The following is a 57,748-nucleotide window of genomic DNA, read 5'->3' as shown; positions in this document are numbered from 1 at the left end:
AGTCTAAAATTGCGTAGTACTACATATGTCACAATCTTACACAAATAATAACTCTCATTTGATTTGCCATATCAAAAGAAAATTCTACTTTTATGTTATCCTATATTAATATACACTTGGACACATACCAAAATCAAGATCCAAATTTATCAATTGGAACCATACGAAAAAACAATTGGAAGGAAGTGAAAGTTTGGATAAAATAACATCATGTGGAAAGGAAAGAGAAAGGATAAAAAATTCTACTTTAAGATAGTTAACACTACACGATAAGTTATTATAATAGAGTCACCCCATTAGATAAAATAAAATTATATGAAGAGGAATGAGAAAATGGATGGAATAACCGAGAAATTGTTAAATACTCACTACTTAAAAAAAAAAAAATTCTCGACTGTTTAATAGTCGGACGAATGGTATTATCGTTCGTTTTTATGACCGATGCCTATTCGATCATCGCAAAACTGGGTAGAATAAATGTTGGTGAAAAATAATTAAATATGTCTATTCCCGACTATTTAAAACCGTCGACAATAACTGATACTATAACCAACAGTTTAGAGCAGTTGGCAAAGGAAATGCCAAAAATTTTAAATCGTCAGCTATAGTGAGCTACTAATTAAGAATTTGCTCCCTGAACTTTGACATATATTAAATTATGCTCCTTGAATTTTTAAGGCTGTTACAAATTTTCTCTGAACTATTAAAATTATTGGATTCAATGATTTTTATCCAATTTTACTTACGAAAGCTTGACATAGATAAAAGTTCAAGAAGCATGATTTAGTACATGTCAAAGTTCAGGGGACGTGATTTGATAGATATCAAAGTCTGAGGAGCACGTTTTAATACATAGACAATCACACATTAGTAAAATTGACATAATTAAGCAAAAGTTCTTGAATCCAATAATTTATCTCAATAATTCAGGAGAATTTTTTAATAGCTTGAAAATATATAATTTAGTACAAGTCAAAATTCAGGAACAAAAAATTATAGTTAACATATATGTATAAAATTTATAACCACGTGAAGAATTATCTTTTGTAGTGTTTGACACTTTAAAATATATAATAATCAACTAGAGCTCTCATAACAAGTGAGGTATTAAAGTTAAAAGTTAAAAGCTAAAATAAAATAGCTAAGAGTTTAAAATTAAGCTTCATCAAATACTTTAAATTCTTAGTTATTATACCTTATCTTAAATTTTAAGAAATTTTTCTTTAGATATAGTTCAATGAATAATGGAGTTATGAAAAAATATATTTTATACTTTTTCTTTCTCACTTTATTCATTTCTTTAATTAATTTTTTATTTTTCTCTGTATTTTTCTTTGTTTTTATCAATAAATATGTATGTAAAGATATAATATTTAGATTATATAAAAAAAATTGATATATTGTGTAATATAAATATGTGAAGTAAAATAAATAGGTAGTAAGAGAACTTATTGGGAGTGCCCTAACATCTAACATAGGAATGGTTTGAGATAATGAGTTAGGTAGCAATAGCATGTAAGTAGTGGGCCAATGGCAAAGGCAAAGGCAATGCCACCAATGAACCACTCACTCCCATGAAAGCGATAATTTCCCATGTTTCTGCCTCGAAACATGCTTCCTTCTTAGGATACCACTCCTTTGACTCCCTTCAATGTCAAACAAAGCAACTCACCCACGTACCCCACTCTCATATATAATAACTTTTCAAACTCCAAAACTAGTAAACTAAATTATTCTAACAAAGAATATATAGCAAAACCGGATAATGTAAAGTTTGTATGGCCCTATGGATGACATCTCTAAATTAATTATTTTCTAATCCACATTGTAGTTCTTCGAGGAAAAATTGACATAATCAAGTTTTTGAATTTATAGAATATTTTAGTAAATAATTCGCTATTATATATTTTAATATAAAATATATATTTTTCTGAGTTGGTTGTGGATCATATCACTTACATGAAGTGCAAGTAATTTGTAGTTTTGTACACAACCGTTTTATTTTATGTACACATATGCTTGACCCCATCAATAAGTAAACATTATTTTAAACAAATATGTTTATAAAATGGTTACCCGTTAGATTTAATAACAAAATTATCCTTCAACTTATTGTTAATAATAATATTATTGACTATAAAATAAAATCAATTAATTTTTTTAAGTATTATAACATAGGGTTTTTTATGAAAATTTAAATTTATATAAATATATTTGATGTATATTAAATTTTTTGAACATAAAATTATTAAATTAAAAAAAATAAACACACTTTATATTAATATTATTGACTATAAAATAATATCAATTAATTTTTTTTTAAGTAATATAACATAGAATTTTTTATGACAATTTAAATTTATATAAACATATTTAGTGTATATTAATTTTTTTGAACACAAGTTTACTAAAATTAAAAAAAAAAAATGGACACAATTTCTATTAGTACACAGAGTACATTTCTTCTTTCTCTTCTCTTCTAATTTTACCATCCATACTTCTCATTCCTATTTATAGAGATTGCGGTTTGATGGTGACCCAATACTACACATTTTTTTATATGTTTTTGTACATAAAAAATGGTAGTATCAGGCTACCATTGGACATATTCTACATTTATAGATGTTAAACTCTATTCATTAAGCTCATTAAGAAAGTATCAAACCATTATAGGATTACCACCGGATTATCATCAGACCACATCCTACATTTATAAGTAGCATTCGCCCACCATTGGACATTCGTCTTCAACTTTTACTTATTTTAACAACATGAAGGCATCGAACCACCATCAAATCACCATCATGCCTGACAAAAAAAAAACTAATTTTTTGCCAAAAACTCAGATCTAGCTATTTTCGACTCTTAATATCTAATATCAACTCACTAGTAACAAACATTAATTATACAATTTATTCCTAAACTAATAAACTTATAAATAAAATCATTTAAATCACACAGAACACAATTAAAATAAAATGAAAAACTCACATTCATGGTGTAGTGATCATATAGTTTAGAGATTCTAGGACTTGAGTTGGTGGTCTTCGGTTGGAGGCACAGTGATTGGCAGCCGTTAGTTACTAGGGTCTTCGCGTGCATGAGAAAAAGAGAGCGAGAGAGATAGAGAATGAGAATAGAGAAAGAGGAGAGGTGAGTTATGAAAGTAGTATTTTTGAGTTTAATAAAAAAGTGACATATGTAATTACTAATTTTGATATAATTAAATTTAGTGTATCAATTTTATCAAATTACATGTATACATGAATGTTAATTCAAATTTTCTTTTTCCAACAATTATAACATATTTGTTTTATTATTTTTCTTTTGAGCCTTCCGTAAAAATTAATCATAAGAACAACCTTTTGAAATCGCGAAAAATATAAGATAAATCGTGTCAATTGCCCCTTTAAGTTTAAACAGTCAGTCCTATCTAATGGTTTTCTTAAAAATCACTAATACTCTCCACAAAGAGTACAAAATTATATTCTTATAAATTAATAATTAAACTCGAAAATTATCATGTATATTTAATTTCATAATTGAGCGGCAAATACACGCGACGCAGAGACAAAATACTGTTCGCTAGACGTGGAAGCCAACTTATCTACTTAACCCATATAACAGTCTAATTGTACGTGACACGTGGCGTAATTATAGTGCGTGGTTAGGCACCGCCTCGGGATCCTTATACGTCCACCTGTACACCCGACAGGTCGAGTGGATGAAGTGGGTGGCTCACGTGACCGTAACGCCACGTGTCGGTACATGAGCCTAATCACATGTTCGAGAACACTTCCCTACGTGATTCGTTGGCCAAAATTTTTTTTGCCTAGTTGGAGGCCACTACGTCCGTCTACCCAATAAAATAGGGACACGTAGATAAAATTAGCGGTGTGATTGGCGGAAATTCAAGGCGGTGAACGCGCGGGGGCCGAGTCCAAGATAAGAATATCTCTATATCTCCCTTTTGTGGCTAAGTCCTCTGAACGAGGGTATAATTGTAAAAAAAAACACTAAACAGAATTAGAAGGCTTACAACGGAAACATACTAGTAGTACTCCTAATTTGAACGCGACCAACGGAAAAGAATAACGAAAATTCAACCCTCGTTTTCATATTTATTTTTTTTAATTTAGTGGATAGACTATGAAAATTCACAGATATGGATGAAATGGCTGCTTAATATATAATTATTAAAAAGAAAAACTTGCGGCTACGCTTTATTAAATATTTAAATTATTATTTTTTAGTATTATAATTCTATTTTTTTTATTTATATAAAATGATGGTGCAAGAACTTCAGGGTATTTATTCTTATTCATTGAATATTGTGGGTCTTGTTTTCAAATCTTACAGTCAGTCAGTCAGTCAGAAGTGATATAGTTCATGCATTATTATACAGCTATTTTCTTGTTGTTTTATTTTATTTTGTTTTAAATTGATTTAAATATCTTTTACTTTATTTGATTGATGAGGAAAAATACAATACTTCGAGTTTCGAAAGGATTAAGGCCAAGGGAATTTAGTTATGATATAGTCATATGTAGTCATATGATTTTTATTTTGAACTCTATGATTCAATCTATATTAATATGAATAGATTTGAGGTTTATTGCCATAGTGAAGCCTTATTTTAAATTTTTAATTACTCGACTAAGACAAATTTCAATCACTATTCATTCATTCATGCTTTCTACTCCTTATATTAGCTCCTCAACTACCCTATGGGTGCTTGTCACGTTGATCAGATATATAGCTATACACATACACATGTACATACAAATAAATACCATATATATATATTTTGAAAGGGGCCATAATTTTATTACAAGCATTAATACAACCACATTGACACATAAATTAAAAAAAAAAAAAAAATTGTTTAAAGTTAAAAATTCAAACATACATGCACGCAACAATGAATTTTTGCAAAAATATATATATATATGTATATACTAGTAAAAACTTACGTGCGAGGCACGTATACTAAATTTTATGCTAAGTATTTTTTATTATATTAAAAGGTAATACACTTAAATTTTTTTATCTCATCTTGGTTCAACCCAATTTTATGTTGTTCCCATAGGATTGTGTGTTAGATATGAGCTTAGAAGAATAGTATTCGTTAGAATGGGTGCCAGCAATGGCGGTGCTGATGTGAGTTTTATCTTCTGGGAAAAATCTAGCTACTCCGACATTACAATTACACCTAGCCTTTCAAAATGAGCATCATCAAAAATTCAAGGATTATAAATTGAAAAGGATATCTTGTTACTTTTGGTGTGCCCAACAAACTCTCTAACGGATGACATTATATTTCGCATATCCCAAAACTGTTTAAAAGTAAAGCAATATAGCAAGGGAATAGAAGACTTACTCAAATAAATAATTACTTGAGCAACAAAGGATAACTCGCTAATAGAACACTGAATATTACACCCAAATAAACAAAAAGTGAGGAATCGCAGCAGAGAGGCCATGAATCACGACATAGAAGATGAGGCAATAATTCATAGCAATATAGGGTTTGAGGGTTTGAGATTTAGAAAAAGAAATTATAAATGATTATCCTAAATAATCACGATTAGGATAATCACGATTGGTTGCTCATCCTTTTGGGGTTAGTTATTTTATTAAGAATTTTTAGAGATTGTGTTTCCGGTTAGGTTTATACGATTAAAATTTAAAAGTAATATTAATGTATTTAAAAATTAATATTAAAATACATCTTCATAAAAAAAATTATTATTTTTGAATAGAAAATTATTTTAAAAAAAAGTTACCCATAAATTTCTCATAAACCCGATTAAAATTTAAAAGTAATATTAATTTATTTAAAAATTAATATTAAAATACATCTTAATAAAAAAAAATATATTATTTTTGAATAGAAAATTATTTAAAAAAAAAGTTATCCATGAATTTCTCATAAACGTAAGAATTCAGTTATATAGGCACACTTTATATAGAATAGATATAAATTTACACTACACATATATGAGGTACGTAAATATTGTTTGGCTGAATGATGGAGATGAATAATAATTATAGGATTTATAAGATATTCATCCTTTAAAATGAAATTAATGCTCCTTTAATTAATTATTTTTTGTATATAAATTCATCAAGTTCAATATTTGTTTTCCTATCACGTCATTTACTTCTATCTTATCTCTTGTTGTCACTATTCCTTTTCTTTTTGAATGGACTACTTCTAATTATTCTTAGTCTAAGAAGTAAGTTAAGGCATAGTTAATTTGTAGATATATTTAGGTGGCGTTTGGTAATACTTTTTTAATCAGTTTTTTGTTTTTAAAAGTAGAAAAGTGAAAATATTTTTAAAAAACATGTTCTATAAAACTGTTTTTACTTTTCAATTTTATAATTAGAAATCAAAATTTTAAAAACAAAAAGAATCACTTTCCATATTTTTTTAAACAGTTTTTTTTCTTAATCAATCTTTTAGATTAGGACCAGACTCGGACCCAAATCCCCTCCCTACGGCCCTGGCGCTAAACCCGACTTTTGACTTGAACCCGAATCCGACCCCGTACCTAGACCCGACTTAAATAAAATCAAAAAATAAAAATAAAAATAAACTTTATAGAACACACTTTTGTTTTCTGTTTTTAAAATTGAAAAACAAAAGTGATTACAGAACGCATTTTTGTTTTTCAAAAACAAATTTTTTAAAAACAAAAAGTTACTTTCATTTTGTGATTAAAAAATTAGAAAACAAAAGTGTTACCAAACGGCACCTTAATTATTCAAAGGAGATATATAAACATTACAATAGGTTCATTTCATGGCTCTAATTTCTATGTTATTAATTTCAAAGGAAAAAAGAAAGAAAACCCCACAAAATAGAGACGGTCACTACTTTTCACCTTGATGGTCACTAATATTAGATAAAGAGAATATTCTTAACCATAGCTAGCTGTTTAATTAGCTCAACAGTATGTAGCCTAACAAATTTTGAAAGTGAAACATAATCAAAACTTGATTAACTTTTGTGTCTCTAGAAATGTTGGCAGGGTAATACAATCTCTTTAATACCGTTTTAAAACTCTCACTCAATACTATTTGAGAAGATAATTTCTTTTTGTTTCTTTCTTGTTGCTATATGTATATATAATATATTTTGAAACTTTCTTGTTGCTATATTTAAGCATTAAACATTTTATAAATATTATTTATTGCCACGTCCAGGTTATTCCCAGTTGGCATTATATATATACATATATATTTTCCTTTTTAATGGTTAATAAATGCACATTCAAATGAAATGTGACTTAAAAATGTGAATCTAAGGGGCTAGCAGCTGGTAACCAATTTTCAGATTAGCTATAGCTTACGATTGTTTCTGGTAACACTTAGAAATACTATTTATAGCTTCCACGTGTTTCGAAAGGGTGAGATGATATTACCTAGTACTAGTCGTTTCCTGAAGAAGAAGATGCAATGCCAAACTCTCGAGTTATTTTTTTTATACGAATAAATAAATAAAACAATTAAGTCCTCTTAAACCTTGCTAGTTATACCGACAATGGCATTTGTGATTGTATGCGGAAAACGTTGTCACTTTCTTCAAATTTGACCAATCAAATTGACAAAGTGAAGAACATATGAAGCATCTAGGAAACCCTCAAGCAGAATTTTGGCCCATGTTTTATTATTATTATTAAAAAATATTAAAGTGATACAGGGTTTATTCAAAAACAATATCTATTAGTATCTAAGGCACTTTTGCAATGAAATTAATGGCTACTTTTTCTTCATTTATTATTGTTAATATTTCCACACATTAGAGAAAAAAAATGGAATTTTACTCATTGCTATCTTAATTCTGATTAAGACATCTCAATATCCTAGCTTTTTGATATCTCCAACAAGAAAATCTTACCCGTGTAACACAATCTAATTTCCTCACTAATTACTACTAAATAAAATGGGTACATTATCTTTTTTTTAAATGACATAATCATTGTTATCATATAACTATGTATTTAGTTTGAGGGAGATCGATTCTGTCAATCAGAATACAACATTTTTTTTAATTTTCCTTTTTAGGGGAATTAGAATACAAGATTCATCAAACGGTAAAGTAAATTTTAGGTATACATACCTGTTGTTTTATTTATTTATTGTTTGAAAGAGAATTTTGGTTGAGGTCGTTAAAGGTTAATTTATCATAGCAATTAAGTTATGTGCAGCAAAGGCTTACACATATATCTAAAATATTTTTCCCTAATAAATAACTTTGGATTTAGATCAAAGAAAATAAATAAATAACTTTGGTTGTTGGTAGTCATTTTCATAAATGCACAGAGAAAACCCAAATTTATAACTATGTGGATAAATCTGATTGGTACGGCGTTGTTTGTTGTGCATCTTTTTGCAATTATGGGTTACCCTCCACCAATATATAATTTTTCTTTTCATTTTTAGAAAAATTACACGTACATTCCTTTCAACAAAAAAAAAATAAATAAATAAATAAATAAGAGAAAAATTTGTATTACTAGAACATGACATGTGGCATCATGTGGTTAGTCTCCAAACCGTAACGTGGAAACTAGGCGAATCATTGGATCATCTCCATGGACTTATTAATTATTCAAGAAGAAACAGTGACCAAAGTCCAACTTCCAACAAAGGCAATTTCCTTGTTGGAAGGGTTCTGGCATGAGGACCCCTTCCACGTTTTTGGTGAAATGGATAAGCTTCATCTTCATGTGCTATATTTATATCATTCAAATCTTAAAATAAATAAGTAAAATATTAAAATAATATTTTTATTTTTTTTTAGAAAATATTATTTGAAAATTAAATAAATAGAGTTATCTCATTCATAACAGTACCGCGTCTTTCAAATTCCTCCTCCTTTTTACCCTTTTCAGCTGTCGATTCCACACGCCTTTTTTTTTTTCCTTTTCAATTCAAATATCCATCCATCCATACCCTGACTATAAATACCCAACTATCTTCTAAATCCTTCCTCAAATTCTCAAAACAAAACAAAGCCTAAAATATTCAAACTATTCGATCAGACTGAAATTTTCCTTATTTTCTTAATTTGATCAACTGAAAGATTTTCTCAGATAGAAAATGGTCGATTTAGACTGGAAAGCAAAGATGGTATCCCCTGATATGTCTAGCAAGTCTCCCAAACTATCGAACAAGCTTCATCTCTCCGTTCCCGTCTCCGCTCGTGCCGTACAAGCCGATGTGTCGGCGGCTTCTTCTTCGGCGTGTTCGGCTTATGAAAACTATCTTAGACTACCTGAGTTGAGGAAGCTATGGAGTTGTAGAGAATTCCCTGAGTGGAAGAACGAGTCGATTTTAAAACCGGCTCTGCAGGCCCTTGAGATGACATTTCGGTTCATTTCAACGACGTTGTCCGATCCCCGTCCGTACGCCAACCGGCGGGAGTGGAAGCGGCGACTTGAGTCTCTTACCAAGAACCAGATCGAGGTTATAGCCATGCTCTGTGAGGACGACGAGGAAGATGACGAGACTCGCGGTACGGCTCCTATTGCCGACACCAGCTCGACAAGTGGTATCTTGGCTCGTGACGGTAGTCTTGCCGAGGTATGGAAGGTCTACGGCGAGTCCAGTGCCACAGTTGTTAGCCGAACCAGCGAAGGAAGTCTCCTCCCTCGACTCGCTACTTGGCAGACTTCAGAGGATGTAGCTCAGAACATCATGTATTCGCTTGAGTGCGAGTTCAGGCGGTGTTCGTATACTCTCGGATTGGGGGAACCAAACCTCGCCGGGAAACCGACACTGGAGTACGACGCCGTTTGCAAGCCTAGCGAGGTTCATTCGCTGAAGAAGAGTCCGTACGATCATCAATTGGAGAGCAACTACGAGAGCCAGACGGTGTACACCACGCAACAGATCCTTGAGTCGTGGATTCACACGGCCGGGGAGCTTCTCCGTCGCGTCGCCAACCGAATCGATTCTAGAAGCTTCGAGAAGGCCGCGAGCGACTGCTACTTGATCGAACGGATCTGGAAACTTCTAGCGGAAATCGAAGATCTATACCTTCTAATGGACCCGGACGATTTCTTGAGGCTGAAGAATCAGCTCCACGTAAAATCAATGGATGATTCGGAACCCTTGTGCTTCAGATCAAAACGGCTCGTTGAGATCACGAAGCTCTGCAAGGATCTGAGGCACAAGGTCCCTTACGTTTTGGGAGTTGAGGTGGACCCCAAAGGCGGGCCGAGGATTCAAGAGGCCGTGATGAGGCTGTACTCGGAGAAGTCTGAGTCGGAGAAGATTCACCTTCTACAGGCGTTGCAGGCGATCGAATCGGCTCTTAAGAGGTTCTTCTACGCGTACAAGCAGGTTCTGATCGTGGTGATGGGAAGTTTGGAGGCCAAGGGGAACCGAGTCGTGATTTGTCCCGACTCGTGCGATTCGCTGAGTCAGATTTTCCTTGAGCCAACGTATTTCCCGAGTTTGGACGCGGCAAAGACGTTCCTTGGAAATGGTTTGAATCAGGACCATCTCGTCGGGTTGGATAGAAGAACTCGGCGGAAGCAGTAGGGTTGACAAGAGGAGGTCTTTACTCTGTCCACTCTTACAATTTTTGGGAAATTTCATACTTGGATGGAAGAAAGAAAAGAAAGATTGTTATATTTAATCTACTCAAAAAAAAAAAAAAAAAAAAATTTAAAGATTATATTTATTTAATTGAATTAAATTTTATTTCATTTTTTTTATATAGTTATAAGTTACTTTTCACACTTGGATTTTGAAAAAAGAATCGAACTATATGTTATATGATCTGATTTTTCTTGTATTCTTATAGAAATTTTGATCCATTGATTAAAATTAATGCTACCTTTTTTTATAAACAAAACAAAAGGTTAACATGAAGCATTGATAATTTGTCATTTTTGAGAGAGGGAAATATTAAAGACACGACAAAATACACGACATTAGATTGTTAACCAAATCAGGATTATGTACTGGGATATCTTAGGTAAAACAGTTGAAGTTAGATTGTTGCAGTTGGTGTTCTTCGTAGATACTAAAATGTACAATTGAAAATGAAATGAATAAAGGGCATGAAGAACATTGTCAAGGTCACGGAATAGATACGGGGTGGTTCTCGCTGAAGGAATTGCAGCGAACGATGCATACAATGAACTTTTTATACACTAATGGTCCCAACGCAACTAAAGGCTCCTGGGTCCATTGGAGGCCCAACTTATGGATAGGCTCATATATAGGTTCATTGGAGGTGGTGGACAAATTTGAAACCCATGAAACACTGTTTCTAAATTCGTTGGACTTAATTTGAAATGATTCACGATAGTAGGAGATCAAAAAAGACGAAACCTCAATTATGATGCGATGATATTCTATAAAGCACTGGACGCCCCCATTGCTTTCGAACTAGGCCCATGTTGTTATTCCATTCAAATCCATAGACGGGTCTACGTGGTAATATGGTGTTAAGCAGCAAAGAAAGAGCTCAATTACAAATTTACAATCCCGTAGAATCTAAAGAAAGTCCGAGCAGAAAAAGGTGCAATATATAATTGCAAACGTGGTGGATGTCAAGTTACACATGACCTACTCAAATTTTTGGAAGGGAGAGATGGCAACTTTTATGCTCCCTCCTCCACCCCGTGAAGTTCCTATCTTGATTGTGTATTTCTTATGGAAAGAAAATTCAGGTGAATAAATGACTGGTAGTCGATGGAGGCACTTTTCTTCTCTCTCAAAGGTAGAGAAGTATATTGCCTTTTATCGAAAAAAAGATCTAAGAGTACAAGTAATGTTTGTCGTAGAATTTCATTTTCAGGTGTTCATATGGGATTTTGAAATTGAAACTACGCCTACTATTTGTTGTATGGATGACAAGAAACAATAATTTGGAATGAAATTTCGGTAATTATCAATAATTACAACATGCAATGGATGAGAGTGGGCAATCTCCATCTTATCTTGACAGATAAAGATAAAAATAGGAGACATGAAAATTCTTGGAATTTTTTCTTGAAAAAACGAGTACGAGTAGTATTGATCTACATTTTGGTGGCTGCAAATTTACATTGCTGAATAAATGTTTTGATGGGGCATAGATCAAACAAAGATAAAGATTGGATATCGCTCTTACTTCTCACGAATGGATGACTAATATCAATCATGGACCCAAACAATATCACCCTTCCTTGCATCATATAAAATATATTATTACAATTTTATTCCAATTATACTCCTCTATAATTAAAACCCGTTTTTTATTCAACCAATCTCTTTCTTCTCTCTTTAGGAAAGTCATATCACACCCACACACACTCTACCAGCCGAGCTACCCGTAGTAGGAGCTCCCGTCATCTGGCCACCTTGCATGAAGGTGCAATTTGTTGGATTGCTATGTAAGGTTGGCCCTGAAATTTAGTGGGGCATGGGAAAAAAATTATTTTTGAGTCCTTAATTAGAAAAAAAATAGTATTTTTTAAAATCACCAAAAAAATTGTATAATTTTAAAAGAAAAAGATTTTTTTTTTTGGGACCTAAGCACAGACCTAACCCGCCTATGCCCAGGGCCGACTCTCTTGCTAGGAAATTGCCACTTTTAGTAACCAATTTCTTGCAAACAACAATAAGTATATAATTTCTTACTAATGATTGTTAGATTTAATTGTATTTAGTTTTATATAAATATATCTATACATATGTTGTTGTTTGTTTGTTCTTCCAATTTCTGCAATGAAACCTAAGTGATTTTGCATTTTATATAAGATCTTTGGGCTTTATTCCATGTGCTCTCAACTATTCCCACAACTGTCTCGGATGTTCACAATGAATTCCTATCTAAGGATTTTATGGCTGCTGATGTCTTTTCAGTGTTGAAAATAATGGGCTCCGATAAAAGTCTGAGCATTGATGGTATGTCAGCGATGTTTTATCAACATCATTGGCATATTGTTGGTGATTCAGTTTCCAAAGTTGTTCTACATGTTCTAAATGAAGGTGGTAACCCTGCTGCATTCAATAAAACATTATTACCGCTGATACCCAAAGTAAAAAGACTAAGAACTATGAAGAATTTTAGGCCTATTAGCATATGTAATGTTATATACGAACTCATCTCCAAGATGCTTGCTCTTAGGCTCAAGGATGCTCTTCCTGTGGTTATCTCGGAAACTCAGAGTGCCTTCCTCCCTAATCGTTTTATTACTGACAATGTACTGGTTGCTTTTGAAATGGTTCATGGTATAAAACACAGGAAGAAAGGCAACAAAGGGTATGTTGCCCTTAAATTGGATATGAGTAAGGCCTTTGATAGGGTTGAGTGGTCTTTCTTAGCTGTTGTTATGAGTAAAATGGGCTTTTATATACGCTGGATCTCTCTCATTATGATGTGTTTACACACTAACACATTTAGCTTTTTGCTTAATGGTGTTGTCACAGGTTCTATCATACCGCAACGGGGATTGAGACAAGGGGATCCATTATCTCGTTACTTGCTCTTAATTTTTTTTAGGGCCTCTCAAGATTGTTACAATATGAAGAAAGCATTGGCCTATTGAAGGGTTTTGCTGTGGCTCATAGGGCACCTTCTATTACCTACTTATTTTTTGCTGATGACAGTCTCCTCTTTTGCCAAGCGGATGATCGGTCCTGTGGAGCTATTAAGCGTGCCTTAGATACAATTTTGTCATTCTCTCCCAATACTACAGAAGCTGCTAAGAACTCTTTTCAACATATTAGTGGGATCCCGATTAGTGAGTGTCATGAGAAGTACTTGGGGTTGCCTGCATACTCTGAACAAGATAAAAAACAACTTTTCGGGGAGATCAAGGAACGTATTTGGAAACTTATGAGAGGTTGGAATGACAAAATGTTCTCCATTGGTGGGAAAGAAGTTCTTTTAAAATCGGTAGTCCAATCTATTCCTACATATGTTATGAGTTGCTTTAAATTGCCTTCTACTTTCTGCAACCAACTAGAACATATGACGGCCCAATATTGTTGGGGTTCTACTACGGATAAAAAGAAAACTCATTGGAAAAAGTGGCGGCTACTTTGCAAGTCTAAATCACAAGGAGGAATGGGTTTTCGTTCGTTTGTGCACTTTAACCAAGCCTTGCTAGCTAAACAAGCTTGGCGTCTTATTGAATATCCCAATTCCTTGCTTAGACTTGTGCTTAAAGGCATATACTTCTCAAATAATGACTTTTTGGGTGCTAAGAAGGGTGGTATGTCCTCTCTAACTTTGCAAGGTATCTGCTGGGGCCGTGAACTTTTACTTAAGGGATTGAGATTGAAAGTGGGAGATGGTTCTACAATTCATAGTGGTGTCGATCCTTGGATACCTCGTAATTCGGACTTCATTCCCCTACAATTTTCGGGCAGCAATGACACTTGTGTCTCCACCTATATTACTACTAATAGGACTTGGAATATCTCACTATTACTGCAACATTTCTCTCCTGCTAATGTTGAATATATTCTCACTATCCCACTTTCATTTTCCAACCTGCATGACTGTTGGATATATTTTACCAGGATCTAGATTTACTAACAAGTATGTTTCATTAACATCCTAATATGAATTCTAAAATAATGAAATAAACACATAAGAGTTTAAGAAACCTTACATTGGGTGCAGCGGAATATAATGACTCCTTCCGTTCAGATCTCTAGCCCTTCATTCCTTTCTGTAGCAGAGCATCACTAAGATCTGAACCTGGATCTCTTTCTCTCCTTCCTTTGATGCTAAATCTCCTTCTTATTGGTAGATTTTCCACAGTCTTACACACTATGATTGAGATACCACTTGATGTGCGTGGGCACTACTCTATCACTCAAAGATTTTGAAATTATTGAAGAAGAAAAGAGAAGAAGAGGTTTCGGCTATAGAGAATAGAAAGAGGCTCAAATTTCATCTAACAAAGTTAACAAAAGTTAAGTGTGAATGAGAGTCATCACTATCTATTTATAGGTAACCACCTAGGTTTAGGTTAGAATTATTTGGCATTAAAATAATGAAAAAATAAATGGTAAAATACACTAAGTGTGGCCGGCCATGGATTGTGGATTGGGCCCACTTTGCAATTTTACCATTTTGTCATTTTTCTATCCCATATTTGTTGGAAATTATTTTACCAGGATCTTAGATCTACTCACAAGTATGTTGATTAACACCCTAAATATGAACTTTCTAAAACGATAAATTAAACACATATAAAGTTTAGGAAACCTTACATTGGGTGCAGCGGAATAATATGACTCCTTCCGTTCAGATATCTAGCCCTTGATTCCTTTCTGTAGCAGAGCATTATCAATATCTAAACCTGGATCTCTTTCTCTGAATCTTTGATGCTGAAACTCCTTTGCTGATGATCTTTCTTCACGATCTTCCTCACTATGATTGAGGTATCACTTGATGTGTGTGGGCACTACTCTAATCACTAAGGATTTCGAAATATTGAACAAGAAGAGAGGGAGTGGTCAGCCAGATAGGGAGAGAGAAGGCTCAGTTTTTCTGATTCAGAAAGTCTCAGAAGAAAAGTGTTATTTTCCTGAAGCCTTCACTATCTATTTATAGCATTCCACTAGGGTTAGATTTGAATTATATGGCATTAAAATAATGAAAAAATCAACTTAAAATACCTACAATAGGTGGCCGGCCATACACTTAGTGGATTGGGCCTTGCTTTTTGCAATTTTGCAATTTTAACACCTTTTGTATCTGATTTTCTCAAAAATGCCAATTTCCTAATTCAACCATTTAAATGCCAATTCTAACTATTTAATAACTATAAATAATTATTAAATAATATTGTCATTTATCATATTTATTAATTGAACCATACAAAGTATCATAATTAACAAATATGCCCCTATAAACTCTTTCTTTACAATTTCGCCCTTACTTAGTGAAAAATTCACAAATAGACATAGTCTAATTTAAGGAACACGAATAGCCTTTCAAGATTGAGCCTAATCATAACAGGATTAAGAACATTTGATCTAGGATCAACTAGGCGATATTGACTTGAATAGATTTTACGGTAAGTTTAATAAATCTAAGTCAAAGTTCAATATCGGTCCCTTCCGATGCATACTCCATGCATCCAACCTGAGCTTTACTTTAACCAATGTTCTGGAAAGAACATAGTATTTCTCCAAATACAAGTAAACTCTTGTTGTAGATTATCATATCAGTAAAACCACCGTGTCGATAAATCTAGGAAACTTTATTCACATAGTCATGTTTACTTTCCAATGTGTTGACGGCACAATAAACAGGATCAAGTATGTGAAAAGGGTTTCAGATGAATCTATACATTATGTACATATAATCATGAAATAAATCATGTGAACCATGCAACATTAAATGTTATTTCTGATCTATATTAATAAGTAAATCTGATTATATTGAAATGAGTTTTATTTAGGGCATAAAACCCAACAAACTCCCACTTGCACTAATATAAAACAAAAAGTGCGTTTCAAATAATCTCAACACCTTGATATACAAATCAAGTGTAGTAATAGTAAACTCCTCGTAATAGGATCTGAAAGGTTGAATTAAACACAACCTTTTCTCCACTATTACTCTTCCTTTAATCACAAAATCATTGATAATGTGAAATTCCTCTCTATATGTCTACTCTCTTGGGATACTGGATTCTATACCTTTTGGCAACTACTTTTGGTTAATCGGGAAATTAACACTAGTAGTTTAAGGCAATTTGGAATGATGCCAAAAATGTATAGAACTTTCCTTAGACTGAATAAGTACATTTCCTGCAACCTTAACATTCAGTCCTTCTCTGGTAGACCTAGAGACTTCAGATAGGTTTTTACACTTCTCCAAAATCACTATTCCACCCCCAGAGTAACCACCATCTTATCAGAAAAATTTACTAGCACAAAGGCAAATTTCGAAATCTGATATGGTGTAGTCTAAGAGTTTTAAACACACCCTAATAGACTAACATATAGTTCCTCTTCTTAATCTTAGGATTTACTTGATTGTCTTCCAATGTTCTTCTCCTGGATTAATCTGATACCTACTCATTACTCCCACTCAATAGCAGGTGTCTGGTCTAAGGCATACAAAAGCATATCTAAGACCTCTCACTGTTGATATAATAAATTCTTTCATGGCTTTATCTTTTCTGGAATAGTTAAGACTTTTCCTTAGATAAATAAAATCTATACCTCAGAAGTTGTGAAGCTTCTATAGATTGCCATTAGAAAGAAAATGCTTCAGCATCTTACTAAAGTAAGTTGCTTGCATTAGAGTAAGTAATTACCAGGTATACCACAAGCCATAGGTTTAGATAAACTCAAACCTATAATACTAGGAACAAGAAGTTTTGTTAAGTCTATTGAATGGACTTATAAACGAAAATTTCCTTTTATGTCCTTGTAATAGAAAACTTTAGGTTACTCCATGTGAATGGATTAAACCATAGTTCTTTTGGCTTTCTTCTTAGTTTCTTATCTTGACAATCCATTACTTGTTTAAACTCACAATAAATTTTAATCACTAGTGTCTCCCAAGTCATAAGAAGGTGAGTTCCTAGAAACTCTCCCACTACGACAAGGCACCGTGAATTATGTCTAAGAAAACTAAATGGTATTGATCTCTTCGGTTGTGACAAGACAACAGAGGCAGTGGGATCATCATATGTTATATAAGATGATAGAACACTTTTGGAATCAAGAATTAAATATCTCCTTTAATTTCTACTTGTTTTTCAGACTTAGTCATTTTCTTAGAAAAGTAGTATTTGTTTGAACAAACACTTTCTTATCTATTGACAATGGGATGGTCCACCCCTAATCACTTAGAAAAGCTAATAAACCATGGTTAACAGTTCTAGCTTTTCTTAAGATTTTTGATTAGGTCATCCATGAATCTAGTAATGTTTTACATTAAGTATACAACCATTACATCATTCTGAAATTGTATTACCATAGAAGGAATTAGGCAACGACTAGTAACTAATCATTAACATGCAACTCAAAATTTCTGGGGAGGTAAGTTTGGATATAATTCAAAAATCAATTTAATGATCTTTGAACTGCATATCTACTAACTATTTCTCCACCCCTATCAGTTCGCAAGATCTTTAACCACTTACCTTAATGGTTTTAACCATTGCTAGAAATTAATGAAATATTTAAACATTTTAAATTTCTTTGCTAAAAGGTATAATCTAGAGTTATCGTTTTAAGAATACAACGAAAAACTCATATCCACCCCTGAATGTACATCCATCTGCGAATGAGATGAACTACTTTCAGTGGATATAGGCATATTAACTCTTTGCAGAGATCGATCTTGTCAAATCCACTATGAACAAGATACAAATGCCATAGATTAAAAAAAATGTGGTAGTGTCTTTTGATGACTTAGGTATAGTTACATCAAAGAGTTCTTAGAATATTTCAAGTGGATTCTGGTCACAGAAATACTAACTCATATTCCATACAGTTTTAATCCAGTAATAGAAGATGGATATTAAACACTTGAGAAAGTGTAACTGTATTGTATCTGGAATTAGAAATATAAGAAAATTTCTGTTTGGATTCTAAAATTAAAGTCAAAAACTTAAATTCAACCAAATATAATGAGTAATTCTTTCTTGGACCACCACTACTAATACAAACTCTAAGTCAGATTTGCCCATACAAGCAGGAGATTTCTAAGATTGAGGATTTATATCAATTGGGAATAGAATTTCGGGATTATAATCATATGCGTCATTTAATTTCTTAAGAGAAAATATAATGACATGAAATGATTTATAGACCATTCATCCAATGATATGTTTTTAAAGCTAATTCGAAATGAATAAGCTAAGAGGAATTAGGATAATTTCGTTTATAAATAAGAATCCAACGATGCTTCGATTAGCGAAAGACAAAGTAATCTTATTTATGTAATCTTCTTGTTTCATATTGTAAAAATACTAGTCTAAGGTGTCATCAATTGATGAACAGCTAGATGTTGCATATACAATATTTATCTTTCGAGATCTTACACTATTATGTATGTCTAATGGTGAAAATCCATTAGGGATTTATCTCATTAGAAAAACAAACATGTTAGACCAACAATGAAGATTCGAAATTAAACTACAACTTAATAACAGAAAATAACATGGTTCAATATAAATTCATACACAACTCAGAAATTATAAACATATAGCAAGTAGGAATGACTAGTGAAAATACTAAAACATACAATCCTAAATAATTTCCAAGGTTTTCAACAAACTGATACAGTGTCCCGGTAGGCGAGAGTCAAAGCATCATTTATTGAATAGAGTTGTCAGCTCATCTAAAATAGAAACCATTCTAGCAACCTTGTATTCGATCAAAATAAGAATCCAACGTTGTCCCGGTAGGCGAGAGTCAAGGTTATTCTCATTTTATGAGCTTCCACCATTATTTCATGTTTTATGAGTTTATCTCTAAGTAGTCACCGTAGGGGAGAGTCTAAATAGAGACGAAAACTCACAAAACACTTATCAAATGAAATCTTACGGTGTTAAATGCGTTCAACGAATAACCATCCATAGGGGGACGAAGTCTAGCGTCTCGAGGTTATATTGAAAACATTTAACTTTTGTAAGACCAACAATGGAGATCGAATATCTTAATAATAATCAAGCTCATTATTTAAAGTGAGTTGTATTTTCTTTGATTCTCTTTATTTAATTTATTTATTTTAAATATATATATTTATTTAAAATTTCCAATTTAGAATGAAAAATTCTAAATATAAATTTTAATTTAATATTTATAAATTTTACTTAGATGGATATAAAAATAACATGAATTATTTCCATCTTAGTAATAATTTCCAATAAATATTTAGAAAAATATTCAATTTAAGTTGTTACAAAATTAATATAAATTAATTTACAACTCAAATTTAATTTTCTATAAATATATATTGCATTTCGAAAAATTAAAGTATTTAAGAATACAATTTTCGAAAATGCATGTTAAAATAAAAAAAAATTAATCCTGGAAAAATTATTCTAATTTAATGTTGGCCCAAAATTAATTAAAAAATTAATTTACAACAAAAAATATAATTTTCCTATTTAATTAAATATATAAGAAAAATTTCAAATATTTAAGTATGATGATGAAAATCAACTTAAATATTAATTTTCTATTTAATTAAATATACTAGAAAAATACTTCAAGCAAAAATATCACCTATCTAGATTTTCCTTTGACTAATTAATTCAATTTCTAATAATATACTTTAATTCAATTTATTTTAAATTAATCAATAAATGAAAAAATCATTGATTTAAGTTGATCCAAGAATTAATTAAAATAAATAATTAATTTACAACTTAATCTATTTTTCAAATAAAATTGAAATTCCAGCATTTAAGAAATGCAATTTCGAAATTTGATTAATAAAATAAAGAAGAAAAAAAATATTTTGAAAATTATTTAAATTTAGTTGAAAAAATAAATTTCAACTAAAAATAATTTTCTATTTAATTAAATGTCATGAAAAAGAAATATTTAAGTATGATGATAAAAATCAACTTAGATATTTAATTTTCAAATTAATTAAATGTATTAAATTCAAGAAATAAATAATTAAGTGTAGAGAATGCTTAATTATTAATCTCTAGTTTAATACTAGGAAAAATATACTTAAAATAAATTGTACCAAAATTAATTAAATAATTAATTTCACAATTTATAATATTTTCCTATTTAATATTAGAAATAATAAGTAGTCTAGAAATAACTATCTAGAAAATATCTTATTTGACTAAGTATCTTTTCCACAAAATTTGAAAAAATATCTAATTTAAGTTGTATTAGAAAAAATCTAGAACTTAAATATTTTTCAAATTTAAATTTAATTAAATATCAAAAATTAAGTTGTAACCACTTAATTTGAAAATATTCCATTTTAAGTTAATATTCGAAATGATATTAACCTAAAAAATATCTAAAGAATCTTAATAACCAATGCCTAAAATTCCTCAACTTAATTTTGAAATTTGAAATTCAAAAGATATTCAGATTTAAGTTGGTTAGTTGTAGATAACTAAATATCAACTTAAATAAGAATATTTAATCAAAAATTTAAATTAAGTTCCACAAAGAATCTAGATGGTTATAATTCTATATTTAATTAAATACAAGAAAATACATATAGTTTAGCTTAGAATAAAGAATTCTTTAAAATATAATTTTCTTAAATTAATTTCAAAATAAATGAAATTATTTATGTTGCTAATCAATTTTATTAGGTTAAACTAGTGTAATTAACCTAGTACAGTTGTTCAAATCAGGCAAATGGGCCTTCACAATTGGGGTGGTTCATGTGAGGGGGTGTTGGGTTCAGTATGTCGTACCCACTTCTATGGCTCCCAACTCTCACACAAGGCCCAAAAGAGAGGAATTTAACCTTAATAAGAACAACTGTTATTAATTGAATAAGCCCAATAACTAAATGGGCCTAAATAAATTCTATCAAGAACTATGATAATTTATTTTAGCAACAACAACCTATATGTATCTATAATCAAATTAAACACATAGGCTCACACATGCACACTTTGGATGGGTCCTATCATGTTGCTAGGCCATACACAGATGAAAGAAGATTGTAAATATACCTGTTACAAATTATTATCTTGACCAAGGGAGCCATCAGATCATTAGATCTGGCAAAAAGTAACCATGGCTATTTGCAATCAAGTAATAATAGGTTTTGAAAACTTACAAACAAGCTAAAATCATACTCCTGCAACAAGGTTAGTTGGATAGTTGGATGTAGGATTTATTTAATTTTAAATTAAATATTTAATTTCGAAAATAATTAATTAAATAATAAAAAAAAATTCGAAAATTTAAAAAAAAAATTGAAAAAATTCGAAATTTAAAAAAAATTTAAATTTAAAATTAAACCTACAATTTTTGAAAAATTAGGTTTCAACCAACCTAAATATCATTTCAAAAATTTGCTAACTACTTTTAAATTTTGAATGTTATTTTATAAATAACAATTAAATAAAAAAAATTAGAAAAGATAAATAAATATCTTTTTCAAATTTTAAATGTAATTTAAATAAATAAAATAACAAAATTTAAAAAATTAGCAAAATATCTTATATCATTTAAAAATTACATGATTATAAATATCTTATTTTTAAATTTAAAATAAGATAAGATATAATCAAATTTTAAAATAAGATAGATTTTTAAGTAAGAAGATGGATACTAATTCTATTCAAATTCAAATTACACTAATATCTTGAATTAAATTTAAAAAATATTAAATTAATTCAAAATGATAATTAGAATTGAATTAGGAATAGTAATAGTATAAATACAAAACTATACCAAAATCGGAAGTTAATTCCATGAAAAAGCATGAAAAATCGAAGAAAAACGAAAAAATTGTGAACTGTACGGACAGTTTTGCGATCGCAAGAAAATTTCAGCACAGCTCCGATTTTTTCAAATCTTCAAAAAATCATAACTAATTCAAATAAAATCAAAATTGAGTTCTGTAAAAAAGTAACTTGCTTAATTTTTTCCATACTATCCAATAAAAATAATTCCAGAAACAGAATCGCAATTATTTTTCACAAAAATTTACAAACATCAATCAATCATCAAATAACACTCAATACAACATGATACCATCCAAAAACATACAAACAATCGTTTTAAAGTCCAAATTTCTTGCAAGTAAATCAATTACCATGGCTCTGAGGCTAGTTGTTGGAAATTATTTTACCAGGATCTTAGATCTACTCACAAGTATGTTGATTAACACCGTAAATATGAACTTTCTAAAACGATAAATTAAACACATATAATAAAGTTTAGGAAACCTTACATTGGGTGCAGCGGAATAATATGACTCCTTCCGTTCAGATATCTAGCCCTTGATTCCTTTCTATAGCAGAGCATTATCAATATCTGAACCTGGATCTCTTTCTCTGAATCTTTGATGCTGAAACTCCTTTGCTGATGATATTTCTTCACGATCTTCCTCACTATGATTGAGGTATCACTTGATGTGTGTGGGCACTACTCTAATCACTAAGGATTTCGAAATATTGAAGAAGAAGAAGAGAGGGAGTGGTCAGCCAGATAGGGAGAGAGAAGGCTCAGTTTTTCTGATTCAGAAAGTCTCAGAAGAAAAGTGTTATTTTCTTGAAGCCTTCACTATCTATTTATAGCATTCCACTAGGGTTAGATTTGAATTATATGGCATTAAAATAATGAAAAAATCAACTTAAAATACCTACAATAGGTGGCCAGCCATACACTTAGTGGATTGGGCCTTGCTTTTTGCAATTTTGCAATTTTAACACCTTTTGTATCTGATTTTTTCAAAAATGCCAATTTCCTAATTCAACCATTTAAATGCCAATTCTAACTATTTAATAACTATAAATAATTATTAAATAATATTGTCATTTATCATATTTATTAATTGAACCATACAAAGTATCATAATTAACAAATATGCCCCTATAAACTCTTTCTTTACAATTTCGCCCTTACTTAGTGAAAAATTCACAAATAGACATAGTCTAATTTGAGAATTATAATTGATTAATCAAAACCAATTACATGAGTCTTACAAGCAATATTATCTCAACTAGTGGGGGGACCATGGGTCTATATAACCGAGCTTCCAATAAGTAGATCAAGAATTTAGCACTAAAATTCACTAACTTATTTAATTCTTCGTTGAATCCACGCATAGAACTTAGAATTGCACTCTCAGTATATAGAATGCTCTATATGTTCCGCCATATAGACACATCATTAGTTATCCATTGTTATAATCTTAATTTGATCAATGATCCTCTATATGAATGATCTACACAGTAAAGGGATTAGATTACCGTAACACCCTACTATGTATTTTATCCTTAAAACACTTGACCCCGTATAAATGATATTTCAGCTTATGTGAAATGAGATCTCCACCATTTATTTTCGTTTGGTCAAGCTCGAAGGAGATCATCCTTTGCTTACTATTCGCCAGATAGAAGCTATAGATTCCATGTTTATGCTAGCGCTCCCACTCAATTGCACTACCGTGTTCCCAAAAAGTACGTATCACCCTGACCTAAAAGTAGGCTTAACTAACAATTCAAGGAACACGAATAGCCTTTCAAGATTGAGCCTAATCATAACAGGATTAAGAACATTTGATCTAGGATCAACTAGGCGATATTGACTTGAATAGATTTTACGGTAAGTTTAATAAATCTAAGTCAAAGTTCAATATCGGTCCCTTCCGATGCATACTCCATGCATCCAACCTGAGCTTTACTTTAACCAATGTTCTGGAAAGAACATAGTATTTCTCCAAATACAAGTAAACTCTTGTTGTAGATTATCATATCAGTAAAACCCTGTGTCTGATAAATCTAGGAAACTTTATTCACATAGTCATGTTTACTTTCCAATGTGTTGACGGCACAATAAACAGGATCAAGTATGTGAAAAGGGTTTCAGATGAATCTATACATTATGTACATATAATCATGAAATAAATCATGTGAACCATGCAACATTAAATGTTATTTCTGATCTATATTAATAAGTAAATATGATTATATTGAAATGAGTTTTATTTAGGGCATAAAACCCAACAATATTCTCAAAAACGCCAATTTTTTAATTTAACTATTTAAATGCAAATTCTAATTATTTAATAACTAAAAATTAATTATTAAATAATATTATCATTTAATATATTTATTAATTAGACATATAAAGTCTCTTAATTAATAAATAAACCTAGAATCTCTTTTCTTTACAATTTCGCCCTTACTTAGTGAAAATTCATAAACTAGACATAGTCTAATTTTAGAATTATAATTGATTAATCAAAACCAATTAACTAAGTCTTACAAGCAGTATGGTCTCAACTAGTATGGGGACCATGGGTCTATATATCTGAGCTTCCAATAAGCAGATCAAGAATTTATATCTTAAATTCACTGACTTATTAATTCTTCGTTGAATCCACGCATAGAACTTAGAATTGCACTCTCAGTATATAGAACGCTCTATATGTTCCACGATATAGATACGTCATTAGTTATCCATTATTATAATCCTAATTTGATCAATGACCCTCTAATAGATGATCTACATTGAATAGGCACTAAATTACCGCTACACCTTCAATGTATTTTATCCTTAAGACACTTAGCTCCGTATAAATGATATTTTAACGAAGTGAAATGAGATCTCCACCATTTATCTCTGTTTAGCCAAGCTCGAAGGATATCATCGTTTCACTTCTAAATTCCTATAGAAGTTATAGACTCTATATTTATGTTAGCGCTCCCACTCAATTATACTATCATGTTCCCAAAATGTACGTATCACCCTGACCCAAAAGTAGGCTTAACTAACAAATCAAAGAACATGTATAATACTCTTGAGATCGAACCTAAACATATCAAGATTAAGATCATTTGATCTAGGATCAACGGGTGATACTGAATTGAATAGATACTACGGTAAATTTTAATATATCTAATCAAAATTCAATATCGGTCCCTTCCGATGTATACTCCATACATCCGATACTGGTAAACTTTGCCAATGCCCTGGAAAGGACATAACACTTATCCAAGGTGTAAGAATACCTATCGCTGATTATCATGTCAGTCTAAATCCAGTGAACTGACAAATCAGGGAATAAACTTTCGAACATATAATTAAGATTATATTCCGCTGTGTTGACAACACTATAATCATTAACAAATTGATATGTTCTGGACTTAAATAGAATTCATACATTATGCACATATAATCATGAAATAAATCATGTGAACCATGCAACGTTAAATGTTATTTCTGATCTTTATCAATAAGTAAATCTGATTATATTGAAATGAGCTTTATTTAGGGCATAAAACCCAACAATGACAGGTGGGTTTGGCACTACACCAGCACTGGGGAGTATTTAGTGCAATCTGGGTACCATTTGGCTAGTTCTTTGGAGGATCAACACTAGCCCTCTAGTTCTTCCAATCAAGAAACATGGTGGAAGTTTTATGGAATTTAAAACTACCCTCCAAAGTGAAAATCTTTGCTTGGAGCCTGAGTCAAAATGCTCTTCCTGTTGCTTCTGCATTATTTCATAGAAAGATCATTGATTCGGCTGCCTGTAGTAGATGTTCGAATGCGTGGGAGTCTGTGGGGCATGCACTCTTTAGTTGTAAACATGCTAAATCTGTATGGAAGGCAACCGAGTTTTGTATCAATTTTCATTCTGCTAATTGGTTATATAGAGGAGATTATCTTACCCATTTATCTTCTAATACTTCTAAGTTTGAGTTTGAACAAATGATCTGTACTATGTGGTTTATTTGGAATGATCGCAACAATATTCTCCATGGCAAGGCTGCTCAGAAACTGACTGAAATATGGGCAAAAGTTGCAGCTTACTGCTGCTATCTCAACCTGCTGGCAGCCCCCTCCTCTGCAGCAAAATAAGATGAATATTGATGCGGCATATGATGAATCGAAACATAAAATTGGTGTTGGTGTTATTGTCCGAAATTCTAATGGCCAAGTGATTGTTGCTCTTTCCATGCCCTTTATGGGGAAGATTCAGCCTCAAGAGATGGAAGCTAAAGCCTTATTTTCTAGTCTTAAGTGGGTGCATCAATATAGCATAGCCTTTGATTTCATTGAAACTCCTTAATCTTGGCGAACTCACTCAACTGTCCTTCACCAACTTTATCTCATTTTCATGATTTGGTGATAAACATTAAAAATTATTTATCCTCTCTCCAATCTGTTTGTGTGTCTCATGTACGTAGAGATGCGAACCAAGTTGCTCATGGTTTGGCTAAACAAGCATTAGTGTTAGATAATAATTGTATGTGGTTTGAAATGATTCCTTCAGCTATTTTTTTTACAATTATAAATGATTTTCTCTAATTTATAATAGTGGATATTTTCTAAAAAAAAAATACAAAATGTTATTTAACTAAATTTTAAGAAATTAAAGTTGTATTATACTTTTTTAAAATAATTTCTTTCCTTTCCATTTTATTTGTAAGAAAGAAAACAAGAAAAATTAAAAAGTTAATGCTAGGTGTCCATCCCCAAGGCTAATGAATGTCTGTAGTTTTTCATCAATATTTGTGAAGTTTACTGAGTCAGTCCACCCATGTAGTGAAAAAGTTGAATTGAACCTCACACTCGAAAACGTGAACTACCGGACAAGAAGCCACGTGTACCACCACCGTGCCATCTAACTTCACACGTGTTGACAGCCCTTTTGCATGCACCGTAATTGTCTATTTCGTGCGGCCAACAAATCACTGAAAAGTTCATTAGGTTTTGTAACTCTTTTTTGTTAATATTCATCTCCTTTTCTTCAAAAAAAAATATTGAGAGGTTTTCTTCTTTCTTGAAACTTAAATCTCATATCTTTGTGTGAAAATAAAATATATATTTCAGATAAAGGTGAAGTAATGGGTACGTTTGTCCTATGTAAGGAAGCCACATTCATCACCAACTTAGCATTTTTCGGTATCTATTTAAAATCAAGAATGAGTGTTTTAGTCCTCTACCTTCAAATTTTATCATTTAAATTTGATAAATATCTCTTCTTCTCCTTTACCCTTTTTCGTATATACATTATAATTATATATAATAGGATTTGTGAGGAGATTTGATATTGATATTATTATTTGAGAATAGACTGATAATGTTTTTGTCAAATAGTGCCATGAGATCGTGATCTCTGACTAAATGGGTCTTTATCCCTGTTATCTTTTTTCTTTCTTTTTCTCTTTTTTTTCAGGTGGGATTGAATTGCTACTTGTAGAGGCTGGTTTTGGACCTCGTACGGTATGGACTATGGAGTATGGTTCCGGGTTTAGATTATAAGAAAGAAAGAAAGAAAGCATCACACTCTTGTTTGAGAGTTAAATGACAACCTTTGACACGGGTATCATGGGATTTTGATTTTGACTTCTATTTAATTCTTCTCTTCTCATCCTTTTACCACTTTTGGTTCCTCTTTTTTATTCTTTGAAATAAATATTCAGCAGAGGAAGAAAAAAAAAAGGAACTTTCTTTCTTTTTGGAGGGGTGTTCCTTTTCTTTGGTGGATTTTTGGTATTGATCAGGAGTAATTGTTTAAGCTATTTGTTAGTTGTGAAAATAAGATAATGGGATTTGGAGTTTTTTCACCAATGATAGGCCAAAGCTTACAGTGTAGAGTTCCCCTTTCTCGTTCTTCTTTTTCTTGTTCTTCTTCCGAAGTACCTGCAATTTCTTTTCCAAATAAACTTATTGGAAAAAGTCCAGCTTTGACTCATGGATTAGTACTTCGTTCTTGGGACTCTTTTGGTTTGAGGCATTCCAGAGTTTGTAGAGCTAGTTTTGGTGATTTCTCAGATGAAGAGTTTTCGAATCAGATTGAAGAATTGCCTCAAAAACTCAGTCTTCCAGATGAACAAGAACATGATGATGTGGAAAAGAAGGATGAAAGCACTAAAGTTTATCTGAATTTGAAGTACCCAGATGGAGAAAATTACAAAAACAACAGTTTTCCAATTCCATTTTCGAGTTTCAAGTTCGATTCTTCACGGCCTCCACTGCTTGGTATTGAGCCAGAACCACCTAAATGGCCAGAAAGAACAGAAATTGTGAGAGCTAGCATTGAAAGAAAGGCCAACAGCATTGAACTTCCTTTGTCTCTTCGGATAATAAGGAAACAGAGAAAATGGGAAGAGAAATATAGAAAAACTGAAGATTCCACCTACTGCTCTGTCAGCAAGGTTTTCTCTTGTATGGTTTTCATGGTAAGAGAGCTTCAGACTTGTGCTTTGAGCTTAAGGGAAAACCTTTATGATGAAGATTTGCAAGAGATTATAACCAAGATGCAGAGAGACATGAATGTCTCATTTGTTTGGCTCTTTCAGAATGTCTTTTCTCGAACGCCTACTCTCATGGTCTATTTGATGATCCTTTTACCAAATTTTATTGTACAATCTATGTATGATAACGTTTATTGTGGATCAATTATGTCTTTGCCTTCTTATAATGGGGACAAAGCAAATTCCTTAGGGATTGGAACGAAGGGTTCAGTCCAGTTCCCTCATTTTGTAAATGACAATAGAAATGAGGTTCCATTTTTGGGGATAGAGGAGTTGAATATGGACAAGGAGGAGATTAATTTGTGGGACTCATTTTTGGATGAAGCTTTAAAAATGCAAGCAGAATCATGGGGTGAAGCCCTTGATCAGGAAACATTACAACAATTGGTGTCTCCGTTTAATGTGCAGCTTGAACAAGATGATTATGAACACCACTTCAGAACTGATCTGTCATACCAGATAGGTCTAGCTCGTGAACACAACAATCCTCTTCTACTGTCTAATTATGCACAATTTCTCTATCTCGTTTACCATGACAATAACAGGTGAGCTTCCTTATCTTCTATTTAAATCTTTATATCAAGTGTTTAAATCTTCTGGGATAAACAGTATATCTAAAACATTACCTTAGTGTTACTCTTTTAGTAAATTGAAGTCACTGTTCAATAAGTATTTGGCAATGAATGATTGATTCAATCATTGCCATATTTTTCATTTTCCAACTTCACTAACTACGGTTGGTTGTGATGTTTCTGAAGAGCTGAGGAGTGCTTCCGGCGTGCTGTGGAGGCGGAGCCACCCGATGCAGAGGCTTTGAGCCGGTATGCGGACTTCTTGTGGATTGTAAGGAAAGACCTTTGGGGAGCTGAAGAGCGGTATCAACAGGCTATGGCAATGGAGTCAAATAACTCTTACCATGCCTCTAAATACGCCAATTTCCTATGGAGCACTGGTGGTGATGAGACTTGCTTTCCTCTGGATTCTTCCCATGAAAACTGCCACAAAGTTTTGTAATTTAGTTTTGTAGCTCTGCTTCTGCTCTTCTTTGTTTTACGTATAATCTCTCAAAGGTGGTCACTTGGGGAAAGAAATTTTCCTGGTCATAATTTGATCCAGCTGTGTATTCCCAAGTGTGGTTAAGGAAATTAAATTAGTACAATACGAGATGTAAAAAAAAAACACTATGAGAATTTATGATCGGCTTAACAATAATTTTATGTAGGCAAACGAATAACGGCTAGTAATATTGCCGCTGCTTCTCTTGTGGTTGTAATAAGTTAATATTGCTTTGAGTCAAATTAATAGATCACACTTCTTAACTTTCACTTGTTGAGATTGCTTGCTTATTTAATCTTCAAAAATATACATATTGATTAACACTAACTTGTTCTAATCGACGAAGAAGTTCTTTGATTTTGGTGGGGATTTGAAACGATATTAGATATTTGAATTGTAAAGTTCTAACACTGGAGATGGGGTCTGCTCCCACTAATCAGAAAAAGTGGTCATGCTAAAATTTAATGTGTAAACAAGAGCCTAGACTCTAGAATAATGAGTTAGGCAAGAAAGTTGGATTAACTAACAAGAAAATATTGAAGGGTGTTAGTTCAAGTCAAATATGGAACCTTTCAACAAACAGATTTGCTAAATGGGATTAGAGAGTAGGAAGATAAGCTTTGAAACAGGGGTGTTTATCAGATAAAAAACTCTTAAGAATAAGGTCAATCACCAATAAAAAAAATTAGTTTTAATAAAACAAAACAGAAACGTAAAAGGTAAAAGCTCGTGTCTTTTTTCCTCAAGAGTAGATATTGAATAATCTCTTTTTTAATAACTGATTGAATAATCTCTTAAAGTCTACGGGACATTAATTTCTTTCATCTTAGTTGGAAGCTTCAAAGAAAAATAGATAGCAGTATTACAAAGACCTTTCTCTCACAAATACAAATTACACTTCCCTACAATGACACGACTTACTCGAGACTAAAAATTTCCAAATTGATTTTTCTTTCTAAAGGAAAAATGTCAAATTAACTTTTTCACTTTAAACTTTACACACCACCATTCGTTTTCTGGAAGAAAGAAAAACACTATCCTTCCCGATACACCTGCATTGCCTTAAAATGTTACTGGGCTTCATTCAAATTTATTTATTTAAATCGAGATTATTAATCTAATTTGATTAGAGTTATATGTTTCAATATCTGTAGCTGATTGAGTAGGAAACATGTTGTAGGTAATAATCAAAATTGTGCGATATAATTGACCCGAAAAAGGAAAAGGAAAAAGATCACTTGAAGGATTCAATTTGATATTTCAGAAAATATTAACAGAGAATCATATAAGATCAAAAAGTAGGAGACATTGTTAACTACAACAAAAAAAAAATGAGAGTGATTGCTGTGAGTAGTAAAGTAACCATCTTAAGTGGCAACTGCCATGTTACATGGTAAGAATACAAGAAATAAATCCAATAAGGACGCTATGTAAGCTATCTATCTCAAAAATACATCAATTACGTAGAAATTTTCCATATTATACATCGTCGAACCCCAGAAGAACCGCAAAACCAAACCAAGTCTACAATTAGCAATTGAAAGGGTAGCTGCTACTCGCTCTCTAACATCACCAAAACCAGATTTTGCGGCTGTCAACCGCCTTAACTGATGTAGATACCAATGGCATTCCTCCAAACTCCTCAACAAATCTATTAACGCATTCAGTTCTTTTTTCACTGTGACCTCCCAAGCTACTAATACCTGTTGAACCAATCTCAAATATCTTGCCTACAGAGCCAATACCATTTACAGACTATTAGATATCAGAGCAAGTACATAAAAGACGAAACCAGCAATGGTAAGTAGGAAAGGGGGAAAGAGATTAATGTACAAAATGTAGCAAACATGTTTTTATTTGAAGCCAAACACAATCAATTTGTTGGTTTGAAGCCTGTTCTAAACCTGATAAATTGATAAAACAGTCTCAATGCAGAAGGCATCCGTACACAATCTTATAATGCAGCAACAAAATTCTAGGAGAGGCCGAAAAAATTATTGTACTCTTTTTGATACCTAGATATGCTAATGAAACTCCCTAGGATACTTCTAATGGTCAAATTTAAACAAAGTATAACTAGGCAACTCTGTAAGCTAGAAACAAAACTCCCATTAACCACTGTATTTTTATTCACATATTTCCAGGAAAAATCTATATAGCATAGTGAGAGTTAAATTTATTTAATAGTAGCTCCAAATGTCATATAATTTGTATGAACCATGTGGCCCATTTTAACTCATGATGAAATTATATTAAGAAGAAAGCAATGTCTTATTAACCTATTCATCAATCTATGTATATGAAGACAAATGAGCAAACCAAAAGGAAAAGCGTAGCCTCAAGATGAATATGCTAGCAAGCCTATTTAAACAAAGTATGATTTCCCAACAGACCCGTTGGGATAGTAATCATATTTCCATAGTATTTCAATTACAACAACCACAAATCCAAAAATTTAGTTCGTTGAACAACATAGGATACTACTACTAGAACTGTAGAGCATTATGTAAAGACTAAGAAAATGTAGAAAATATGAATAATAAATTTGTATCAGATATTCTTACCCAAAAAAAGTATCAGATATAAACTCTTACCTTTTACCCATATAGGGGGAGCACCAGTTGCATTTGCTACAAGAAAAGACATAGCAATATCCTCACAGTTCCTGGTGAATAGAATACGTTTATGAATTATAACACCACGTATCATTAGATTAAAAGAAATAATGTGTAAAGATGGAAAAAAAAAAACAAAGTTAACCAAAGAATGACCTGTTTTTGGTTATATACTCTCTGATTGAAGCTGGCATTTCATTTGTATAAAGACTTAGATACTTTTTGTGGAAGAAAGCAGCCTTAGAGAGTACCATGCTGTAAGAGCCCGTCCACCAAACAGACCACCATCCACCATAAATGTAACTACCCAAATTGTCTTTCTGCATTTAAAATTAAAATTAATAAAAATGATGGCAAGTTGGGGTATTTGAATCATATTGCACAGAAATATTTACAAGTAGCTGAACTCTTATGAAAGAATGTAGTTGATCACATAATGGAGCTACTATAATCATATTGCAGACACAGAGCAAAAGTTAAATGAAGCTTAAATCCAAGTTTAGCTGAGAAAAAGATACATGTATAGCTGTCATATCCAGCTATGCTATGAGATGCAAAATATGAGTAAGCTAGATAGTTCCATCAGTGGCATAGGCAACAAAAGCCAAGATTACATTTTCACGTGTATCTATAAAACTTTAACTTACAAGTATTTGCTCATGTTTCCACAAGGACAGAAAATATCACAACATAAAAATTAAGACCTTTGAAGGCAATTTTCTTAAGACAGAACTAGATTAGTGAGCATAAAGGTGCATGTGGAGCTTCTAACAATGAGAATGCAGCTAAAAAATCAATTCAAATCATTGTACTCGGTTCATGACTTTTGACTAAGTTTTAAGTTACAGGACAATGTTGCCAACATGGAGATTGCGTTCTTTTACAAAACAGAGAGCAACAACAAGCCAAGTCATACATAAGACCAACAACAAACCTGCACCTCATATTATATTTCACAAGTTATTATTTTTTATGCATATGGCTTGGAAAATGAATAGCAGAAACAAATAGTGCCATATGGAGGAAAAAAAAATACATGGAATTAAACCGTACCGTTGAGTCAACCCAATGAATGCGAGGTACATATCCCACCATTGTATCTGGTGCACTTTGCCAAACGCTAAAAGCAAACTCAACTGAAGAGCAAGGAAATATAACATCATCGTCAATCGAAAAAATAGCATCTGTTTTCAAATCAGTAATTTCTTTGAATCTATTGTTCAAACTGTCTTCCTTATTGATATCAAATTTCAATTCAACAAGTCGCCCATCTTTAGCATTGGATTCTACAATGTGATTTAAAAACTTTTTAAGAGAATCTGATGGAGGATCAGGCTCACTCCATACGATATGTATTGAATCGAGCCCAGAACAGGTTGTGTAATGAGAAATTGACTGCTTCAAAAGATCATATCTTTTCCATGTATTCATTACAATGGAATATCCTTTCCTGTCAACAAATTATAACGTTAAGTAGGAGTGCTTAAGAACTACAACTTTCAAATTTAATATAAATAACTTTAACTAAAGTAATTAAGTAAACACCCATCTTAGGTAAGAACCAAGAATAATACATTAGAAGTTAATCCCTAAGTTATGTTGTAGACCTTGGAGATAAGACCACTGTAATCTTATGTCCACACCACAAAACAGAAATCTTTCATCTATAAGCAGTACATACTTCATAATTCGATGAAAACTCTTCCCCTATGAAAAATTCGATGCTACCACCATTGTCAATGTTCAGTACCCTGCTACATTCCTCCAAGTGTTCAAAATCTAAATCCTGATGATATAGTGCTATTTCAATACTATCAGTTTCAAAATTTCTAGAAAGGCAAGCAGCAGCAATTTCCAAAATTCATTTTTTTTTTAAAAAAAAAAAGACAATTTCCGAATTTCATTTGTCAACTTGGCCATTACAAAAACAATTTTACCCAAATGTCAAAAACAAACTGATGTGAACCCCATTTCTTAACAGAAAATTCAAGTTAATCTTCTGATAAAATAAAAGAAAATTTCTAAACTGGAAATATCATCATTTTACGCCACTTCCTTGTGCTAGAAAACATTCCAAAGTAGGCAAAAAACAGAATTTAATCTAAGTTCCTTTTTTAAAGAAAAAAAGAAAAAAAAAATCCAGCGAAAAATTTACCATTCGAATACTAAGAACTCGGATTTGGACTTAAATACTAATTAATTAAAATAATTAACTGCTTAATTCGAAAATATTAAGAGTGGAAATGACCATACTAACCGTGAATCAGAGATCGGAGGCATAGAGATACTGGAGCCGGTCCATCCCAAGAAGGCCGGCGCACGGCTAGCCACTGCGATGAGCGAAAACCCGATACAACAGCACAAGAGCAGCTTGATCTTCAATGATCCCACAGTTGAGATCGCAACCTGCCGGAACCTCTGAACCATCCGACGGTTAACAAAACCAGTTCTCATGACCGCCGCCGTCGTTCTTAGCTCAGCACCAAGAAAATAATCAAGAATCAAGAAAAGACTCAGGAGCGAAGCTACCACTGACCTATTCGCTCCCCCCGAGCCGACTCGCTCGAGCTCGAGCGAAGAAGAGGGCGTTTCAGAGACGAGTCGACTCGGAATGAATCGTCGTCACCAGACTCACCACCTTTGTTCTAAAACATTCTTTCTACCCTCACTCGCCGGTCGAGAAAGAAAAAGGAAAATGTTACGGTGCGACGCGGTTGTTGGGAACGGGTTGGTACACCCTCTAAAACGACGACGTAAGGCGGAGATTCAAAACGTTTCGGCGGTGGTGATGATGTCACTGATCCGATTGTCCACGCAATATCGTGTACGTCGAGGCAAAACCTCCGTTACTCCGTACTCAAACAACTCGTGTTTTTTATTTATTTATTTATTTCTCAGATCCTGATGGTGGGCCACCCCTAAGACAACCTAGGTTCTGTTCACAAGAAATTTATTTTGACTGAAAATTTAGGTAATCCTCATTATAATTATTATTATTATTATTATTTTGACAAGTGGAGAATTTGATAGAGTATGAAGACATTCTAACTGTAATTGGTGATTTATAATTATATGTATTACAGCATTCTATTATAATTTAGTTTTAATATGTTAGAAATATTTTTTTCATTCAAATCTCACTGTTAATTACTTTAAATTTTTAGAAAGTTATATAAAATTGAAAAAAAAAAATAATATTATAACATATATTTTTAGGTACGTAGATTTATTAAGAGTTTATAATAAAAAATTTATAATAACACTCCTCATATTATATATTAGCTGTTATAGTGAGATTTCTCTCACCTAGAAACTCGAGACTAGACTCCTGTTTGGAGGACATTGTTGGAAATTATATTACCAGGATCTTAGATCTACTCACAAGTATGTTGATTAACATCCTAAATATGAACTTCTAAAACGATTATGAAATAAACACATATAAAGTATGAGAAACCTTACATTGGGTGCAGCGGAATATTATGTCTCCTTCCGTTCAGATCTCTAACCCTTGTATCCTTTCTGTCGCAGAGTATTATCAAGATCTGAACCTGGATCTCTTTCTCTCCTTGCTTTAGTGTTGAAACTCCTTCTTGTTGAATATCTTTCTTCACGATCTTCCTTACTATGATTGAGGTATCACTTGCTGTGTGTGGGCACTACTCTATCACTAAGAGGTTCGAAATTCAAGAGAGAAGAAGAGAGTATAGGTGGCGGCTAGGTTAGAGAGAGAAGGCTCAGGTTTTCTGTGAAGGAAATCAGATGTGAAAGTGTAAATTTCCTGAAGTCTTCACTATCTATTTATAGCATTAGGTTAGGTTTGAATTATTTGGCATTAAAATAATGAAAATATGATATGATAAAGCCTATAAAAGTGGCCGGCCATGGGTATGTGGATTTGGGACTCACTTTTTGTAATTTTGCAGTTTTATCATTTCTGCATCTCATTTTCTCAAAAACGCCAATTTTCAAATTCAACCATTTAAATGTCAATTCTAACTATTTAATAACTATAAATAATTATTAAATAATATTGTCATTTATCATATTTATTAATTGAACCATACAAAGTATCATAATTAACAAATATGCCCTAAAAACTATTTCTTTACAATTTCGCCCTTACTTAGTGAAAAAATCACAAATAGACATAGTCTAATTTGAGAATTATAATTGATTAATCAAAACCAATTAAATGAGTCTTACAAGTAATATTATCTCAACTAGTGGGGGGACCATGGGTCTATATATCCAAGCTTCCAATAAGCAGATCAAGAATTTATAACCTAAATTCACTGACTTATTAATTCTTCGTTGAATCCAAGCATAGAAGTTAGAATTGCACTCTCAGTATATAGAACGCTCTATATGTTCCACCATATAGACACGTCATTAGTTATCCATTGTTATAATCCTAATTTGATCAATGATCCTCTATATGAATGATCTACACTGTAAAGGGATTAAATTACCGTTACACCCTACAATGTATTTTATCCTTAAAACACTTAACCCCGTATAAATGATATTTCAGCTTATGTGAAATGAGTACTCCACCATTTATTTTCGTTTGGTCAAGCTCGAAGGAGATCATCCTTTACTTACTATTCGCCAGATAGAAGCTATAGATTCCATGTTTATGTTAGCGCTCCCACTCAATTGCACTACCGTGTTCCCAAAATGTACGTATCACCCTGACCCAAAAGTAGACTTAACTAACAAATCAAAGAACACGAATAACACTATTGAGATTGAGCCTAATCATAACAGGATTAAGATCATTTGATCTAGGATCAACTAGGCGATATTGACTTGAATAGATATTACGGTAAGTTTAATAAATCTATGTCAAAGTTCAATATCGGTCTCTTTCGATGCATACTCCATGCACCCAACCTGAGCTTTACTTTAACCAATGCTCTGGAAAGAACATAGCATTTCTCCAAATGCAAGTAAACTCTATTGTAGATTATCATATCAGTAAAACCCTGTGTCTGATAAATCTAGGAATCTTTATTCACATAGTCATGTTTACTTTCCAATGTGTTGACAACACAATAAACAGGATCAAGTATGTGAAAAGGGTTTCAGATGAATTTATAAATCAAATAGACAAGCAATTGATAAGATGAACCAAAACATACACAAATGAATGAAAAATACTTTTGTTTCTTTATTGATGTTGAATTAAATGGATAACATTGAAATGGAGTTTTATTTAGGGCATAAAACCCAACAGACACGTGTACTCAATTTTTTCAAGAAAAGTTGAGATGTCAATGAGAGACTCCTCGAGTTTAAACCTCGCCTGAGCTAGAATCAGCGAGATGGTGCGAATATGACCAAGTCTAATCGCATTCGAGTGACTCGCATTATGTAGGACCAAGGAACGGATTTAACTCGCATGTACCAGGATATGTGCGAGTATCCTCTCGATCCTCCTGCGAAAACTTAGAGATCGAGTCTCTATGATGCAAGCTGGTCTCAACGACCCGACAACCTCGATAAATCAATATAGACTCGCATGTCTAGGTTCTATTAGCTCGTTGTACGATGTCCATAAATGCAACTATACAAGAACGCAGGCATCCTAGACTTAATTAAATGTTAGGTCTATCTTGAGCCCGCGAGCTTACACTAGAATATGAACAGTCGACTCGCATATTAGAAGACGCATACGTTGATGTATTTAGCGAATAGAAACTGTTATTCATTTATTGATGTATACGTTTTTAGTTTAATTACTGTAAATCAATATACAAACAGATTGACAATGAATACAATCCTTGTGTAACTAATTGGACACTTGCTTTGTATATAAAGGAGTGATCCACCATGAAATGTGTTGGGTTTTATGCCCTAAATAAAACTCATTTCAATATAATCAGATTTGTTTATTAATATAGATCAGAAACAACATTTAATGTTGCATGGTTCACATGATTTATTTCTTGATTAATGTACATAATGTATAAATTCATCTGAAACCCTTTTCACATACTTGATCCTGTTTATTGTGCCGTCAACACATTGGAAAGTAAACATGACTATGTGAATAAAGTTTCCTAGATTTATCAGACACAGGGTTTTACTGATATGATAATCTACAACAAGAGTTTACTTGTATTTGGAGAAATACTATGTTCTTTCCAGAACATTGGTTAAAGTAAAGCTCAGGTTGGATGCATGGAGTATGCATCGGAAGGGACCGATATTGAACTTTGACTTAGATTTATTAAACTTACCGTAATATCTATTCAAGTCAATATCGCCTAGTTGATCCTAGATCAAATGATCTTAATCCTGATATGATTAGGCTCAATCTTGAAAGGCTATTCGTGTTCTTTGATTTGTTAGTTAAGCCTACTTTTAGGTCAGGGTGATACGTACATTTTGGGAACACGGTAGTGCAATTGAGTGGGAGCGCTATCATAAACATGGAATCTATAGCTTCTATCTGGCGAATAGTAAGCAAAGGATGATCTCCTTCGAGCTTGACCAAACGAACATAAATGGTGGAGTACTCATTTCACATAAGCTGAAATATCATTTATACGGGGTCAAGTGTTTTAAGGAATAAATACATTGTAGGGTGTAACGGTAATTTAATCCCTTTACAGTGTAGATCATTCATATAGAGGATCATTGATCAAATTAGGATTATAACAATGGATAACTAATGATGTGTCTATATGGTGGAACATATAGAGCATTCTATATACTGAGAGTGCAATTCTAAGTTCTATGCGTGGATTCAACGAAGAATTAATAAGTTAGTGAATTTTAGTGCTAAATTCTTGATCTACTTATTGGAAGCTCGGTTATATAGACCCATGGTCCCCCCACTAGTTGAGATAATATTGCTTGTAAGACTCATGTAATTGGTTTTGATTAATCAATTATAATTCACAAGTTAGACTATGTCTATTTGTGAAATTTTCACTAAGTAAGGGCGAAATTGTAAAGAAAGAGTTTATAGGGGCATATTTGTTAATTATGATACTTTGTATGGTTCAATTAATAAATATGATAAATGACAATATTATTTAATAATTATTTATAGTTATTAAATAGTTAGAATTGGCATTTAAATGATTGAATTAGGAAATTGGCATTTTTGAGAAAATCAGATACAAAAGGTGTTAAAATTGCAAAATTGCAAAGCCCAAGGCCCAATCCATTAAGTGTATGGTCGACCACCTTTGTAGCTTTTTTAAATGATTTTTTCATTATTTTAATGCCATATAATTCAAATCAAACCCTAGAGGAATGCTATAAATAGATAGTGAAGGCTTCAGGAAAATAACACACTTTCTGAATCAGAAAAACCTGAGCCTCCACTCTCTTCTCTAGCCGCCACTCTCTCTCTCTTTTCTTCCTCAATATTTCGAACCTCTCTTAGTGATTAGAGTAGTGCCCACACACATCAAGTGATACCTCAATCATAGTGAGGAAGATCGTGAAGAAAGATCATCAGCAAAGGAGATTCAGCATCAAAGATTCAGAGAAAGAGATCCAGGTTCAGATATTGATAATGCTCTGCTACAGAAAGGAATCAAGGGCTAGATATCTGAACGGAAGGAGTCATTATATTCCGCTGCAACCAATGTAAGGTTTCTTAAACTTTATATGTGTTTATTTTATCGTTTTAGAAAGTTCATATTTAGGATGTTAATAAACATACTTGTGAGTAGATCTAAGATCCTGGTAATTGATTTACTTGCAAGAAATTTGGACTTTAAAACGATTGTTTGTATGTTCTTTGGATGGTATCATGTTGTATTGAGTGTTATTTGATGATTGATTGATGATTGTGAAATTTTCGTGAAAAATAATTGTTATTTCGGTTCTGGCATTATTTTTATTGGATAGTATGGAAAAAATTAAGCAAGTTAGCCTTTTACAGAACTCAATTTGGATTTTATTTGAATTAGTTATGATTTTTTGAAGATTTGACAAAATCGGGGCTTTGTCTTGATAGTTTCCTGCGATCGCAGAACTGTCCGTACAGTTTCGAATTTTTTCAATTTTCTTCAATTTTTCATAATTTTTCATGGAATTAACTTCCAATTTTTTGTATGGTTTTGTATATATACTATTACTATTCCTAATTCAATTCTAATTATCATTTTGAATTAATTTAAATTTTTTTTTAATTTAATTCAAGATATTAGTGTAATTTGAATTTGAATAGAATTAGTATTTATCTTTTTGCTTAAAAATCTATCTTATTTTTAAATTTGATTATATTTTTTTAAATTTAAGGTCAGATATTTTAAGATATTTATAATATCTTTTAAGATATTTATAATATCTTTTAAGATATTTTAAAAATATCTTATCTTTTAAGATTTTTTAATTAAATCTTTTTAGATATTTTGACCATATTTAAATTTAAAATAAGATATTTATAATCATGTAATTTTTAAATGATATAAGATATTTTGCTAATTTTTTAAATTTTGTTATTTTATTTATTTAAATTACATTTAAAATTTGAAAAAGATATTTATTTATCTTTTCTAATTTTTTATTTAATTTTTATTTATAAAATAACATTTAAAATTTAAAAGTAGTTAGCAAATTTTTTTTGAAATGATATTTAGGTTGGTTGAAACCTAATTTTTCAAAAATTGTAGGTTTAATTTTAAATTTAAATTTTTTTAAAAAAAAAAAAAATTTCGAATTTTTCAAATTTTTTTTTAAATTTTTCGAAAAATTATTTTTTTTATTTAATTAATTATTTTCGAAATTAAATATTTAATTTAAAATTAAATAAATCCTACATCCAACTATCCAACTAACCTTGTTGCGGTGAGTATGTGTTTTAGCTTATGTGTAAGTTTTTAAAACCTATTATTACTTGATTGCAAATAGCCATGGTTACTTTTTGCCAGATCTAATGATCTGATGGCTCCCTTGGTCAAGTTAATAATTTGTAACAGGTAAATTTTACAATCTTCTTTCATCTGTGTATGACCTAGCAACATGATAGGACCCATCCAAAGTGTGCCTGTGTGAGCCTATGTGTTTAATTTTATTATAGATGCATATAGGTTAATGTTGCTAAATAAAATGTCATAGTCATTGATAGATTTTATTTAGGCCCATTTAGTTTTGGGCTTATTCAATTAATAACAGTTGTTCTTATTAAGGTTAAATTCCTCTCTTTTGGGCTTTGTGTGAGAGTTGGGAGCCATAGAAGTGGGTACGACATACTGAACCCAGCACCCCCTCACACAAACCACCCCAATTGTGAAGGCCCATTTGCCTGATTTGAATGACTTGTACTTAGGTTAATTAAACTAGTTTAACCTAATAAAATTGATTAGCAACATAATTAATTTCATTTATTTTGAAATTAATTTAAGAAAAATATAGTTTAAGGAATTTTATATTCTAAGCTAAACTATATGTATTTTCTTGTATTTAATTAAATATAGAATTATAACCATCTAGATTCTTTCTGGAACTTAATTTAAATTTTTCATTAAATATTCCTATTTAAGTTGATATTTAGTTATCTTCAACTAACCAACTTAAATCTGAATATCTTTTGAATTCAAAATTTCAAAATTAAGTTGAGGAATTTTAGGCATTGGTTATTAAGATACTTTAGATATTTTTTTAAGTTAATATCTTTTCAAATATTAACTTAAAATGGAATATTTTCAAATTAAGTGGTTACAACTTAATTTTTGATATTTAATTAAATTTAAATTTGAAAATATTTAAGTTCTAGATTTTTCTAGTACAACTTAAATTAGATATTTTTTCAAATTTTGTGGAAAAGATACTTAGTCAAATAAGATATTTTCTAGATAGTTATTTATAGACTACTTATTATTTCTAATATTAAATAGGAAAATATTATAAATTGTGAAATTAATTATTTATTAATTAATTTTGGTACAATTTATTTTAAATATATTTTTTCCTAGTATTAAACTAGAGATTAATAATTAAGCCTTCTCTACACTTAATTATTTATTTCTTGAATTTAATACATTTAATTAATTTGAAAATTAAATATCTAAGTTGATTTTTATCATCATACTTAAATATTTCTTTTTCATGACATTTAATTAAATAGAAAATTATTTTTAGTTGAAATTTATTTTTTTTTAACTTAAATAATTTTCAAAATATATTTTTTCTTTATTTTATTAATCAATTTTCGAAATTGTATTTCTTAAATGCTAGAATTTCGAATTTTATCTTGAAAAATAGATTAAGTTGTAAATTAATTATTTTAATTAATTCTTGGATCAACTTAAATCAATGATTTTTTTCATTTATTGATTAATTTAAAATAAATTGAATTAAAGTATATTATTAGAAATAGAATTAATTAGTCAAAGGAAAATCTAGATAGGTGATATTTTTGCTTGAAGTTTTTTTTCTAGTGTATTTAATTAAATAGAAAATTAATATTTAAGTTGATTTTCATCATCATACTTAAATATTTGTAATTTTTCTTATATATTTAATTAAATAGGAAAATTATATTTTTTGTTGTAAATTAATTTTATTAATTAATTTTGGGCCAACATTAAATTAGAATAATTTTTCCAGGATTTATTTTTTATTTTAATATGCATTTTTCGAAAATTGTATTCTTATATACTTTAATTTTTCGAAATGCAATATATATTTATAGAAAATTAAATTTGAGTTGTAAATTAATTTAAATTAATTTTGTAACAACTTAAATATTTTTTTTCTAAATATTTATTGGAAATTATTACTAAGATGGAAATAATTCATGTTATTTTCATATCCATCTAAGTAAAATTTATAAATATTAAATTAAAATTTATATTTAGAATTTTTCATTCTAAATTGAAGATTTTAATTAAATAAATATATATTTAAAATAAATAGAATAAATAAAGAGAATCAAAGAAAATACAACTCTTTTTAAATAATGAGCTTTATTATAAAGACATTCGATCTCCATTGTGGGTTTTACACCGCGTTTGTTTTAGTGAGTAATCCTCCCTAATGGAGGAACGTTCATTAGCAATTTCGCACTTAGTTTAACCTCGCATGATAAGTAGTTTGTAAGTGTTTTGTATGGTATTGATCACCCTAATGGTGGCGACCATACTTGACTTGCAAATTATGAAACAATGGTGGAAGCTCATAAGATAGAATTGCCTTGACTCTCGCCTAAACGGGACAACGCTGAATTCCAATCTTGATCGAATAAAAGGTTGCTAGAATGTTTAACATTTTAGACGAGCTGACAACTCTATTCAATGAATGGTAGCTTTGACTCTCGCCTAAACGGGACACTGATATCAGTTTGTTGAAAACCTTGGAAATTATTTAGGATTGTATGTTTTAGTATTTTCACTTGTCATTCCTACTTGCTATATGCTTATAATTTCTGAATTGTGTATGAATTTATATTGAACCATGTTATTTTATTTTATTAAGTTGTAGTTTAATTTCGAATCTTCATTGTTGGTCTAACTTGGCTTGTTTATCTAATGAGATAAATCCCTAGTGGATTTTCACCATTAGACATTCATAATAGTGTTAGATCTCGAAAGATAAATATTGTATATGCGACATCTAGCTGTTCATCAATTGATGACACCTTAGACTAGTATTTTTACAATATGAAACAAGAAGATTACATGAATAAGATTACTTTGTCTTTCGCTAATCGAAGCATCGTTGGATTCTTATTTATAAACGAAATTATCCTAATTCCTCTTAGCTTATTCATTTCGAATTAGCTCCATAATATATCATTGGATGAATGGTCTATAAATCATTTCATGTCATTATATTTTCTCTTAAGAAATTAAATGACGCATATGATTATAATCCCGAAATTCTATTTTCAATTGATAAAAATCCTCAATCTTAGAAATCTCCTACTTGTACGGGCAAATCTGACTTAGAGTTTGTATCAGTAGTGGTGGTCCAAGATAGAATTACTCATAATATTTGGTATAAATTTAAGTCTTTGACTTTAATTTTAGATTCCAAATAGAAATTTTCTTATATTTCTAATTCCAGAATACAATACAGTTACACTTTCTCAAGTGTTTAATATCCATCTTCTATTAATGGATTAAAACTGTATGGAATATGAGTTAGGTATTCTGTGACCAGGATCCACTTGCAGTATTCTAAGAACTCTTTGATGTAACTAAACCTATGTCATCATAGACACTACCACATTTTTTTTAATCTATGGCATTTGTATCTTGTTCATAGTGGATTTGACAAGATCAATCTCTGCAAAGAGTTAATATGCCTATATCCACTGAAAGTAGTTCATGTCATTCGCAGATGGATGTACATTCAGGGGTGGATATGAGTTTTTCGTTGTATTCTTAAAACGATAACTCTAGATTATACCTTATAGCAAGAAATTTGAAATTTTTGAAAAATTTCATTAATTTCTAGCAATGGTTAAAACCATTAAGGTAAGTGGTTAAAGATCTTGCGAACTGATAGGGGTGGAGAAATAGTTAGTTGATATGCAGTTCAAAGATCATTAATTTGCTTTTTGAATTATATCCAAACTTACCTCACCAGAAATTTCGAGTTGCATGTTGATGATTAGTTACTAGTCGTTGCCTAAATCCTTCTATGGTAATACAATTTCAGAATGATGTAATGGTTGTATACTTAATGTAAATCATTACTAGATTCATGGATGACCTAATCAAAATCTTAAGAAAAGCTAGAACTGTTAACCATGGTTTGTTAGCTATTCTAAGTGATTAGGGGTGGACCATCCCATTGTCAATAGATAAGAAAGTGTTTGTTCAAACAAATACTACTTTTCTAAGAAAATGACTAAGTCTGAAAAACAAGTAGCAAATAAAGGAGATATTTAATTCTTGATTCCAAAAGTGTTCTATCATCTTATATAATATATGATGATCCCACTGCCTCTGTTGTCTTGTCACAACCAAAGAGGTTAATACCATTTAGTTTTCTTCGACATAATTCACGGTACCTTGTTGCAGTGGGAGAGTTTCTAGGAATTCACCTTCTTATGACTTGGGAGACACTAGTGATTAAAATCCATTGTGAGTTTAAACAAGTAATGGATTGTCAAGATAAGAAACTAAGAAGAAAGCCAATAGAACTATGGTTTAATCCATTCACATGGAATGACCTAAAGTTTTCTATTACAAGGACATAAAAGGAAATTTTCGTTAATAAGTCTATTCTATGGACTTAACAAAACTTCCTGTTCCTAGTATTATAGGTTTGAGTTTATCTAAACCTATGGCTTGTGGTATACCTGGTAATTACTTACTCTAATGCAAGCAACTTACTTTAGTAAGATGCTGAAGCATTTTCTTTCTAATGGCAATCTATAGAAGCTTCACAACTTCTTAGGTATAGATTTTATTTATCTAAGGAAAAGTCTTAACTATTCCAGAAAAGATAAAGCCATGAAAGAATTTCTTACATCAACAGTGAGAGGTCTTAGATATGCTTTTGTATGCCTTAGACCAGACACCTGCTGTTGAGTGGGAGTAATGAGTAGGTATCAGATTAATCCAGGAGAAGAACATTGGAAGACAATCAAGTAAATTTTAAGATTAAGAAGAGGAACTATATGTTAGTCTATAAGGGTGTGTTTAAAACTCTTAGACTACACCATATCAGATTTCGAAATTTGCCTATGTGCTAGTAAATATTTCTGATAAGATGGTGATTACTCTGGGGGTGGAATAGTGATTTTGGAGAAGTGTAAAAACCTATCTGAATTCTCTAAGTCTACCAGAGAGAGACTGAATGTTAAAGCTGCAGGAAAGTTACTTATTCAGTCTAAGGAAAGTTCTATACATCTTTGGCACCATTCCAAATTGCCTTAAACTACTAGTGTTAATTTCCTGATTAACCAAAAGTAGTTGCCAAAGGTATAGAATCCAGTATCCCAAGAGAGTAGACATATAGAGAGGAATTTCACATTATCAATGATTTTGTGATTAAGGAAGAGTAATGGTGGAGAAAAGGTTGTGTTTAATTCAACCTTTCAGATCCTATTACGAGGAGTTTACTACTACTACACTTGATTTGCATATCAAGGTGTTGAGATTATTTGAAACGCACTTTTTGTTTTATATTAGTGCAAGTGGGAGTTTGTTGGGTTTTATGCCCTAAATAAAACTCATTTCAATATAATCAGATTTGTTTATTAATATAGATCAGAAACAACATTTAATGTTGCATGGTTCACATGATTTATTTCTTGATTAATGTACATAATGTATAAATTCATCTGAAACCCTTTTCACATACTTGATCCTGTTTATTGTGCCGTCAACACATTGGAAAGTAAACATGACTATGTGAATAAAGTTTCCTAGATTTATCAGACACAGGGTTTTGCGATATGATAATCTACAACAAGAGTTTACTTGTATTTGGAGAAATACTATGTTCTTTCCAGAACATTGGTTAAAGTAAAGCTCAGGTTGGATGCATGGAGTATGCATCGGAAGGGACCGATATTGAACTTTGACTTAGATTTATTAAACTTACCGTAATATCTATTCAAGTCAATATCGCCTAGTTGATCCTAGATCAAATGATCTTAATCCTGATATGATTAGGCTCAATCTTGAAAGGCTATTCGTGTTCTTTGATTTGTTAGTTAAGCCTACTTTTAGGTCAGGGTGATACGTACATTTTGGGAACACGGTAGTGCAATTGAGTGGGAGCGCTATCATAAACATGGAATCTATAGCTTCTATCTGGCGAATAGTAAGCAAAGGATGATCTCCTTCGAGCTTGACCAAACGAACATAAATGGTGGAGTACTCATTTCACATAAGCTGAAATATCATTTATACGGGGTCAAGTGTTTTAAGGAATAAATACATTGTAGGGTGTAACGGTAGTTTAATCCCTTTACAGTGTAGATCATTCATATAGAGGATCATTGATCAAATTAGGATTATAACAATGGATAACTAATGATGTGTCTATATGGTGGAACATATAGAGCATTCTATATACTGAGAGTGCAATTCTAAGTTCTATGCGTGGATTCAACGAAGAATTAATAAGTTAGTGAATTTTAGTGCTAAATTCTTGATCTACTTATTGGAAGCTCGGTTATATAGACCCATGGTCCCCCCACTAGTTGAGATAATATTGCTTGTAAGACTCATGTAATTGGTTTTGATTAATCAATTATAATTCACAAGTTAGACTATGTCTATTTGTGAAATTTTCACTAAGTAAGGGCGAAATTGTAAAGAAAGAGTTTATAGGGGCATATTTGTTAATTATGATACTTTGTATGGTTCAATTAATAAATATGATAAATGACAATATTATTTAATAATTATTTATAGTTATTAAATAGTTAGAATTGGCATTTAAATGATTGAATTAGGAAATTGGCATTTTTGAGAAAATCAGATACAAAAGGTGTTAAAATTGCAAAATTGCAAAGCCCAAGGCCCAATCCATTAAGTGTATGGTCGGCCACCTTTGTAGCTTTTTTAAATGATTTTTTTCATTATTTTAATGCCATATAATTCAAATCAAACCCTAGAGGAATGCTATAAATAGATAGTGAAGGCTTCAGGAAAATAACACACTTTCGAGATCGGAAAAACTCGAGCCTCCACTCTCTTCTCTAGCCGCCACTCTCTCTCTCTTTTCTTCCTCAATATTTCGAACCTCTCTTAGTGATTAGAGTAGTGCCCACACACATCAAGTGATACCTCAATCATAGTGAGGAAGATCGTGAAGAAAGATCATCAGCAAAGGAGATTCAGCATCAAAGATTCAGAGAAAGAGATCCAGGTTCAGATATTGATAATGCTCTGCTACAGAAAGGAATCAAGGGCTAGATATCTGAACGGAAGGAGTCATTATATTCCGCTGCAACCAATGTAAGGTTTCTTAAACTTTATATGTGTTTATTTTATCGTTTTAGAAAGTTCATATTTAGGATGTTAATAAACATACTTGTGAGTAGATCTAAGATCCTGGTAAAATAAACTCCAACAAAATGACACCTACGAAACTCTTGCAACAGTGGACTAAGCAGACCGTGATCTGACTGAACCACTATATTCCTTTGTCTTCTTGATATTTCCAGTTTTTTACCAAGCATTTACGTTCCCAGTTCGAGTACTCGCCGTTCTAGGTTGAATACTCGCAATTGTTCATCATATTGTTTCTCCTTATTATTATTATTATTATTATTATTATTATTATTATTATTATTATTATTATTATTATTATTATTTATTTTTGGTGTTGCGAAATTTGCTCGACAACATTAACCTAATTAGGATTTTTGCCCCTGAACTTTGATATGTACCAAATCATATCCCTTGAATTTTTAAGGTCATTAAAAATGTCCTTTGAACTATTAAGATTGTTAAATTTAAGGACTTTTGTTTAATTTCATTTATTTTTACTATTTCAGTGATTATTTATAGGCCTTCAGATTAGTGTCTAGTTTTGAAGGCCTTCATATTAGTCTCCAGTTTCAACATATCTTGGTTTAACACATAATGATTCCAACTGCTCATGACCACCAATCAGAGAATTGAAGGAAGCGATTCCACAAGAGATCATCATACTCAATTAGCTTGTCATCTTCAAAAACTTTGCCAGTAGTAAATAATCTCAGTTGGCCATCAATGAAAGCCATCTTCTCGAAATTTTGATTACTTGTTTTACTCTCACCAATCTTACCTGGTCATCGATTAGTGATCTTAAGGTGGAGAGTAAGAAATTAGGAGGAAGAATAAGATGAATTATTTAATATAATTTATATTTTTTAAACATATAATATGATCACTAATCAATGTTCGGGTGAGATTGGTGATCTCTAAACATGAATTATTTTTGTAATTTATATTTTTTATTATTAAATAAATATAATATGATATAAAATAATAATCAGAGTAATTATTAAATGGGGTACTTTAGGAAATATTAAACTTTTATATGTATTTAGGGTACTAAAGTGGTAGTTTTTGCAAACAAAGAGTACTAATTAATCATTATCCAAAATAGAGAGGGTACCAAGTAAGTATTTTAATAAAACACAAGGTACCAAATCAGTATTTTTCCTCAAAGAAACCAATTATTATAAATATATAATAAAAACACTTAATTCAAAAAAAAAAAATTAAACGCACTTAATAAATTACTAAGAAGTAATTTAAATTTATAAGAACAAAATAAAATAATTATATATATACATGATAAAATTGTAAAAATTATGTACTCTTAAATTACTATTATAACGTTGTAAATATGAGTACAATGAGAAATAAATCAATTACTAATTAATTACTATTAAAATACTTATAAGTAGATTACTAAATTAATTAAGAAAATTTTGATTTTCAACACTAATTATTTTTTAAAAAATAAAAATTTAATAACTTAAACCTCGCGTGATAATTTACTTCACTTAAAGTACCTAAATTTTAGAATTATAATTTAAATATTATTATTGCTAAAAATTTAGCTCAAGTATGATTAAACTTAATATTTATACTATAAATTACTTTAATACTTACTATAATGCATAATTTATATCATCATATGGTGCCGTTTGTTAACATTTTTATTTTTTAATTTTTTAATCACAAAATGAAAATAAAATTTTTGTTTTTAGAAAATTTATCTTTAAAAAACAAAAATGCGTTCTGTAACCACTTTTGTTTTTCAATTTTAAAAACAAAAAACAAAAGTGTGTTTTGTAAAATTCATCTTTATTTTTATTTTTTGATTTTATTTAAGTCGGGTCAAGATCCGGGATTGGATTTGGGTTCGAATCAGAAGCCGGGTTTAGCGCTAAGGTCGTGAGGTGGGGATTTGGGTCCAGGTCTGGTTGTAATTCAAAAGATTGATTAAGAAAAAAAACTGTTTAAAAAATTTTGAAAGTGATTTTTTTTTTTTTGTTTTTAAAATTTTGATTTCTAATTATAAAATTGAAAAGTAAAAACAGTTTTATAGAACATGTTTTTAAAAAATACTTTCACTTTTCCACTTTTAAAAACAGAAAACTGATTAAATATTTTATAAATATGTTTAACAAAAATATTACTTTTAAAAGAATTTATACAAATACATGATCATAATAAGGGAGATTATATTTACACCCCAAAAGTTATAATTATACCCTATCATTAAATTTACCCCAAGTAAATGTTATTTTTATAACCACAGCCCACCCTATTTACCAAAATAGTATTCCTTTATACACCCCAAAACTTCCATTAAATTGAAAATCCATAAAAAAAAAGAGCAGAACTAAGTTTCTTTCCCATGAATGTAACTGGGCTTGAACCAATTCATTTCATATCAGAATTAAATTTTCTTAAAAAATAGTGAGAATATATACTAAAATGATTGCTTATAATATCAACATCAATAATAGAAGAAACACAATATACCATCACAATAATTATAAAATTAAACATTAAATATATATAATAAACTTATTTTTTTTATTGGATTGCTCCATTGATAAAATTTTATAAGTTAAAACTTGTTTAGATGATTTTTGAGTTTGAAACTTTTAACCAACTGTTTTTTTTTTTAAAATAGATTTTAACAATTATTTTTTTTTTATGTATAATTATATTAAAATTCAAGTAGTGGGGTGTATTTATTATAAAATAAATTAATAAATAAAATAAAAAATTAAAAGATATCTATTTTAGTAATTTTACAAAAAGTTAAATATGTAATTATATGGGAAATTTAATTTACACCCCAAAAATTTTTAAGTACACTCTATTTTAATAATTTTTATTTTATATAAAATATATATCTTTAATTGTACTAATTATTTTTAATTTTTTTTTCAATTTATATTCTTAAAAAATATACCTATCAAACAAAATTAAATTATATTTTAAAAATTATGACAAAAAAATTAAAATAAAAAATTATATGAATTTTTTTTAGAAAAAATAAAAAAATATATACATGAGTTAGAAAAAATTATAAAAATAAAATTAAAATAAGTATTAAAATTAACATAAAATAATGTAAGGAAAAAATTTTAAAAATATATTAGGAATAATTTTTAAAAATTATTCAAGTTTATATTTTTTTTAATAATAAAGTGTATTTATAATTCTGTGGGATGCAAATATAACTACCCAATTATATTTATAGAGGTGTAATTATAATTTTGTGGTTGTGGGGGTGTAAATATAAGTCCTCAAATAATAATATAAAAGTTTAAAACTGAAAACCCTATATTCTCCTCTCCCATACACGATCACTCTCTCTCTCTCACTCACTCTCTTTCTTGGTGTGCGGCGCTGAAGAAAATAAGCCAGGGCCAGCCACCTTCGGCTGGCGATGATCCGAGCAGATGATCCGTCGTGATCCCAAGCCAAGAACCCCAACTTTCCCTCGCCCATCTCTCTCTCGCTCTAAACCACAAAACTGTAATCGCGAGGTTCTCATCACCGGTCCGCCACCGTAAAGGACTCACCAGAGCCAAAGTGTTTTGGGTCAGATCGGACCACTTTCAGACTTCTCCAAGCCAAATGAAAACCGATTTTATGTTCTCTTGGCCAAGAGCTTCAACATGTCGTGCTCTATTTCACGATGCATCTCCGTTGACTGATGACAAGGTAGCGATCTGGCCATCCAACGGTTCAGAGGTCAAGTCTGAGTTGTGGGTATAATTTCTAATCACGTCTTAAGTTTTTTTTTTTTCGTCTTATTAATTATATTATATTTATGTATTTGAGTTTGGTCGGTATTTTAATGGTGATGTTTGGGTTTGATTATTACTATGCAATCTTTATGAGAAATGGAATTGTTGTTGGATTTTGAATTTTTACTAATTCTTTTGAAGGGTTTAGCGTATAAGTGTGGTGTTGAGTGTTATATATATTTTTTCTCGCTTTTTAATTTTCTTAACTGTGTTGTGTAATGATCTCTAATCTCTTGGCTCTTTGTATCTATAACAATATTAAGATTAATTTACTGTCGTGATTGGTCTTTGGTATACACTTCATATATAAATTACTTATCCCTTTTTTTTAACCTACTATGAATGAAATGGTGGTAGATTATGTAAAAGTAAAGTTCACATTTTTTTGATATATTTATATTCATACTTGTATAGATTGTTTGTTTTTGTTTATATGGTGTGAAAATTCAAGATGTACAACCTATTATATTCTTAAAGAAAAAAAACTACCCTTTTGTGAATATATATGTACAATGCTTTTAAAATTATTTAGAGCTGTAAGATTTTCCTGTTTTATCTTTTCTACATTTCAAACAAATAAAAATATATTGCATAAGTTTGTGAAGGTGTTTATTTTTGGAGGATATAAATTCTACTATGAATTTTGTAAGTGGTTTAATTATATGTAAAAATCCTTAAAAGTAATATAGTAATTTTTATGAATCATGTAAGCATATGATTAATATGATCAATTTTCCTTTTTTTTTTCTTCTGAAAAATGGAATTTTGAGTTGAGTTTGGATAGAAGTCTAATATTTTTAACATGATAATAGTTTTGTCTTCCTTAATTTAGGTCTTGATGATCTCATATTGAAATATAAGAAGACACTAATTATTATTTAATTATTTTCTCAAGTAGAATTATACTTCTTATTTTGAAGATGATGGACTGTCTTTAGGTTTTTTGTTTTCTGTTTTTTTTTTCTCTAGCATTTTAATAAAAAGATCTTTTTCAGGTAAAAGAAAAGCAATTCAATAAATCATCTCATAATAAGGTAATCTTCTTTATTAATACTCACTATAAAATATTTATGTTTGATAATTTAATATGTTTAACTTTCGTTGCCAGTTCAGTTATTTATTAAAATCGTTTTAGAGGCTTTTAACTGGATTTATTTTTAGCTGTTTTGGAGTATACCTCTTTTTTTTCAGTAGTTTTATGTCTTTGATTTTTTTTTTTAAATCAGTTTATATGTGTATTAATTATAATAGGTAAGCACAATTGTTGGTTGTTTTTACTTTCTTGCCATTGTAGATGTCTTCATTAACTTTGCTGTTTTTTTGGGGGGGCTTGCTTTATGATGCTGCTTTGAGAAATAGAATGGGTTTTATTTTAGTGGTAGGAGACGATTTGGAGGACTTATACATATTAGATTAGCATTATGTTTGGTGAGAGGGAAGGAAATGAGGAAGGAGGGAAAAGGAAAACTTAGGTGTTGATGCAATTTTTTGTAATTGATTTAAGAAGATCGTACAAAATAAGAGGATTGCGATGAATTTATTTGACTAAATAAAATTGTTATAAATAATATATACACCAGAGATTTATAATAGGTCACTCTCATGTTGCGATGGTAATAGGGCTACGTCTATTGTTGTTTTTATTAATCAGATTCGACACGTCAGAGTTATATTCTCAAGAGTGTGGACAATAATACGAAAATAGATTTCTAGGTGAAATTTTTATCGAGATATATGAACACAAGTCCCATGGGAGACTTAATATTCACAAATTTGATAAAGATGGTGTGATGCGGTTTTTCGTCAACTGATCTAAGATCGTAAAAATAAAAAGGACCACGGTGAATTAATTTGACTAACAAAATCGCAATAAATCAAATTGACAGTAAGGATTTATATTAGTTCACCCCGATGTTGCGATGAAAATGGGGTTATGTCTACTTTTATTTTTATTGATTAGATTCGACACAGTAGAGTTATGTTGTTAAGAGTGTGTAGATAAAAGTACAACAAATGATTTCTAAGTGAAATTTTAATTGAGACTTATGAATATAAGACTCATGGGAGATTTCATATTTATTATTCTAATCAAAGTGGGTGGTTGTATAGTTCTTGGAAACAATAAAATAATAGAGTTCGCAAAAAGGGATGTGTATCAATGATGTTTAGATCTTGGTGTCGACTTAGTATGGTGGACTTAATAAAAAAGATGAAGGAATAAGTGTGGTGTTCTTGGTTGCTGTCAAGTGTCAAGTGAGTCTCAAAGAGTAGGTTCAGAAGAGAGATAGAGAGTCTAAAAGAAGGTCTAAGAGAAGGTTCTTATTTTAGCCTCGTACTTCTCCTTATATAGGCTTTAGGATTTGTTAGTGATTCCCCACATGTTGGGGTGTCTCATTAACAAATCTTGTATATTCTCTTATGGTGGACTTAATAAGAAAGATGAAGGAATAAGTGTGGTGTTCTGGGCTGCTGTCAAGTGTCAAGTGAGTCTCAAAGAGTAGGTTCAGAAGAGAGATAGAGAGTTTAAAAGAAGGTCTAAAAGAAGGTTCTTATTTTAGCCTTGTACTTCTCCTTATATAGGCTTTAGGATTTGTTAGTGATTTCCCACATGTTGGGGTGTCTCACTAACAAATCTTGTATATTCTCTTTTTTAATCAATAAATAATAAAAAATTATAAGAAAATAAATATTTATAAAAATTTCTTTGTTTTTAGGCCAAAATTCCACAAACATTGGGAAAGTTGTTATTTTCGGTTGAGGATGCACCAATTTAAAATGGAATGACATGAGATGTCACATGTAGGCTTGAAAACATGCTTTTTAGAATGTCAATGCTCGCATACATTGCCACATGGGTTGTGGCAGTGTTTTCCAACACCTTTTACTTAACCACGTTACTCAATTCTCGAGTAAAATGTACTACCTTTTGAGCCAATTGTGGATCTGATAACTTCAGAATTTGGCTATGATTACGAGGTACATTTAGATCTGTCTTGAAATTATCTTTCCAATGCAAGTTATATAGGTCATTTGGATAAAAATTGAGAGAGTTATGCCCAATTTATTGAAGACAGTTTATGCTATCTTGTACCAATTGCGAGCACTGGCATGCCAAATGGCAGTGTTCGGCTATGCATGTTCTCGGACCGCTTAGGGTATATTTTGCCTTGGTTTTTGATGGTGAGTCATATTTTGGGGGTCTTGGGACTGCCACCCGTTGGAGTTGGAAAGTGGTATTGGTCGCATAAGGGGCTTGTGAAGCCTTGAGTGATTTTTCTCACTTTTATTTGGTACATAGATGTTAGAAATACAACTTGGCCAATAAAATTCCTTTCCTTGTGTAGTGGCCGACCACTGCCATTCCTTTATTGTAGTGCTCTTCAAAGTTGAAGAGCACTGCCATTTCCATATGGTAGTGGTCGGCTAGGGTTGGTCCTAGGTGGGAAATAGTTTCTTTCACTTGTTTTGCACTTCTTAGTGTTGGGGGAACACATTTGGTCAATTTTCCTTTCATGGTTTGTACGGAGTGACCACTGCCATTCCTTTGTGGCAATGCTCTTCAAAATTGAAGAGCATTGCCATTTCCCTGTGGCAGTGCTCTTCAAAATTGAAGAGCACTGCCATTTACATATGGGCGCATATGCCTTGTTCCTTGAGGGTTTGATGACATATTGACTTTATGCATAGTCTTAAGTCATTTCATGCTCAAATGAGTCAAGTCCTTATTGTTTTCCTTGGCGGATTGAGGTTTCAAATGTGAAAATGCTTGCGCGGGCCCATGAACCATAGTTTGGGCACACTTGAGTGTGTGAGTCCCGACACCAAATGGTTGGTTGATGTTTTCAAGTCCTCTAAAAGTGCCATGGGCCCTCAAGAAGAATGTTTTTACTCATTTGATATTTATAAGTCTTGGTCAAAGTCACAAGGATGATTTTTTTAATTTTCTAAAAATTGGATATAACATTTGCCCCCCAAAAGTGTTTGTCAAAAACTTTCGGAAAAGATTTTTGTTATTGTACCTTTTTTGTCTTGAAAGTAATAAGCATGTCGCATTTCGCTTATTTTGTCATCTCTTGGAGTACTCAGTTGATACTGTCAACGTTGCGAGTCGTTTGTCTTCTTGGCGATTTCTCTCAAAATTTGTGGAATTTAAACTTTATTACATGACAAGAAACTTAATTTGTCTAAAAATGGCAAATTTTCATTCTTTCACATAATTAAATGTTTAAATCACAAATTTTATCAACACACATGACAAGTATTATAGGGAGAGGAGTGCCATTGACACTTAATACAAATAACATGTGTTAAATAAGCCAAGGGCATTTTGGAAAGTCTTGGCCATAAGTGTGACACGGCCATAAGGCCTTTTTCTTTTGATAATGTAATTTTCTCCTCTTTTTTCAAAACATCTCACTCAATTCAAACACAAACCATTCAAGAGCTCAAACTTTCAACTCACAATTTTAAGGACCATTTAAGCACTATTCAAGGTAAATTTTTTTTTTCTTTCCACTCTTTTTCATTCTCATTCAATCTCTCTTCTCATCCCTTTCATTAAACTTGAAATTCACCAAAGCTTCAATTTTCCCTATTGTAGCCGTAACACCCTATTAGTTTAGGCGTGTAAACGTGATTTAAGGGTATTTATTCCGTGATGTACCCTAACCGTTAGATAAATTAATTATTTAATTTGATGGTTGGGGTTAATATAGGGATATTTAAGATGAAATATATTGGTAACCAGTTCACTTTTTGTAATAAAAAAATTTTAAAAAGTAAAAACTGACATGACCACCATCAATTATATCAACCCCAACTGTTATCGTCTCTTCTTCCTCCTTCACTCATCACCCTCTTCTTCTTCGAACTTCTTCTTTCTTTTACATTAGGGCAAAACTTTCCATTTTCCATTTTTGACAAGGGAAGTGGTTAGGTGTTGAGTTAGCTAAAATACATCTTTTATCATACCCTAACCCAAGCCTAATATTATAAGCTTAGTAAAGTCCTATTGATCAAGGGGATAAGTTTAGACTACATTAGTGGAGAGGAATGCACTAATCCAACTTATGGAGCTTTAATGATTGTAAATAGTTCTAAGATAGTTGTAGGGAAGTTCAAAGCTTTGGTGGGATATTCTTGTATAAATTAGGTGACTTTGGGGAGGTATTAGTGTTATCAAGTGAGAAAAGTTTGAAGGGGCAGTATATAAAGTTACAGTAAAAACATTGTTCTATTTTTTATTTTTTTAATAATTATTTTATTATTAATTATTAGTTAGTGTTTTATTAATTATTGTTTTATTTTTTATTGTTTTAGTAATAATTATTAATTGTTGTTTTATTATTAATTATTAATTATTAATTATTGTTCTAATAATTAATGCAGAACCGGAGGAAGAGAAAGCGGCCTAGGTGGTTTGATGAGTACACTGAAATGAAAAAGATGTC

The 57,748-nt window shown here is 31.2% G+C and overlaps 3 protein-coding genes and 1 long non-coding RNA gene across 6 annotated transcripts in view; 3 read left to right on the top strand and 1 right to left on the bottom strand.

The window, feature by feature from the left end:
- The first annotated feature begins 8,787 nt into the window (after positions 1-8,787).
- Positions 8,788-12,233, top strand: LOC115705119 (nematode resistance protein-like HSPRO2). Its single transcript, XM_030632360.2, has one exon. The coding sequence runs from the start codon at positions 9,112-9,114 to the stop codon at positions 10,555-10,557; it is 1,446 nt and encodes a 481-aa protein (XP_030488220.1). The 5' UTR covers positions 8,788-9,111; the 3' UTR covers positions 10,558-12,233.
- A 15,148-nt stretch (positions 12,234-27,381) lies between these two features.
- On the top strand, positions 27,382-30,254 carry LOC115708141 (uncharacterized). Of its 2 annotated transcripts, none has more exons than XM_061103537.1 (3): positions 27,382-27,570; positions 27,845-29,470; positions 29,684-30,254. In XM_061103537.1, exons 2-3 carry the CDS (start codon positions 28,215-28,217, stop codon positions 29,937-29,939), a joined length of 1,512 nt encoding a protein of 503 aa, XP_060959520.1. In that variant the 5' UTR covers positions 27,382-27,570; positions 27,845-28,214; the 3' UTR covers positions 29,940-30,254. The 2 variants fall into 2 exon arrangements, with proteins under 2 accessions (XP_060959520.1, XP_030492204.2); XM_030636344.2 differs by having other exon boundaries at positions 27,386-27,516.
- Positions 30,255-31,239: 985 nt separating this feature from the next.
- Positions 31,240-35,666, bottom strand: LOC115706556 (glycosylinositol phosphorylceramide mannosyl transferase 1). The gene is made up of 5 exons (XM_030634244.2): positions 34,854-35,666; positions 33,650-34,046; positions 32,753-32,916; positions 32,576-32,646; positions 31,240-31,711 (listed from the first exon to the last, which is right to left on the bottom strand). The coding sequence occupies exons 1-5, from the start codon at positions 35,048-35,050 to the stop codon at positions 31,551-31,553; spliced, it is 990 nt and encodes a 329-aa protein (XP_030490104.2). The 5' UTR covers positions 35,051-35,666; the 3' UTR covers positions 31,240-31,550.
- A 16,135-nt stretch (positions 35,667-51,801) lies between these two features.
- The window catches only part of LOC115705170 (uncharacterized), a 7,952-nt gene continuing 2,005 nt past the window's right edge, over positions 51,802-57,748 (top strand). Inside the window, exons 1-3 of one of the 2 annotated variants that reach the window (XR_009686978.1) lie at positions 51,802-52,260; positions 53,294-53,332; positions 57,687-57,748. The exon at positions 57,687-57,748 is cut by the window's right edge and continues 187 nt beyond it. This is a non-coding gene — a long non-coding RNA (uncharacterized LOC115705170). The remainder of the gene's footprint in view (positions 52,261-53,293; positions 53,333-57,686) is intronic. The other variant, XR_009686977.1, reaches the window with a different exon arrangement.

The sequence above is a fragment of the Cannabis sativa genome, chromosome 1, assembly GCF_029168945.1.
Source record: "Cannabis sativa cultivar Pink pepper isolate KNU-18-1 chromosome 1, ASM2916894v1, whole genome shotgun sequence".
NCBI lineage: Eukaryota > Viridiplantae > Streptophyta > Magnoliopsida > Rosales > Cannabaceae > Cannabis > Cannabis sativa.
The sequence above is the reverse complement of the archived record's forward strand: the minus strand, read 5'-3'. Positions and strand labels throughout refer to the sequence as shown.

Coding starts and splice junctions, on each gene's coding strand:
- LOC115705119 (XM_030632360.2), top strand. CDS start 9,112: ATGGTCGATTTAGACTGGAAAGCAAAGATGGTATCCCCTGATATGTCT.
- LOC115708141 (XM_061103537.1), top strand. CDS start 28,215: ATGGGATTTGGAGTTTTTTCACCAATGATAGGCCAAAGCTTACAGTGT. Junction 29,471..29,683: donor GTTTACCATGACAATAACAG/GTGAGCTTCCTT, acceptor ATGTTTCTGAAG/AGCTGAGGAGTGCTTCCGGC.
- LOC115706556 (XM_030634244.2), bottom strand. CDS start 35,050: ATGAGAACTGGTTTTGTTAACCGTCGGATGGTTCAGAGGTTCCGGCAG. Junction 34,047..34,853: donor CCTCCGATCTCTGATTCACG/GTTAGTATGGTC, acceptor ATTTGTTGACAG/GAAAGGATATTCCATTGTAA. Junction 31,712..32,575: donor TCCCCCTATATGGGTAAAAG/GTAAGAGTTTAT, acceptor TTGGCTCTGTAG/GCAAGATATTTGAGATTGGT.